General features: G+C 37.0%; 2 protein-coding genes across 7 annotated transcripts in view; both read left to right on the top strand.

Moving 5' to 3' along the window:
- Positions 1–5,725, top strand: part of INTU (inturned planar cell polarity protein) — a 94,484-nt gene extending 88,759 nt beyond the window's left edge. For all 6 annotated transcript variants that reach the window (XM_032292342.1, XM_032292345.1, XM_032292340.1 and 3 more), the window contains 3 exons: positions 1–159; positions 2,959–3,116; positions 5,281–5,725. The exon at positions 1–159 is cut by the window's left edge and continues 31 nt beyond it. In XM_032292342.1, the coding sequence (XP_032148233.1) occupies positions 1–159; positions 2,959–3,116; positions 5,281–5,392 (429 nt within the window). In that variant the 3' untranslated portion in view covers positions 5,393–5,725. The remainder of the gene's footprint in view (positions 160–2,958; positions 3,117–5,280) is intronic.
- A 14,145-nt stretch (positions 5,726–19,870) lies between these two features.
- SLC25A31 (solute carrier family 25 member 31) lies at positions 19,871–64,659 on the top strand. The gene is given in 6 exon segments (XM_032292247.1): positions 19,871–20,102; positions 34,913–35,040; positions 56,038–56,155; positions 58,860–59,014; positions 60,526–60,651; positions 64,459–64,659. Coding segments are annotated over 6 exon segments (960 nt in total).
- The last annotated feature ends 7,430 nt before the right edge of the window (positions 64,660–72,089 follow it).

Here is a 72,089-nt window from a genome sequence, read left to right as displayed (position 1 = left end):
CACTATGTTGCCTTAGAAACAGTGCAAGGAATCTTTATTACTCCTACCCTTGAAGAGGTGACACAGCTAAGTGGCTCTATCCACCCTCAACTAATAAAGAATTTCCATCAATGTTGTCTTTCCATTCGTGCAGTTTTCCAACGGACATTGGTGGAAGAGGTAAGGCACTGCTATAAATATAGTTTTCTGCCAGTTTAATTTCCAGATCTCTAAGCATTCTATTCTCCAATCAATATGTCCAGCATTGTTTTCATTTAATTAAGTTTTTTAAAAATATTCACCCAATCTAACTTGGGTGCCAAAACAGTTATACTCACAGTACTTCAAGGTTTTATTTCACACTGAATTTGATATCTTGGGTTATGATTTCAGGAAATGGTAGACCTGTGTTTTCTACAGCAAAATAGAAAACAGTTGTTAAATATAAATTAACCTTCCACATTTGATATCTGTGACTCAACCATTACTTGGGTAATAATATCTACCAATTGGTTCCTAAAATAACTTTGATAATTCTTTAAATGTTTAGCCAACAGTATAAGGCATTTTGGAATATAATGGATTAAGGCAGGGGTCCCCGACCCCCCTGGGCCACATACCAGTAGCCCTCTGTTGCCTGCTAGAAACGAGGCTGCACAGCAGGAGGTAAGTGGTGGGCCAGGGTGCCTACCGCCTGAGCTCTGCCTCTTGTCAGATCAGCAGCGTATAGGAGTGCAAACCCTGTTGTAAACTGTGCATGTGAGGGATCTAGGCTGCAAACTTCTTATGAGAATCTAATGCCTGATGATCTGAGGTGGAACAGTTTCATCTCGAAACCATCCCTCCCCCAGAAATTGGTCTCTATTTCAAAAAGGTTGGGGACCACTGGGTTAAGGTACAGCTATAGACACAAGACTAATGCAAATGTTTTGGCATTTGGTTGGTTGGTTGATTGCTTTTCTATCCAGGATGAAGTTTCATTGAATGTTGTTATCTGTTGAATAAATAATAATGCTGTATACAATTACAGTATCAGATTGTTTTAATGGCAGAAAAAGATAGGTGTTGATTTCTTGAAAAGGATCAAACATACAGAGGTTTACTTGTGACATTATACAGCCAAAAACCTCTCTGAAAATGGTTGTAATGTATATAGCAATACATGTGTTAAGAATGCCAAATTTGCGAAGATCTTGGGTTTAAAAGTGGAATAACATTGGACAAAGAATAAGGAATCCTGTACTGAGCCTCACCTCCTCCTATTTCATCAGCTATGAAGCAAGTGGGCTGAATTACATCATCTCTCTGGGCTTATTCGCCAGTGAAATTCTGTGTCTTATAGGATTTTTCTTTGAGTCCTCAGAAATTGTTATTCTGTAAAACTACTGTGTTTGGCCATATACTCCTATATGCTTTGGGTTCTTATGCTCCTATTTCCCTATTTAACATAACTGATAAATTTTATAAAGGAATATTTCATTTACTTATTTGATAATATTTAGTAATATAAACTTGTTTTCCCTATCTTATTTAAACACTGAAGTACCTACTCTGCACAAGATACTATTGTAGGAGCTTGGGATACAACAGTGGACAAAACAAAGTCTCTTCCTTCATGAAGCCTAATGGAGGAGAGAAAAGAATTAGAAAATAATATGCTGAGAAGAATCAGTGTCAAGCAAAATAATAAAATATGGTAAGGATGAGAGTTAGGAGTGACTGTTTTAGAAGATCCCTCTGATCATGTCAAGTGATACTTGAACAGAGACCTGAATGAACTGAGAGAGCAAGCCATGTGGCTCTCTAGAGGCAGAGCTTTCAGAAAGAGGAACAGCAAATGCAAAACTGCAGAGCATTACTGCCTGAGCTCCACCTCCTGTCAGATCAGCTCAGCATTAGATTCCCATAGGATTACAAACTCTATTGTAAACTATTCATGCAAGGGCTCCTCACTTCTTCTGAGACTCTAATGCCTGATGATCTGAGGTGGAACACTTTCATCCTGAAACCATCCTCTAGGGGCTGGGAGAGTGTTGGAGCAGACTGAGTGAGAAGAGAGTGAAAGAAGAGATCAAACAGGTAGCAGGGCCAGCTTATGCATGGCCAAATGGACTATGATAAGGACTTTGGGCTTTTTTCTGAAAGAGATGATACATTCTTGAACAGTTCTGCCCAAAGAAGGGACATGACTGTAATTTTTTTTAAAGGATCGCTCAGGCTACTGTGGGTAGAACAGGAAACAGAGTAGCAAGGGTGGAGGCAGAACCAGTTAGGAGCCTTTTGAAATTCTCAAAGCAAGAAGTGATTATGGATTCTGGAATCTGGATATATTTTGGAGGATGAACCAAAATTTGTTGATGAATTAGATAAAAGTTGTAAGCGAAAGAAGAGAATCAAGGATCACTCCACAGTTTTGGCCTGAACCTTATAAGAAGTCTTTTAGTCCAAATGAGTCATTGTTTTGCTAATGCTTTAATCAGTATGAAAATTAGAGATTATGTGTCAAAGGAAGAGAAAATAATGCTTTAAATATATATGTTTTTTCAATTATTTACAGAATTATTTGTTCATTTAGAACACATTTATTAAGCATCTACTGTGTACCAGGCACTGCTGATTTTAAAATGCAAAAAAAGATTGTATATTGTCTCTGCCCTAGGGAAAAAAACCTATAATTTTCTATCTTCCACTGCAGAAGACAAATCTATAAACTGCTAATATAATATAATGTACATACTACTAATAAGGGCTGTGAACAAAGTGTTCCCTAGAAAGGCCAAGGTACACTTTATCCATGAAGTCTCCTTTAGGGTATGTTATTTAAGTATTGAGGAAGAATAGAAATTTTCCTGCAGATAAGAAGAATGTCATTGCAGGCACTTAAGTATTCAGATCAGCCAATTCAAATTAACCTGTGAGAACATTTTAAAGTAACAGCAGTAATACCAGTTAATACTAACAATACCTATTCATTTACAGAAAAAGAAAGGACTAAATCGTAGAGACCATTCAGATTCTGCAAAGTCGGCATCTTCTCTTAACCCTGTTAAAGAACATGGTGTATTGTTTGAATGTTCACCTGAAAACTGGACTGATCAGAAAAAAGCACCACCAGTTATGGCCTACTGGGTAGTAGGGTAAGTGGGGAAAAAAAGTATTTGAAACTGAAGTGTTAGAAAAGTGGTAAAGGAGAGTAACATTTTAAAATATAGACATAGAATTGTTAATCTAGCTATAATATTTTAATATATTTTATTTTATTTGCTACGTGTCTCCTTTAAATCCCTCCCAAGTATTTTTCTATTAAAAATTACCTTACAAAATTATATTAGTAATACACTGAAAGAATAATTTCACAGTTTTTCTCCTCTTCCTTTTTTCCCAAGTTCCTTCATTTCTTCCCCCCCTTCCTTTCCCTCTTTCCATCCTCTCTTCTTTCTTCTCTTCTCCTATCTCTGCCCCCTGCCACAAGACCATGCCCAATCAGGACCCTCGCCTCCTTTGTTTTCATCTCCTGTCTCCCTCCTCTTCCATGCACTGTGCACCAGCTGCACAAGCACCAATCAAATCTTCCTTCTGCTGTTCCATCTGCGCAGGATATTCTATCCCTTGACCTTTGCACTTCTGGATCCTTGATATTCAGACCAGTGCTAGCAGGTCATCTTGTCAGAGAAGATCCATAATCTCTTTCCCTCATCAAAGTGGCCACTCGGTTATTCTCTGTATCACTCTTTTATTGTTTATTTTCTTGTCCTTTTCCACCCCCGCCTGCATTAGAGTGTCAGTTTCTTGAGGTCAGGAATTGTATCTGTCTTGTCCATCACTGGCACCTGCAACAGTACCTGGCACATAATATAGTCACTTGATAAATATGTGATGGCTGAGTAGGTGAGACTGTGCCTGGCAAACACTAAAACACAGTTATTGCCTCTAAGGGCCTTACATCTAGCAGAAGTATGAAATATGATTGAATATATATTTATATATCTATATTATATAGATATAGAGAGAAATCATATATATATATGTGTGTATACATATTTGTAAAATGAATTAGATAATACAACCAAATGCTATAGGAATTCTGAGGAGGGGGCAAAATCTAATGAACAAAGACCCAAACAATGGAAATTATACAGCACAGCAGTGAGCAGACTGGTTTGCCAGGATGGTACAGGAATGACATATACAAAGATTAAGTGAAAGATCAAGTCGGGAACCTAAGTTAGGACTACTGCAGAGGGCCTTCATTGAAGGTTCTTTGAGTTGGAGTAAAAGTTGGTGGAGGAAAGGGCACAGAATTAGTTGAAAGTAAGAATAGTGGACACCTACCATGTAGTATTAAGCTGTATGACAGACACTTTACAGACATTACCCAAAGCAGAGATTGCCATATGCTGGTCTATGGGATTTAGAATCACCTGAGTCACTTGTTAAAATCAGAGATGCCTGGGCCCCAGACCTACTAAATCAAAATCTATGGAAGTGAGCATCTGTATTTTTAGTAAGTTCCCTTGTGATTATCATGTGAACCAGGCTTGGGAACATCAGTGTAAGCTTAATTCCATGTAGTGTGATCAGAGTTGTACTACTGGAATATTAAACTGGGAGCAGCCAATGGAATGATGTGCACATGAGAGAGACTAGAAATGAGAAGACTAGTTAGGCACACATGCAGGTGTTCAATGGAGTTTTAACTACATTCGTGACAATTGAAATAGAATCAAAAGGTGTTGAATTATGATATTGCAGATTTATGCAGAGGAGAAATTTCAGAAAGTCAGAAGTATCTCCAATTTAAATAGATCAATTTATATAAATTTGTATTGATTAAATAAATTAAAATTTTAACTCTTTAAGAAAACCAAATAAAACTTCAATGTTAATTCCAATTCAGTTCTATTTGCAAAAATAAAGCTACCAAGTGTTTAATGTTTTAATAAAAATTAAACATTAGAAAGTAAATGGCAATAAAATATTTAATAACTATTGCGCCTATGATGCTAGTGCTATTGGCTTTATTGTAATAACTAGATTTACTATTTAAAAACTGAGTGGTACCATAATACGTATTGATAAAATAGGATTATTATAGCCTGGAACAACTAAAAAAAATTGACCTAAGGCATATATTATTTATTTAGAAATAAATCTAGCTGCTTTTTCCCTTCTGCAGATTTAGATTCATGGATTTTTAATTTACTACTGATGCTTTCAGAAACAAAAATTAAATTAATCGGAGGGTTAGAGTTGTTCTTGTTATTTTAATTTCTGAAATGAGTGTGTTCTTTTCTTCTGCAGGAGACTTTTTCTTCATCCAAAACCTCAAGAACTTTATGTATGTTTTCATGACTCAGTCACAGAAATTGCCATTGAAATAGCTTTTAAATTGTTCTTTGGATTAATCTTGTAGCCATACTTTCTTGTTGTGTAGAAACACGTGCATAGAGGATTAAACACTGTCAAAATTGCTGAAATCAGTACACAAAGAGATAAAGTTTAGCTTCTTTTTACTTTTCAATATTGAACATAATATTGTTAAATATTGAAATGAAATGCTGTTGTATTTGGTACATTAAATCTTAATGTAATATTTCTTTTTAGAATATACTTAATCAAAATATGAAAGAAGGGATTGTTAACTTGTTGCTACTTTGGTATATAATGTTAATTTATTGACTAGTTTGAAATCATGTGAAGTGTTTTATATAAGATTAATATAGGAAATGTTTATTTTGGAAGAATACCCAATTTGTTGTTTATTTTTCTCAAAATTCATACTGATATCTGGTGAAACAATCATGAAATCAGGAGGAGGTGACCAGGTGCTGTAACTAAGTAGTGCTATGACTATGAGCAAGTTTTTGTACCTCTCTAAGCTCAGAGTTATCATGTAAAATGAGATGATTGTATTGAGGTTTCAAAAGTCCCTCTTAAGTAAAATGTACTACTTTTATTTTATTTTATTTTATTTTATTTTTAGTTCTAGGGTACATGTGCAGGATATCAGGTTTGTTACATAGGTAAATGTGTGCCATGGCAGTTTGCTGTACCTATCAACCCATCACTTAGGTATAAAGCCTAGCATGCATTAACTATTTTTCCTAATACTCTCTCTCCCCCAACCCCCACCCCCGACAGGTCCCAGTATGTGTTGTTCCCCTCCCCATGTCCATGTGTTCTCATGGTTCAGCTCCCACTTATAAGCAAGAACATATGGTGTTTGGTTTTCTGTTCCTGTGTCAGTTTGCTGAGGATAATGGCTTCCAGCTTCATCCATGTCCCTGCAAAGGACATGATTTCATTCCTTTTTGTGGGTGCATAGTATTCCATGGTGTATGTGTACCACATTTTCTTTATCCAGTCTATTATTGATGGGCATTTGGGTTGATTCCATGTCTCTGCTATTGTAAATAGTGCTACAGTACACATACATGTGCATGTATATTTGTAATCAAATGGTTTACATTCCTTTGGGTAATGGGATTGCTGAGTCAGATGGTATTGCTGGTTCTAAGAGCTTTGGGGAATCACCACACTGTCTTCCACAATGGTTGAACTAATTTACATTCCCACAAACAGTGTAAAAGTGTTCCTATTTTTCCACAGCCTCACCGGCATCTGTTATTTCTTGATTTTTCAATAATGGCCATTCTGACTGGTGTGAGATGGTATCTTATTGTGGTTTTGATTTGCATTTCTCTAACCGTCAGTGATATTCAGCTTTTTTTCATATATTTGTTGGCGGTGTGAATGTCTTCTTTTGAGAGGTGTCTGTTCATGTACTTTGCCCAGTTTTTAATGGGGCTGTTTGTTTTTATCTTGTAAATTTGTTTGAGTTCTTGTAGATTCTGGATATCAGATCATTGTCAGATGGAGAGATTGTAAAAATTTTCTCCCACTCTGTAGGTTGCCTGTTCACTCTGATGATAGTTTATTTTGTTGTGCAGAAGCTATTTAGTTTAATTTGATCCCATTTGTCAAGTTTTGCTTTTGTTGCAATTGCTTTTGGTGATTTCATCATGAAATTTGCCTGTGCCTATGTCTTGAATGGTATTGCCTAGATTTTCTTCTAGGGTTTTTGTAGTTTTGGCCTTTACATTTAAGCTTTTATTCCAAGTTAATTTTTGTGTGTGAGGAAGGGGTACAGTTTCTATTTTCTGCATATGGATAGCCAGTTCTCTTGCACCATTTATTAAATAAGGAATCCTTTCCCCATTGCTTGTTTTTGTCAGGTTTGTTGAAGATCAGATGGCTGTAGATGTGTGATCTTATTTCTGAATTCTCTGTTATGTTCCATTGGTCTATGTGTCTTTTTATGTACCAGTACCATGCTGTTTTGGTCATTGTAGCCTTATAGTATAGTTTCAAGTCTGGCAATGTGATGCCTCCAGCTTTGGTCTTTTCGCTTAGGATTGCCTTGGCTATACAGGCTCTTTTTTAGTTCCTTATGAATTTTAAAATAGTTTTTTTCTAATTCTATGAAGAATGTCGATGGTAGTTTAATGGGAATAACATTGACTCTATAAATCACTCTGGGCAGTATGGCCATTTTCATGATATTGATTCTTCCTGTCCATGAGCATGGAATATTTTTCCATTTGTTTGTGTCCTCTCTGGTTTCCTTGAGCAGTGAATTTTATGATGAAATCACCAAAAGCAATTGCAGCCTTTCCTTGAAGAGGCCCTTCACTTCCCTTGTTAGCTGTATTCCTAGGTATTCTCTTTGAAGCAGTTGTGAGTAGGAGTTCATTCATGATTTGGATCTCTGCTTGCCTGTTGTTGGTGTATAGGAATACTTGTGACTTCTGCACATTTTGTATCTTGAGACTTTGCCAAAGTTGCTTATCAGCTTAAGAAGCTTTTGGGCTGAGACAATGTGGTTTTCTAGATATAAGATAATGTCATCTGCAAACAAAGACATTTTTATTTCCTCCCTTCCTGTTTGAATACCCTTTTTTTCTTTCTCTTGCCTGATTGCCCTGGCCAGAACTTCCAATACTATGTTGAATAGGAGTGGTGAGAGAGAGCATCCTTGTCTTGTGCCAGTTTTCAAGGGGAATGCTTCCAGCTTTTGCCCATTCAGTATGATGTTGGCTGTGGGTTTGTCGTAAATGGCTCTCATTATTTTGAAGTATGTTCCTTCAATATGTAGTTTATTGAGAGTTTTTAACATGAAGGAATGTTGAATTTTATTGAAGACCTTTTCTATATCTATTGAAATAATAATGTGGTTTTCATCTTTAGTTCTGTTTATGTGATGAATTACGTTTATTGATTTGTGTATGTTGAACCAGCCTCACATCCCAGGAATGAAGCCAACTTGATCATGGTAGATAAGCTTTTTGATGTGCTGCTGGATTCAGTTTGCCAGTATTTTATTGAGAATTTTTGCATCAATGTTCATCAGGGATATTGGCCTCAAGTTTTCTTTTTTTGTTGAATCTCTGCCAGGTTTTGGTATCAGGATGATGCTGGCCTCATAGAATGAGTTATGGAGGAGTCCCTGCTTTTCTGTTGTTTGGAATAGTTTCAGAAGAAATGGTATCATCTTCTCTTTGTATTTCTGGTAGAATTCAGCTGTAAATTCATCTGGTCCTGGCTATTTTTGGTTGGTAGCCTATTTATTACTGCTTCCATTTTCAGAACTTGTTACTTGTTTATTGAACGATTCAACTTCTTCCTGGTTCAATCTTGGGAGGGTGTATGTATCCAGGAATGTATCCATTTCTTCTAGATTTTCTAGTTTATTTGCATAGAGCTGTTATCGTATTCTTTGATGGTTTCTTATATTTCTGTAAGGTCAGTGATAATATCCACTTTATCATTTTTTATTGAGTCTATTTGATTCTTCTGTCTTCTTTATTAGTCTGGCTAGCAGTCTCTCCATTTTGTTAATCTTTTCAGAAAAAAACAGCTCCTGGATTCACTGATTCTTTTGAAGGGTTTTTCATGTCTCTGTCTCCTTCATTTCCACTCTGATCTTGGTTATTTCTTGTCTTCTGCTAGCTTTTGGGTTTGTTTGCTCTTGGTTCTCTAGTTCTTTTAGTTATGATACTAGGTTGTCAATTTGATATCTTTCTAGTTTTTTGATGTGGGCATTTAGTGCTCTAAACTTTCCTCTTAACACTGCTTTAGCTGAATCCCAGGGATTCTGGTACGATACCTCTTTGTTTTCACGGTTTCGAAGAACTTCTTGATTTCTCCCTTTAATTCATCATTTACCTCAGCGTCATTGAGAAGCAGGTTGTTCAATTTCCATGTAGTTGTGTGGTTTTGAGTTTCTTACTCTTGAGTACCAATTTGATTGCACTGTGATCTGAGAGACTGTTACAAGATTTCAGTTCTTTTGCATTTGCTGAGGAGTGATTTACTTCCAATTATGTAATCAATTTTAGAGTAAGTGCCATGTAGCGCTGAGAAGAATGTATATTCTGTTGTTTGGTGCTGGAAAGGTCTGTAAATATCTATCAGGTCCACTTGATCCAGAGCTGAGATCAAGTCCTAAATATCTTTGTTAATTTTCTGTCTCAATGATCTAATAATATTGACAGTGGAGAGTTAAAGTCTCCCACTCTTATTGTGTGGTAGTCTAAGTCTCATTGTGGGTCTCTAAGAACTTGTTTTGTGAATTTGGGTGCTCCTGTATTAGGTGCATATATATTTAGGACAATTGGCTCTTGTTGAATTGACCCCTTTACTAATATGTAATGCCCTTCTTTTTCTTTGTTGGTTTAAAGTCTCTGTGAGAAACCCCTCCTTTTTTGTTTTCCTTTTCTTGGTAGATTTTTCCTCCATCCTTTTATTTTGAGTCTATATGTATCCTTGCATGTGAGATGGGTCTCTTGAATTATGGCACACCAATGGATTTTGACTCTTTATCCAGGTTGCCATCTGGGGCATTTAACTTTATATTTTTAAAGTTAATATTGTTATGTGTGAATTTTATCCTGACATCGTGATGCTAGTTGGTTGTTTTGCAGACTTGTTTATGTATTTGCTTCATAGTGTCACTGCTCTGTGTATTTCAGTGGTTTTTGTAGTGACTGGTAATGGTTTTTCCTTTCCATATTTAGTACTTCCTTCAGGAGCACTTGTAAGGCAGGCCTACTAGTGATGAATTCCCTCAGCATTTGCTTGTCTGAAAAACATTTTATTTCTCCTTCACTTATGAAGCTTAGTTCAGCCAGATATGAAATTCTAAGTTGGACATTCTTTTCTTTAAGAATGTTGAAAATTGGCTCCCAGTCTCTTCCAGCTTATAAGGTTTCTTCTGAGAGGTATGCTGCTAGTCTGATGGGCTTCCCTTTATAGGTGACCTGGCCCTTCTGTCTGACTGCCCTTAACATTTTTCCCTTCATTTCAGCCTTGGAGAATCTGATGATTATGTGTCTTAGAGTTGATCTCATGGAGTAGTTTATTGGGGTTCTCTGGATTTCCTGAATTTTAATGTTGGCCTGGCTTGCTAGTTTGGGGAGGTTTTCCTGGATGATATCCTGAAGTGTGTTTTCCAACTTGGTTCTGTTCTTCCTGTCTCTTTCAGGTATACCTATCAGTCATAGGTTCGGTCTTTTAACATAATCCCATAGTTCTCTGAGGTTTTGTTTGTTCCTTTTCATTCTTTTTTCTCTAATCTTGTCTGCTTTCCCTATTTCAGCAAAATAGTCTCCAAGCTCTGATATCCTTTCTTCCACTTAGTCTGTTCAGCTATTGATATTTGTGTTTGCATTATAAAGTTCTCCTGTTTTTCAGCTCCATCAGATCATTTATGTTCCTCTCTAAACTGGGTATTTGGTTAACAGTTCTTACAAGGTTTTATCATGGTTCTTAGCTTTTTTTGCAGTGAGTTAGAACATAATCCCTTAGCTTGACGAAGTTTATTTCCCATCTTGGATGGACAATCGACATTCATCCATCTCAACCTCAGCCCAGTTCTATGCCCTGCTGGAGACGTGCTACAATCTTCTGGAGGATAAGTGGCACTCTGGCTTTCTGAGTTTTCAGTATCTTTGCATTCTTTCTCATCTTCATGGGTTAATCTACCTTTGATCTTTGAGGCTGCTGACTTTTGGATGGGATTTTTCTGATGTCTTTTTGTTGATGATGTTGTGTTCTGTTTTTCTTCTAGCACTCAGGACCCTCTTCTGTAGAACTGCTGCAGTTTGCCTAGGGTCCACTGCAGCCCCTGTTCACCTGGGTCTCTCCTATCCCTGGAGATATCACCAGTGGAGGCTGTAGACCAGCAAAGATGGCAGCCTGTCCTTCCTCTGGGAGCTCTGTCCCAGAGGGGCACTGGCCTGATGCCAGCTGGCACACTCTTGTATGAAGTGTCTGGAGACTACTGTTGGGAAGTCTCAGTCAGGAGGAGTGGAGTCAGAGACCCACTTAAATAAGCAGCCTCTCTGTCCCTTGACAGGGAGGATGTGCTCCACTGGGGGAAATCCCCCTCATCTGTGCTGCCTTGATTCTCCAGAGCCAGCAGGCAGAAAAGACTAAGATCATTCATCCATGTACTACTGCCGTCCCTCCTCTTAGGGGCTCTTGTCAGGGTTATTAGTGTTCTGTCCATAAATCCCTGGCTGGCCATGCTGAGATTCCCACAGGGAGGCCCTGTTCAGTGGGGAGGAGTGGATCCTGGTCTGGCCCCATCTCTGTGGTGCCAGCAACAAGGGAAAGTGGCCAACCAGAGCCGCAGTGATGGCAGCCTTCCCTCCCCACTCCCCCACTTCTGGAACTCAGTCTTCTAAGGCAGTTTCTAGCGGGCTGGGGGTTAGGGGGAAGGGGCTGATTCCAGGCCAGTGGATTTTAGCTTGTGAGTTCCATGAGAGCAAGGCTGCTTGACTCCCTGGCTTCAGCCCCCTCCCCATGAGAGTGGACAAGATCTTCTGCCTCACCAGAGTTCCCAGAGCAGAGTATGCAAATACTCTTGCATCTCACTGCCTGCTGGAAGTGGCTGTGAACCTGAGTAGCCGCTGTGATTCTCCACAGCTTTGTGCTTGGGACCCAAAGCTCTGGTAGCATGGTCTCAGGAGGGGACCTCCTGATCTACAGGTTGCAAGGATCTGTGGGAAAAGCCTGGTTTTCAGGGAGGGGAAGCAAAATCTTTCACTGTTTCCCTTGGCTGAGGGAGGGAGTTCCCTTTGCTGTGTGCAGCTCCCAGGTTGGGTCTTGCTCCACTCTGTTTTTCGTCACTCTCCGTGGGTCATGCCAGCCTCCTAATCAGTCCCAATAAGAGAATTTTGTTACCTCAATTGAAGAAGCAGAGTTCACTCACAGTTTTCATCCTTTTCAGTGGGAGCTGCGGAGTGGAACTGCCTCTATTTGATCATCTTGGCTCTCTCTTTTACTTCTTGTGAGTTTTTTTACTTGTTTGTTTTGCCTCTTGCATATTGGTCACTAGCTAAATTAATAATGTCAAAGTACTGATTCCTTATCAAATACATTTCATTAGTTTAACTATCTTAGTACATACCTCACTGTGGGGAAAGATGAAAATTATTTCTTATGTATTTGATTCTCTTTAAGTTTCAGGTAAGCTCAGTTTTGACTAGGATATATATATGTGTGTGTGTGTGTGTGTGTGTGTGTGTGTGTATAAGTATTTTTTAACTATTTGGCAACTTTCATTGTTTTTCTTAAAATACATTCAGAAGCTGGGCTTGGTTGCTCATGCCTAATCTCAACACTTTGGAAGGCTGAGGAAGGTGGATCGCTTGAGCCCAGGAGTTTGAGACCAGCCGGGGCAACATAAAACTCCGTCTCTACAAAAAATTAGCCAGATGTGGTAGCACTCTCTTGTAACAGTCCCAGCTACTTGGGAGGCTGAGGTGGGAGGACCACCTGAGCCCAGTAGGTTGAGGCTGCAGTAAGCTATGATCATGGCACTGTACTCCAGCCTAGGCAACAGAGTGAGACCCTGTTTCAGAAAAATAAAATACAAACAAACAAACAAAAACCACATTCAAATATATTACACATGCATTTTATATACTTTATGGAAATCTTTTTTTAAAACTAAATCATGTTAAAGATACTGAAAAAGTTAACGAAAATTCTATCGTGACTTCTTTTATAAAATACTAATTTTTATCTTAGAAATATAGATCACTATGCATTGAGTTTTCTCAAAGGGGGAACACTTTAATAAGCAATAGTTTACTTGACCTTTAGTAGGAAAAAAAAACTAATGGTGGAGATTTTTCTTTGTGAGAATTTGGTAGATTGAAAGAAAGGAAGAACATAAATACTACATTTTTACTTGACATTTACCCTGTAGATCATCCTAGAGGTTCGATGCCCCAAGGCACTGCAACACTAAGCTATTTCTTCTTCAGGTCTTAAGCTTTGAAGACAAGCTATACCAGCACATCTAAAATTGGTCCCTCCATTTTTCTACCTTAAACATGAGCTGTCCAGCTTAGTGAAAACTAACTGCAAAACAGTGGGTACTATTTGAGTCATTTGGTCTTAAACTGTTATCACTCTGTCATAGTGTCAGAGATTTTCACCTAAGCATTTGAGATGCAAACCACTGCATATTTGTCCCATTTATGAGTAGTGGACCTTAATTTTGGCATTCAAATTAGGGTAAAAAACCTTGGTTCTTGAAATGCTATAGAAAGTAGCTTGAGGCCAGGCACAGTGGCTCACACCTGTAATCCCGGCACTTTGGGAGGCTGAAGCAGGTGGATCACTTGAGGTCAGGAGTTTGAGACAGGCCTGGTCAACATGGTAAAACGCCGTCTCTACTAAAAATACAACAACAACAAAAAATTAGTTGGACCTGGTGATGGGTGCTTGAAGTCCCCATTACCTGGGAGTCTGAGGCGGGAGAATCACTTGAACCTGGGAGGTAGAAGTTGCAGTGAGCTGAGCCTGTGCCACTGTCACTCCAGCCTGGGCAACAGAGTGAGGCTCTGTCTCAAAAAAAAAAAAAAAAAAAAGGTGTATTTTGGATGTCTCTCTCTCCCCTTTCTTCTATTTAAAAAAAAAAAAGTCTGAAATATCCTCCCCTCAAGGTCACAATATTGTAATATGCTATCATTTGACTCTCAACTGCTCTCTTAGGACTGCTTTTACACACACACACACACAAACACACACACACACATATATATATATATATGTATTATATATATATATATATATATATATGTAATATGGCACATTAGCTAAAACAATTTATTAAATGTCTTAAATTTCTGAATATATCCCTGAAAATACCATGAGCTATTTCTAATACTGACAGTTATTAATAAATGTAGCTATTGATCACCTCAGGTTTTTATACAGACTAAACTAAAATAGCACTTTATCAAAGGGGACTTTTTTGTTTCATTTAATTAAATTTTGATGTGTTGAACTGCTTTCTCGGTGTCAGAGAAACATGAGAACATTGCTCAAGAATGGAAATAAAAAGGCAGAGCAGACTCCTGATCTCAATAAAAGGAAAATTATTTGCTATATCGTAGATGTGCACTATAATTTCCATGTTAAAGAGGCACTGCATTTTTAAGAAATAAAATCACACATTATCTTATTTTTTCATCTCTAAATGGATACAGAAGTACTGTAAGTAAACTTAGCTGCCTACTTTTCCAAATATGTTCAGCTTCACATCTGAAAGATCAATCTGAATAAGAGATAATAAAGTGCCTATTACTTTATTAAAGAGGGACAAGGTGAGAATGCAGATATCCCAGAATTATGCTTTACAAGACATACAAACATTGTTAAGTTGGATTTTATTAGTGTCATGCAAATGTTCCCTTCCACCAAGTACTGTTAATGTGAAAAACTATATATAACTAGCATTTTTTAAAATATCAAATACTGTCTCATTATCATATGTTTTAGCCCCCCAAAATTACATTTTAGACTCTCTTACTTTCTCTTCCTCTCCCCTTTGTTTAGCTCTTGTTTTTGTCTTGCCAGAGAAGTGTACCTAGTAAGGGAATGTTTCTTATTTGTGCCAAGGGACTATTGATGATGCTGTATAATGGCAAGATAGTATTTTGTAATGCCTACTTTTTTATATTTCTAATACAAATGGGCAAAGCTGTGAAACCAATTCACTAGGTTTATCTGCTTTGAACATTATTGTACATGTCAAATTCCCTCTAAACAGTGCCTGGCACATAATACGTGCTATAAAAGTGTAGACTACGGCCGGGCGTGGTGGCTCCCGCCTATAATCCCAGCAGTTTGGGAGGCCAAGGCGGGTGGATCACGAGGTCAAGAGATCGACACCATCCTGGTCAACATGGTGAACCCCGTCTCTACTAAAAATACAAAAAAATTAGCTGGGCATGGTGGCGCACACCTGTAGTCCCAGCTACTTGGGAGGCTGAGGCAGAATTGCTTGAACCCAGGAGGCAGTGATTGCAGCAAGCCAGGATCATGCCATTGCACTCCAGCCTGGGTAACAAGAGCGAAACTCCATCTCAAAAAAAAAAAAAAAAAAGTGTAGGCTACTACTGCTACCACTTATTATTATCATTATTAAGTATTCATTGATTGAAAATCAAAGAGTTAGCTAAATCATACCTGCTACTGTACAAATGTTGGGGAAAAGCTGAGAAAAATCATTCAGTAAATAGTTTTGAGAATAAGAATTTATTCCTTGGATATTTTTAAATTATTAAATGTTATTGAAACTGTGCACCAAAACTGTATGAAATAACTTAATTTTGCAGAGCTCTATGTCTATATTCTATGTAATTAAAGTGATTTTTATATTATTTTGATAGTTTTAAATAAAAAGGTTTGGAGGTTTGTTTGCAGTCATATTGCCTTTCCATGCATTCATCCAACATGCATTTATTGCATTTCTACCCTGTGCCAAATACTGATGTGAATTCTGAGTCTACAGCAATGAATAAAACAACTAAAAATTCCTGCCCTCATGGAGTTTATGTTCCAATTGGAGAGGTAAACCTCAGACAAGATAAATAAGTAAAATATATAAATGCTAAGAGAAAAAATCGTGAAGCAAGAGAAAGGGATATAAGATGCAGCAGACAGGGTGACTGCAGACCTGAAGTGAGGAAACTAATGATGCTGATTTCTCCGAAGAGCAGAATGAACAGAACTAAGGTCCAGAGACTCTACACATTTAATATTAACATAAATTACTGGAATTTTTTTCCTTTCCTAATTAGTAAGTAAAATCAATGCAGCAAATTACTCATTGTCAGCTCTGACCTATTGAAGAGTTGATTTAGTCCTCTTAATAAGTTTAAAAAGTTATTGGATGTGGTGGCTCACTACTGTAATACCAGCATTTTGAGAGGCTGAGGTGGGAGAACTGCTTGAGTCCATGAGTTCAAGACAAGCCTGGGCTTGTCTTGCTAGGGAGACCCCCATCTCCACACACACAAAAAATTAGCCGGGCATAGTGGTCTTTGCCTGTAGTCCTAGCTACTTGGGAGGCTGAGGTGGGAGAATCACATGAACCCAGGAGTTCAAGGCTGGAGCGTGCCATGACCTTGCCATTGCACTCCAGTCTGGGTGCAGAGTGAGACCATGTCTCAACAAAAAGTTTTTTAAAAGGTTACAAAGCTACATTTTTAAGTTGATACTTTCACTTTTGTCTGTCTGCTATCAATGAATACATGTCAGAAATAAGCTTGATATCATAAAGGAATATGATATAAACATTGTCAACTATCAAATGTTAGAGAAGGGTAGAAAGAGAAAATTGCCCTGGGGAGCAGAACACTTCCTTTCTGTCCTCAGAAATGCTTACATTCTCATTGACCAGAGATGAGTTCTTTAACCTTTCTTGGCACCTTAAAAAGACACTTTTACCTGTAGTGTGATTCAAGTAATTTCCCCCTTAAATTTATCCCTGTGAGTCTGCTAATGCTTCAAATTCCCTTGAAGGAGAATGAAACCTTTCATTTTTCGGATGTTTGCTAATAAAGCCAATTGTTTATGGAATTTACAATGAATTTCACAAAGGATTTTGAAGTCAATGCAATGGAAAGACTATCAATTTTGTTTAAGCCTAGGAATTAATTAATTAATGCTTTAGACACATGAATCCGGCTGCTGCATGTGAAAGAGAGAAACAGAGATTCAAGTTGGAAAACCCAGTAATCCCAGCACTTTGGGTGGCTGAGGTGGGTGGATCACTTGAGGTCAGGAGTTCAAGACCAGCCTGGCCAACATGGTGAAACTCTGTCTCCACCAAAAATACAAAAATTATCTGGTCGTTGTGATGGGCACCTGTAATCCCAGCTACTTGGGAGGCTGAAGTCGGAGAATTGCTTGAAACCCAGGTTTCAGTGAGCTAATATTGTGCCACTGCATTCCAGCCTGGGCAACAGAGTGAGACTCCATCTCAAAAAAAAAAAAAAAAAAAAAAGAGAGAGAGAGAGAGTTGAATACACCGTCATGGAAAGGAAGTACCACCAAACATATGACATCAGTAGGACTTGCCAACTAATTTTTTGTGAAATAATCAAAATATTGACAACATTTTTGGTCTGGGATCCTTATGGTCTAATTGGTTTTTTACTAGTGACAAGTAATAGTAGAAGGGTTACAACACACTTAAGACAAAGGAAAAATTAGAACCTAACATTCAAAAAAAGCTAAAACTCATCTCACATTTTATAGATGTGTTATAAGAATCTGCAGGTCCTACAGAGTAAGAGTTGAGAAGATGGGATCTCCATTTATTTAAAAGCACCAAACAAGCTGTAAAAAGGGATATATTAAATGCTACTATAGAAGGATCTCCATGATATATTAAGTGAAAAAAGTGAGGTGGAAGAAAATAAAGACAAACATGTACAGGCTAGATGTAACTCTACTGAGTATTTCTGCCAAAAGAAGTCAAACCTGAATCTGCCAGCCTCCTCTAAATGAGTTCTCGAAGTGTAATTTGGAAGACCCCTCTGTGTCATGGAGACAGGAACACCATGAGGTCAAAAGTATTTTCTGTTTTTTTTTTTTTTGGGGGGGGGGTGGGGGACGGAGTTTCGCTCTTGTTACCCAGGCTGGAGTACAATGGCGCGATTTCGGCTCACCACAACCTCCGCCTCCTGGGTTCAGGCAATTCTCCTGCTTCAGCCTCCTGAGTAGCTGGGATTACAGGCACACGCCACCATGCCCAGCTAATTTTTTGTATTTTTTTAGTAGAGACGGGGTTTCACTGTGTTGACCAGGATGGTCTCGATCTCTTGACCTCGTGATCCACCCACCTCGGCCTCCCAAAGTGCTGGGATTACAGGCTTGAGCCACCGCGCCCACCAAAAGTATTTTCTTAATGATACTATTATTTGCCTTTTTCACTTTCATTCTGTCCTGAATAAACAGTGGGGTTTTCCAGTGGCTACATGTGTGATTTTGCAGCAGACTGAATGCAAAAGCAATAATGTGAATCTGGTTGTTTTTTTATTCAGCCAGACATTAGAGATTCAAAAATATAAAACAATACCATTTTTCTACTACATTTTTTTATTTAAAAGTGTTACTTCTGCTATCCCGTAATTATTTTTATTTTAAATGTTTGTAAATTGTGTTTTAATTTCTGAGTACATAACAAAAACAGAAGCTTCATTGTATCTTCAATAATTTTTTTTAAGAGATAGGCTCCGTTACCCAGGTGGGAGTGCAGTGGTGAGATCATAGCTCACTGCAGCCTTCAACTCCTGGGCTCAAGAAATCCTCCTGTCTCAGCCTCCTGAGTAGCTATACTCAGGACTATAGGTTTGTGCAGCCATGCTCAGCTATCTTTCTTTCTTTCTTTTCTTTCTTTTCTTTTCTTTCTTTTCTTTCTTTTCTTTCTTTCTTTCTTTCTTTCTCTTTTTTTGTAAAGAAGGGGCCTCACTATGTTGCCCAGGCTCAACTTGGCCCAAAGTGCTGGGATTACAGGCATGAGCCATTGGTACCTGGCCTTCAATAATTTTTCAGAATGAAAAAAAGGGGTCCTGCAATCAAAAAGTTTGTGAACTGCTCTTCCAGATAGGTCATTGGCCCTCAACCCTAGAATTAGAATTACTTCAAACATTAGAATTACCTGGAGAATTTAAATACTGATGCCAGGCCTCACCTCTAGAGGTTCTGATTTAATAGGGTCTAAGGTCGAGCATCAATTTGAAAAACAAAACAAAACACCACTCATCCCTTTGAGTGTGTAGTCTGGATTGGGAACCACTGCTCTGGCTATTATCAATTTAAATACAAGATGAAAAAGGAACATGTTGTATTATGCTATGGGGGCACAATCAGCAAAACGACACAGAAAGTGACTAGACAAAGGATCCCTGCTTAAGGAACGGATTAAAGCAATCCCCAAGGGAATCTGAAGCATTAACAGGCATATAGGAAGAAATATAAGGGGAATATCACTTGAATCACACTACAGCTAAGACTGTCTTTTAAGATGCCAAGAAAGGTCAAAGGAACCATCTCTGGTCAGAGAACATAACGGATTAAAGTGATTAAAAAAGTGAAGGGAGTAACACTGGGAACTAAAATTACAATCTGTTAATCTCACACCACTGGTTTACTGCTCTGGCCTAGTCTCAGCTGCTGAATTTCTTCATACAGAACTGGCTCTCCTGGGTCCTTCCCCTCGTCTTTCCTGCTCAGTGCTCGCTGCCTCCAGAACCCTCCCTCATCAGAAAGCTCAGGCTCCACTCAGCGAAGTGCGCAGGCGCACCGCACGTCCGGGAGCCACGTGTCAGGCGCCAGGTGGCAGAAGGCCGTTGGAGCGCATGCGCAGCTTTTCTCCACGCCGCCCCCCAGCGCGCTGCTCTTCCAGCGTCCCCAGAGCCGCTTTCCCGCCAGGACTACGCTTCAGCGGTTTTCAGCTTCCCTTCATCGTCCCTCCCGCACTCGTTTTTAGCCACTGCTGTCGGCTTTTATATCCTTCTCTGCCATGCCGCGTGAGCCTGCGAAGAGGAAGGCAGAAAAGCGGCTGTTTGACGCCTCGTCCTTCGGGAAGGACCTTCTGGCCGGCGGAGTCGCGGCAGCTGTGTCCAAGACAGCAGTGGCGCCCATCGAGCGGGTGAAGCTGCTGCTGCAGGTGCAGGCCTCATCGAAGCAGATCAGCCCGGAGGCGCGGTACAAAGGCATGGTGGACTGCCTGGTGCGGATTCCTCGCGAGCAGGGTGAGCAAAGGCAGGCCACCACGCCTGCCTCTCCCGATGCCTCCATCAGCTTCCCAGAGAAAAGGGGTGGCTGGGAGGGGGATGATTGTGGGCGCCACAACCACAGCTACGGCTGTCGATAATGAGTTTGCTTTTTACGCTTCCAGAATTTAGTTTCTGAACCTATCTAACAGGCTCTACTTTCCCACGGCCTTCTTAGTCCTGACCGAGGCCTGGTACAGAGGAGACCACTGCCTTCTCTTTCTCTAAATCTGCGGCAGCACGATTTACACTTTGGTGCACCTGTGCCAGATGCAGAAGGAAAGTGGTTGACCTCCCAGGATTGAGGGAGATGCCATTAAGCACTCTGCTATAACTAGTGCTGTAAGTTACTTAAATATTTGTTGGTATAATCACGCCACTATGCTCCAGCATGGGCGATAGACAAGACCTTGCCTCAAAAAATATATGTATATTTGTTGAAATAGTAACGTCTAAGAGAAGTACACATATGGGACCACTGGGGCTTCCAGTACTCTGAAACCTATTAGTGAAAAGAGGTTCTGCTTATTCTTGAGGAACTACTGAAGACCAAGGAGGCTCTTAGCTCTGCCCAAAATCAAGGGAGCGGGGAAAAGAAAAGAAAAAAAACCCTCAGTCATCAAGATAAAAAGTATTTTAAGGCCGGGTGCAGTGGCACACACCTGTAATCCCAGCACTTTGGGAGGACAAGCGGGCAGAACACTTGAGCTCAGGAGCTCCAGACCAGCCTGGATAACATGGTGAAACCTTGTCTCTATGAAATATACAAGAATTAGCGGGGTATGGCGGCGCATGCCTGTAGCACCAGATACTTGGGGAACTCTGATGCGAGGGTTCAGGGACCCCAGATTGTGCCACCACACTCCAGCCTGGGTGAAGGAGTGAGACCCCCGTCTCAAAAAAACAAAAAAATGACTTTAGGGTCTTTCCCTTTCCGAAGCTCCTCTCTTTTACAAGAGAACTGTTCTCGTTTCTCTTTATTTTGCGTATTAAACCTCCACTCCAAAAACAAAAACAAAAATCTTTAAACTATTTTAAAGCAATCTTTTAAAAAATCAAGTCATGTGAAAAATTCGTAATGAACACAATATATACAAGTTTAAAGATGGAATCAGTATTACCAGTTTTTCTTTTTGCATCAAGTGCTGTCCTTATTTAAAATTTTATTTTTGTTCATTATGGATTTTTTTTGTTAATATTGGCATGATTTTAAAGGCATAAATAACCAAAGTGCTTTGTGAACCATTGCTGCAAAATGGCTCCCAAGTTAGCTAAAGGGATAAGTTTATCAAATATTTTATATAATCCACCCATATAGTTGGATTCAATAGAAAAATTTGTATGATCTTTAAAAAAGAAATATGCCTATTTATTGTATATTCTCAACAAGAAATGAAGTGCAGACCTTTCTTTTAATCCTGTTCTAGGGCCAGATACTATCCCATTTAAAAACTACCTTGTCCCTAGGAATGCTAGGAATGTGGTTACAACTCTTTCAGACCTATGGTGTGGAGTATATGGGGTCAGGGGTGGAAACTTAATGCATCATATAAACTGAGTTTAGAATACCCATCTGGGAGCTAAGCTCAGATCTTTCATAGTTCACCTCTCTCCACTCATTCGTTTAATCAAAACAAGGTTCTCATTTTCCCCAAGATTTTTTTTAGGAAAAGCAAGGAACCTGTCTCTTCTTTGCTTATATTCTAAGACTTCTGAAGAGAAGTAGGGGCCTCTCTATTATTAGCTTTTTGCTTTAAATATTTTGTCAGGTGGAATGAAGTATTCTGGTCAGATGGGGCTGACTAGTGCTAATTTATTTTATATTTTAAATTTTTTCACAATATTTAAACCTAAACATTTAATATGGCTCTTGTAAGTTGACATCATTCTCAAATGTATCCTGGTCCCTGCTTTCTTTACCTTGCAAAATGAGAGGATCATAAGTAGAACTTTAAGATACACTGTATTATATATAAAGCTTTATGAAGGTACCATGGTGTATCCTATGCTGAGATCAGTAATTCACAACAAGGATACTATTGCCATCTAGAGGCAATTTTGGAAACTTGTGGGGCAATTTTTTAATTTAGCACAAAGATAGAGGGGTGTAAACCTACATTACAATGAAATGAAAGGCAAGGGCCAGGGATGTTAAATGTCCTGCTGCTATACTCAGGCCAGTCATACACAATGAAGAGTTACCCTGCAACCTAAATGACTTTTAGATTTCCACTTGGACATTCGTGTAGCAGTAAAACCTGTTTATGATTCTCTAAGCCTAGAAAGAACTTAACTCTGATTTACTTATAAACACACACTGTCTGGGGCATGGTTTTAGTTTACAGTGATTCCAGTAATGCAGCTACCATATAAGGAAGTAGAGGAAAGATTGTACTTTCTTCTGTTCAGAAGTTTGCTAAGAGTTGTTCATAATTGCAAAAACTTACATCAGCAGCTCTGCTTATAGTATTTGGTCATCATTTATACAGGTTGAGTATCCAAAAAGCTTGGGACCAAAATTTTAGATTTTTTAATTTTTTCAGATTTTAGAATATTTGCATTATATTTACCAGATGAGCATCCCTAATCTAAAATCCAAAATGTTCTAATGAGCATTTCCTTTGCCCATCATGTCAGTGCTCAAAATGTTTCAGATTTTGGAGTATTTTGGATTTTTGAATTAGGGATGCTCAACCTGTATCATCTGTATTTGTAGCTATTGAATCTATGATGATTGTATGTATACTTGTACACATATGTATTTATCTGACATATTTCCAAATGTCAATATGTAATTACAGCTGATTCATTATAAATAGAGGCAAGCTTGATTATTATATTATGGTAGGGTCATGACCTACCAACTTATTTTAAAACATAAATTTCTCTTTTTATATAGCAATGAGGGCATTATATTGATTTTTAAGGTAGGAAAGGAGGTCATTGTCTTTGAATTTTATTTCTGGATAGTAAAGGGAATATTGTAAAATATTTATTATATACAGAAGACTTGAGCCTGGTAGGGTTGAGAATCACCATGCTAGATAGCCTTCTTGCATTTTACTGGACAATGAAACTCTGAGAATGTATTTTCTGGAATTTGCCTTCTCTCTCTTATTTGAAAATCAAGACACATGCCCATCTCAAGTGTTCTGAAGATTGTTTTTTCTGTTTTCTCTAGTTTATTCACAACTTTTCCTTTCTTTAGGCAATGTGAAATGAGCTGGAGAAAGAGACGTGAAACCAGAATGCACAACTAGATGCTCTCTAGTTTCTTGCCTTATCTCTGCTTCTTTCCATTGCAAGAATAGATCTCAGCATTATTGCTTTGAATATAGCTTTAAACATCACTTTGAGTGTTTTTGACACTTTCTATAAGCTTTTCTTGGCTTACAAAATCTTCTGGATTTATCCTGTTATTCTTAAAGATTTATTCTATTCTTTAGTTTTATCACCTTCCAACTTTGTATGTGTACTTCTATTTAACACTGTTTCAACCTTCATTATGCAAATAATGCATAATTATTATAGAACATTAGAAAATATAAAGAAGCAAAAAGGAACATCACTGCTAAAATCACCATAGTTAACATTTTGGTGTCTCTCTTATGCTTTTTCACTGAGCAAAACATGCAGACGTAAATGTATGTTTAATCAAAGAACTGTCTTATTAGTATATTGTAAATGTAACCTTTTAAAGAACTGATCTCCTGGGTGTGGTGGCTCATGCTTGTAATCCCAGCACTTTGGGAGGCAGAGGTGGGTGAATCACTTGAGGCCAGTTGAAGACCAGCCAGGCCAACATGGTGAAACCCCATCTCTACTAAAAATACAAAAATTAGCTGGGCACCGTGGTATACGCCTGTAGTCCCAGCTACCTGGGAATCTGAGGCACAAGAATCACTTGAACCAGGGAGGCACAGGATTCAGTGAGCCAAGATCATGCCACTGCACTCCAACCTGGGTGACAAAGCAAGACTTATCAGAACTCTTCTCTTTTAGGAGTTCCATGTCATGAGTTTATCAGCTTTCATCTAAGCTTTTCCCAAACTCATTTGTCTAAAGATTAGAACAGTGAGGTTTTTTAAAATATCCTAGGGTACATCTTGAAGATGCTATTTTGGGGTATGGGAAGAAAATATTAGATATTTATATGTACTTTAAGTAAAATAGAAAAATAAATTTTACTGATATTCAATATATGAATTGGCATTGTCACCTATGCTTGGGTCAAATGTCAGTTACATATCACAAGACATTAAGGAATACTGAAAAAGTAGGAATTACACAGAATAGAAGAAATGACAAGCATCCTTCCTCAATAATATGTTATTGTTTATGTTTGTCCAATTCAGTGGATTTATAGATTCCTTTATCAGGTTTTAACTAAATCCTCAAAACATGGACAAAACTTTGAAAAAGATTCTGCCATAAAAACCAAATCAAGGATAATACCAATATCAAATGAACCACAAGAAAAAGACATAATTGATGCCATTTACTCCAAGAAATGCCATATTATTTCATCACTCACATTACCTTCAATGTAGAAGCAATGACAGTCTAATCAGACCTGAGACAAGAATACTATTTGAAATATAGATTCCTATATACTGCTCTTAAAAATGAACCTCACCCTAACAGTGCCTTGAGATAATAGCAAGTGATGGTGTGCAAACATCATAATTAGCAAGATATTTGAAAATATCATTTTTCATATGTTTAAATGTTCAATTTTGCTCTAATATCATCTAACATTCAAGTTTCCCTAACAACGCTATCTAAATAGCCTTTTGTTATTCCCAATCTTCATATATTGTTTTTTTTTCTTTACAGTTCTTTATTGCCACCAGACATAATTATTTGCTACCTATCTCCCTGATCCCTCTCTTAAGATGTAAGCTCCAAAAGCTGAGAAACAATATATAAACATTCCCTTTTCTCTGGGCCTCACTAGCATCTGCTGTGTTTTGACCTTTTTTTTTTTTTTTTGAGAGAGTCTCATTTTGTTGCTCAGGCTGGAGTGCAGTGACATGATCTTGGCTCACTGCAACCTCCACCTCCTGGGTTCAAGCAATTCTCCTGCCTCAGCCTCCCTATTAGCTGAGATTACAGGCACATGCCACCACACCTGGCTAATTTTGTCTTTTTAGTAGAGACAGGGTTTCACCATGTTGGCCAGGCTGGTCTTGAACTTCTGGCCTCAGGTGATCCGCTTACCTCAGCCTCCCAAAGTGCTGGGATTACAGGTATGAGCCACCATGCCTAGCCTTAACTTTTTAATAGTAGCTATTCTGACTGGTGTGAGATGATATTTCATTGTGGTTTTAATTTGCATTTCTCTGATTAAGTGATAGCATTTTTTCATATGTTTGTTGGCTACTGGTTATGTCTTCTTTCCAGAGGTGTCTATGCATGTTCATTACCCACTTTTTTTTTCCTTGTTGATTTAAGTTTCTTATAGATACTGGATATTAGACCTTTGTCATATGCATAGTTTGGAAATATTTTCTCCCGTTTTGTAGGTTGCCCATTAACTTTATTCATAGTTTTTTGTTGTTGTTGTTGTTGTTTGCTCTGCAGAAGCTCTTTAGTTTGATTAAGACCAACTTGACAATTTTTGTTTTTGTTGCTGTTGCTTTTGAGGACTAAGTCATAAATTATTTCCCATGGTTGATGTTCAGAAAGTTTCCTATACATTTTTTCTAGGATTCTTGTAGTTTAAGGTATTACATTTCAATCTTTAAAACATCTTGAGTTAATTTTTACATATGGTGAAAGGTAGGGTCCAGTTTCATTCTTCTACCTATGGCTAGCTAGTTATCCCAGCACCATTTATTGAATAGGGAGCCCTTTCCTCGTCGTTTATTTTTATTGACTGTTGAAGATCAGACAGCTGTAGATGTGTGGCTTTATTTCTGAGATCTGTATTCTGTTCCATTGGTCTGTGACTGTTTTTCTACCAGTTTTGGTTACTGTAGCCTTATAGTATAATTTGAAGTCAGGTAATGTGATGCCTCTGGATTTCTTTTTGCTTAGGATTGCTTTGGCATTTCAGGCTCTTTTTTGGTTCCATATGAAGTTTAGAATGGTGTTTTCTAGTTCTGTGAAAAATTATATTGGTCATTTGATAGCAATTGCATTGAATTGGTAGATTGTTTTGGGCAGTATGGTCATTTTAATGATATTGATGGTTTCAGTCCATTAGCATGGAATGTTTTTCCATTTTTTTTTGTCATATATGATTTCTTTCATCAATGTTTTGCAGTTCTCCTTGTAGAGATCTTACACCTCTTTGGTTAGAAATATTCTTAAGGGCCAGGCATGGTGGCTCACACCTGTAATCCCAACACTTTGGGAGGCCAAGGTGGATGGATAACCTGAGGTCAGGAGTTTGAGACCAGCCTGGCTAACATGATAAAACCCATCTCTACTAAACATACAAAAATTATCCAGGTGTGGTGGCATATCCCTATAGTCCCAGCTACTCGAAAGGCTGAGGCAGGAGAATTGCTTGAACCCAGGAGGTGGAGGTTGTAGTGAGCCGAGATCATGTCACTGCACTCTAGCCTGAGCAGCAGAATGAGACTCTGTCTCAAAAAAACAAACAAAAAAAATTCTTCAGCATTTTATATGTGTGTGTAGCTGTTATAAATGGGGCCAGATTCTTGATTTGGCACTCAGTTTAAAGGTTATTGGTAGGTAGAAATGCTACTGAATTTTGTACGTTGATTTTGTATCCTGAAACTTTACCAAAGTCATTTAGCAGTTCCAGGAGCCTTTTGACAGTCCTTAGGCATCTCTAGGTATAGAATCATTTCATCAGCAAAGAGAGATAGATTAACTTATTCTTTTCCCATCTGGATGCCTTTTATTTCTTTCTCTTGCCTAATTCCTGTGGCTAGGACTTAGTACTGTGTTGAATGGGAGTGGTGAGAGAGGGCATCCATGTCTTTTTCCAGTTCTCAAGAGGAATGGTTTCAACTTTTGCCCATTCAGTATGGTGTTGGCTGTGGATTTGTTACAGATGGCTTATTTTGAGGTATATTCCTTCAATGTTTAGTTTGTCGAGGGTTTTCATCATGAAGTCTTGTTGGATTTTATCAAAAGCTTTTTTCATATCTATTGAGATGATAATATGATTTTTGTTTTTAATTCTGTTTGTATGATGAATGACATGTATTGATTTGCATCCTATCCTACTTGATTGTGGTGAATTAACTTTTTGATGTGCTGCTGGATTTGGTTTGCTATTATTGTCTTAGGGATTTTTGCATCTGTGTTCATCAGGGATATTGGACCATGGTTTTCTTTTTCATTGCGTTGTTGCCAGGTTTTGGTATTAGAGTGGTGCTGGCTTTGTTGAATGTGTTAGGGAAGAGTTCCTCCTCTCATTTTATTGGAAGTGTTTCAGTAGAGTTGGTACCAGCTCTTCATTGTACATCTGGTAGAATTTGGCTGTGAATGCATCTGGTCCAGAGCCTTTTTTGGTTGGTGGTTTTTTTAATCACTGATTCAGTTTTGGAACTTGATATTGTATGTTCATGTTTCAGCATCTTCCTAATTTAATCATTGGAGGTTTTGTGTTTCCAGGAATTTATCCATTTCCTCCAGATTTTCTGGTTTGTATGCATAGATGTGTTATAATAGTCTCTGAGACTTTTTTGTTTTTCTGTGGGGTTGGTTGTTGTATCATCGCCTTTGTCATTTCTGATTGTGCTTATTTGAATCTTTTGCCTTTATTTCTTTTGTCATCTAGCTAGCTAGATGACAAACAAAATATTTATTTTATTCTTCCTAAGAATCAACTTTTGGTTTTGTTGATTCTTTGAATTGAGTTTTAAGTCTTAATTCCACTCATTTCTTCTCTGATTTTAGTTATTTTCTTCTCCTAGCTTTGGCATTAGTTCTTGTTTTCCCAATTCCTCTAAGTATGATGTTAGATCATTAATTTGAGATCTCCCTAACTTTTTGAGAGAGATTTTTTAGTGCAATAAACTTGTCTCTTAACACTGCTTTTGCTGCATTCTAAAGATTTTAGTATGTTATGTTTCTTTTTTCATTTATTTCAAGGAATGTTTTGATTTCTGCCTTAATTTCATTGTTTACCCAAAAGTCATTTAGAAGCAAATTATTTGTTTTTGTTTGTTTTTTAGGAAAACAGAGTCTCACTCTGTTTCCCAAGCTGGAGTACAGTGACACAATCTTGGCTCACGGCAACTTCTGTTTCCCAGGTTCAAGAAATTCTCATGCCTCAGCCTCCTGAGTAGCTGAGACAATAGACATGTGCCACTACACCCAGCTAATATTTTGTATTTTAGTAGAGACGGAATTTCACCATGTTGCCCACTCTGGTCTCAAATTAAGCTCAGGCAGTCTACCCGCCTCAGCCTTCCAAAGTGCTAGGATTATGGATGTGAGCCACCGTGACTGGCCCAAATTGTTTAATTTTCATATAATTTGTGATTTTGAGAGATCTTCTTGATATCGACTTCTCCTTTTATTCTGTCGTGGTCTGAGAGTATGGTTGACATAATTTCAATTTTTTTATATTTATGGAGACTTGCTTTATGGCTTAGCATGTGGTCAATCTTGGAGTATGTTCCATGTGTAGAAGAGAATAATGCAATTCTCTAATTGGTGAGTGGAGTAGTCTGTAGATGTCTATAAGGTCCAATTGGTTAAGTGTGGAATTTAAGTTCAGAATTTCTTTGTTCATTTTCTGCCTTGATGGTCTAATGCTGTTGGTGGGGTATTCAAATCCCCCACTCTTGTTAGGGGACTGGCTAAGTCTTTTTGTAGGTGTAGAAGTACTCATTTTATAAATCTGAGTGGTCCAAATGTTGGATGTTATATACTTAGGATAGTTAGATCTTGTTGAATTATGTAATGCCTATCTTTGTCCTTTTTTATTTTTGCTGGTTTAAACTTTGTTATATCTCATATAAGAATAATGACACCCCTACTCTTTTTTGTTTTTTATTTACACAATCCTTTTCCAATGCTTTACTTTGAGCCTGTGGCTGTCATTACTTTTGAGATTGGTCTCTTGAAGAGAGCGGACAAATGCACCTTGTTTTTTATCCAACTTGGTTAGATGTTTACATTCAAGGTTAACATTGATATATGAGGTTTTGATCATATTTTGAATTTGTTAGCTGATTTCTTTGTAGTTTATATTGTGTGGTTGCTTTATAGGGACTGCTGGCTATGTTCTTAATAGTGTTTTTGTAGCAGCAGGTATTCTTCTTTCATTTCCATGTATAGAGCCCCCTTAAGGATCTCTTGTCACCTGGTTTGGTGGTAACCAAATTCCTTTAGCATTTGCTTGTTGGAAAAGGTTTTATATCTCCATGTATAAAGTTTAGTTTGGTGTGATAAGAAATTCTTGGTTTGAATTTTTCTTTAAGAATGCTGAAAATAGGCCCCCAATTTCTTCTGGCTTGTAATGTTTCTGCTGAGAAGGCTACTGTTAGCTTGATAGGTTTCCCTTTGTACATGATCTGACCTTTTCCTCTAGCTCTCTTTAAGATTTTTTCTTTAGTGTTGACCTTGGACATTCTGATTGACTATATACCTTGGTGATGTTCATTTTTTACAGTATCTCACAGGTGTTCTTTGGATTTATTGTATCTGGACAAAGATTAGGAAAATTTTTTTGAATTGTTTCCTCAAATATATTTTTTGGGTTGCTTATTTTTTCTCTCTCAGGAGTGCCAGTAACTTGTAGGTTTGGCTACTTTACATAATCTTCAGTTTCTCAAATACTTTTTTCATTTATGAAAATCATTTTTTTGTATATCTGCCTAACTGGATTAGTTTAAAAGATTATTTTTCAAGCTGTGCAATTCTTCCTTCTGCTTGGTCTAGTCAATTGATAATTTGTTAAATTGTATTTTGAAATTTCGTAAGTGAGCTTTTCAACTCCATAAGATCTCATTGATTTCTTTTGGAGGTGTTTATCTCTTCTTTCATTTCCCAGATTGCTTTAGAAGTGCATGTCTATTTTCAGCCTTCTTTTGGATCTTGTTGAGCTTCCTTGTAATTCATACTTTGAATTCTTTATTAGTCATTTCTGAGTTTCCATTTTGGCTAGGAACCATTGCTTGACAGCTAATATGATCCTTTGGTGGTGTTATTACATTCAAATTTTTTGTGGTGCCTGAGTTCTTGCCCTGTTCCTTCTCATCTGGGGCATTACTGCTTCCAATTTTTGTAGTCATTTTAATGTGGATAGGACTTTTTCCTTTTTCTTTCTTTCTATGTAACATTATTGGAGTTTTTTCCTTTCTCTTTCCCCCTCCTTCCTTGGGGGTATAACTGTAGACAATGTTGGGTAGGGGCTTTTGACTTTGCTTCTAAGCCCTATGCACATGTATCAGCAGGTTTTATATTGGGCTATGGGGCCTAACCTACAGGCCAATAGATGGCACATAGAGCTAAGTCAGCTGAGGCAAACACAGCTAGATAGATGCCTGACCCTTATTTACTGGGAGAAAGGATGGGCCAGGCTGATGATCCAGGTGAGCAGATGGTCTGAATACCTGGAAATCTGTCTAGGTGTAGAGCAGAGACAGCCCCACTTCACCACAATGTCTGCACAGGAAGAATGGGGCAGCTCAGGCTGCTGATCATGGCAAGTAGGTGCTCTGCCTGCCTGAATGTGAAGCTGAGAGGGTGCCCTCCACATAGATCTCTGCAAAGGAAGAGTGGGGTGACTCAATCTGCCAATGCTGGTGAGCAGGTTCTTTGAATGCCTGGAGATCTACCTATGTGTGGAACAGAGAGGGCCCCACTGCACCACAGTCTCTGCACAGAAAGGGTAGGGTGGCTCAGGCTGCTCACCTAGGTAAGTGGGTGCTCCAAATGCCTGGAGATCTCTTCAGTTTCTTTCATCAGTTTTTTAAACTTTTTGTCATACAGATCTTTCACCGCTTTGGTTAATTTTATTCCTAATGTTTTGTTTTGTTTATGAATGATGTTATTCTTTATTACTTTTTCAGGTAGTTCATTGTTAGCATATAGAAATGTGATTGATTTTTCTGTGTTGATTCTATATCCTGAAACTTTAGTGAATTATTAGTCTAATTGTTGGTCGCATATTTAGTATTTTCTGTATGTAAGATCATATCATCTGCAAACAGAGACAGTTTTAACATTTCCTTTTCAATTTGGATACTTTTCTTTTTCTTGCCTAATCACTCTGGCTAGAACTTAAAGTACTATATTGAATACAAGTGCAAGAGTGGATACCTTTGTCTTATTCCTGATCTCAGAGGAAAGCTTTCAACTTTTCTCCACTGAGTATGATGTTATCTATGAGCTTGTCACATATGGCCTTTATTATGTTATAGTACATTGCTGCTATACCTAATTTGTTGAGAGTTTTTATTATGTAAAGATAAATCCATCAAATGCTTTTTCAGCATTGAGATGCTCATATGGTTTTGTCCTTCGTTCTGTTAATGTGGTATATCATATTTACCAATTTGTGTATGGTTAGCCATCCTTGCATCCCAGACCATCTGCTCACCTGGATCATCAGCCTGGTCCATCCTTTCTCCCAGTAAATAAGGGTCAGCTGTATATATCTAGCTGTGTTTGCCTCAGTTGACTTAGCTCTACGTGCCATCTATTGGCCTGTAGGTTAGGCCTCATAGCCCAATATAAAACCTGCTGATACATGTGCATAGGGCTATAGAATAAAAGTCAAAAGCCCCTACCCATCACCACTTGATCGTGGTGAATGATCCTTTTATTGTGATGTTGAATTCAATTTGGTAGTATTTTATTGAGGATTTCTGCATATTTTTTCATTGGGATATTGGCCTGTAATTTTCTTTTCTTGTAGTATTTTGGCTTTGGTACCAGGGTAATGTTGGCCTTGTAAAATGAATTTAGTTGAATTTAGCTGTGAAATCATCAGATACTGGGCTTTTCTTTATTGGAAAGTTTCTGATTACTGATTCAATCTCCTTACTCATTGTTGGTCTGTTCAGATATTTATTCATGATTCAGACTTGGTAGATTACATCTTTCTAGAAATTTATCAGTTTCATCTATGTCACTCAATTTGTTGGTATATAATTGTTCATAATAATCTTCTATGACCTTTTGTATTACTGTAGTATTAGTGGTAATGTCACTTATAATTTTACTTATATGAGTCTCCTTTCTTTTTTCTTAGTATAGCTAGAGGTTTGTCAGTTTTATCTTCTTCTAATAAAATACCAACCAGCACTGGATCTGAAATAAACTCTTAGTTTCATTGATATTTTTCTATTATTTTTATAGTCTCTATTTCATTTATTTCTGCCATTGAAACCAGCTCAATTGACCCATAGAACTGATGTTTATTGTTTCACATGAATAAACCAAGAAATTGACCTTCTCAGTATTAAAACTTGAGAAACTTATATTTTTCATATCTGAGTTCCTGTCTCAGGAAACCAATCCTTGGGCCTCCCAGATAGTATCAAGGAACTGAAACTTACCAGATCACCACATCTGGACATTGAGACACTGACCCCTCACCTGTCACCTGTTGACCAAGTCCTTCTTGTTCTTCCATTATTCTTGCTTTCCCACACAGTTACATTTCTTTTCTGCTATATAAACTCCTAATTTTAGTGTGTGAAAGAGATTAAAGTTGAGACCGATCTGTTCTCCTCGACACAGCACCCAAAAAAGCCTTCTTCCCTGGCAATACTCATTGTCTTTGTGATTGGCTTTCTCTGCAATGAGCAGCAGGACCTAGACTAAACCCTTGGCATTTTGATAACACTAATTTTTATTATTTCCCTCCTTCTCCTAACTTTGGTCTTAGTTTGTTTTTTTTTTTCTAGTTCCTTGTGATATAAAATTAGGTTATTTGAGATCTTTCTTCTTTATATATATGCATTTATTGCTATAAACTCTCTTAAATGCTTTTACTGCATGTATAAGTTTTGGTATATTGTGTTCCCATTTTTATCCCAAGATTTCAATTTTCCTCTTCATTTCTTCTTGACGTATTGGTTGTTAGGAGCTTGTTGTTTAATTTCCACATATTTGTGAACTTTTTAATTATCTTCCTGTTCAAAATTGTTATAGCAATTTCTTTTTTTAATAAAGCTTCATCTACTCTAATAATTTTAGAACTTTTCTGTGATGTGTTGCTCCAGAAATTGAAGCCTAGAGTAGAGCTTTGGAGTCAGACAGAAAGCCCAATTTTAAGTCTTGGTTGGCTAATAATCCTCAGACAGTTTTTCTTTAAGAAAGGTTCTCATTCTGTCATCTATGCTGGAATGTGATTGTGTGATCGTAGTTCACTGCAGCCTCTACCTCTTCAGCTAAAGGGTCCCTGCTTCAGCCTCCTGAGTAGCTAGAACTACAGGCCCATGCCACTGTGCACAGCTAATTTATTTTTTAAATTTATTTTTGAAATTTTTTATAGAGATGCACTCTCCAAGACCCAGGCTTGGTCTTGAATTCCTGAACTCAAACAATCCTCCCATTTTGGCTTCCCAAAGTGCTGGAATTACAAGTATGAGCCACGGCACCTAGCCTAGTTTTTAAACTTTTTAAAGTTTCACTTTGTACATACTTGAAAAGGGTACTACTTGAGAACCTACATAATAAGCATAATTGATTTAATGACATACATATAAATTATTTCCCAGTGACTGGTTCATATAGTGAATGCTCAGTAAGTAGTAGTTGTTACCATCCCATGTTGAATACCCTAATAAAAATGGAGTCAGCTGTGAGTACTGAGAAGATTATTTCTTTGCCATTAAATATGCTTCTTAATTATCTTTGTGCAGTCACTTTATATTCAGCCTTGGGTTCACCAAGATTCTTTATTTTTTTCCCACAGGGTTAATGTTACTTATTTTACACATAAATATATTTCCCTCTATGTACCTATCTAATCTAACTTTATTGACTTTTGAGCCCTAGCCCAGTTAACTGAGATTATTTTCTTTTGAATCTTTATTTTTAAAATACTGATCCTGGTTATTCTCCAAACTGGCACTAGAGGTATCCTGTTCAGAACAGCAAGGCCAAAGCATTTGACAATTTGTAATCTAGTGAAAACAAGGCTATTGAAAAGCTAGCCTGCCATGCTCTAAAGAAGCTCTGTAGGATAATTCTGAATCTTAAGGGGTACACAATTATATGAGTTGGTCAATCCCTGGAGAATTCAGGTGGGGAGATTACTGGCCTCAAATATTTCTTCCAATCTCTCCCTCAGTTCTCTAGAAACTGCCTGGACTTGAAATGGATCCCTTTTCTAGCTAAATTTTAGCACCCATTCAAAATGGTTCCAGGCCATAAAGATAAGGGCACTTTAGATTCTTGTATCCTGTTCTCATTCTCATAAGTATGTGTACAAATCAGTGAGTGGACATATTTGTTGTTCTATCATACTTATTTGTAACAGCCTTAGCACCATAGGTGTTGTACATCAGGATTTGGGAATGAGCCTAAGCGTTACTAGCCCCTGACAAATAGTACTGAGCTCTGTTTTTCTACTAGTGAAGAGCCCTATATTCAACTGATAACACTTTCCTTCGTTTTTAGGTGTTCAAAGCTCTTTATTTGAAGTTTTTTTAAAAAATGGAATGGGGTACAATCGAGTTAACACTGTCTTTATTTTTCAATGGAGATACACATTTTAGAAAACTTTTTTCTCACAAGAAAAGATATGTTTTAGATAGTTCATAGAGCTAAATTTGTTAAAACTATGGCAGTTATTTAATAATAATACAATATAGGTTTATGTATTTATATGTCTCCTTCTATAGGTTTCTTCAGTTTTTGGCGTGGCAATTTGGCAAATGTTATTCGGTATTTTCCAACACAAGCTCTAAACTTTGCTTTTAAGGACAAATACAAGCAGCTATTCATGTCTGGAGTTAATAAAGAAAAACAGGTAATTATATATATTTTTTTAACTTTTTCCTTCCAATATAGAAATTTTCTATCCAATGTAAATTTCCTGTCCAATGTAAATATATTTCAGTGTCTCTAAAATTTTCTTTAAAATGGTTAGATTGTCTTAACTGTGATGTTTTATTTGGGGAGAAGGTGCTCAAGTGGTGAGAAAAAAGAAGTATGTTTTGTTACAAAAGTCATAAAGAATCTTTTGTCTCAAGGCAATATTTCTTTGAATAAATATTATACTTAATGTAATTTCATCTTGTCACTGTTCTGCACTGAGGAAACACAGCATTTTGTCTGCTTATTTTAAACACAGAAAGAAATCAACAAGTACGTTGTACCTACTACTGAGGTAATTTATATAAAGAAGTAAATTATTTTTTGATAATGATTTATTTAACTGAGATTAAAGTGTGTAGGAAGTCAAAATTGAGTGAAACTGGAAAATGATAAATTTAACCCAGAGAATTCTTTTTATTGCAAAGATACTGTTTGGTTATTGAAGTAATTACTCCCTTGGTTACAAAATCTCAATTTCAAAATTTCTTATATAAACTACATGCCATTTATTCTGATTTATATTTGTTTTGTAGTATCCAATACACTATACTACCTACATTACCCCCAAGATCTTCCCCTCACTCTTACAAAATCTCTCTTACCCCTCATCTTCTCTTTTTCTTCCTGTCTCTCCTCATCTCCCACTCCTGCCCCAGCCAACCAAGCTGTCTTAGGAGGTTTTTAAAAGCAAATGTTTGTGGAACATTTCTTTGTTGCTGCCTCCTTAAATTTCCTTTTATGCTCTGTATTCCCTTTCTTCATTGTTTTATTTATTTTTTTTTAATTATTATACTTTAAGTTCTGGGGTTTCATGTGCAGAATGTGCAGGTTTGTTACATAGGTATACATGTGCCATGGTGGTTTGCTGCTGCATCTTTCACCCTGTCACTTACATCAGGTATTTCTCCTAATGCTATCCTTCCCCTATCTCCCCACCCCCTGCTATCCCTCCCTTAGCCTCCCACCCCCCAGCAGGCCCCAGTGTGTGATGTTCCCCTCCCTGTGTCCATATGTTCTCATTGTTCAGCACCCACTTATGAGTGAGAACATGTGGTGTTTGGTTTTCTGTTCTTGTATCAGTTTGCTGAGAATGATGGTTTCGAGCTTCATCCATGTCCCTGCAAAGGACATGAACTCATCCTTTTTATGGCTGCATAGTATTCCATGGTGTATATGTGCCACATTTTCTTTATCCAGTCTATCACTGGTGGACATTTGGGTTGGTTCCACGTCTTTGTTATTGTGAACAGTGTTGCAATAAACATACGTGTGCATGTGTCTTTATAATAGATTTATAATCATTTTCTTAACAGTTTCTTATTGAATACTTTGCTCTGTCTTTTGGCCAGTGTGGAGAGGTGGGGTAAGGGGGCACAGGTAGAAAGGTAACTAGGAAAATTCCCTAGACTTAGAATTGGAAGGTTTAGATTTGGATCTTGGTTCTCTGTTTATTTAGCTACATGAGATTTTTTTTTTTACTTTTATTTTAGATCTGGGGGTGCATGTGAAGGTTTGCTGTATAGGTAAACTCATGTTACAGGGTTTTCTTGTACAGATTATTTCATCACTCAAGTATTAAGCCTAGTACCCAATAGTTATTTTTCCTGCATCTCTTCCTCCTGAAACCCTCCACCCTCAAACAGACCCGTGTCTTTTTGTTCTTTGTGTTCATAAGTTCTCATCATTTAGCTCCTACTTTTAAGTGAGAACATGCAGTATTTGGTTTTCTGTTCCTATGTTAGTTTGCTAAGGGTAATATCCTCCAGCTCTGTTCATATTCCCACAAAAGACATTATTTCATTCCTTTTTATGGCTGTATATTATTACATGTTGTATATGTACCACATTTTCTTCATCCAATCTGCCATTGATGGGCATGTAGGTTGATTCCATGTCTTTGCTATTGTGAATAGTGCTACAGTGATCACTTGCATGCATGTGTCTTTATACTAGAATGATTTATGTTACTCTGGGTATATATCCAGTAATGATACTTCTGTTTTTAGCTCTTTGAGGAATTGCTATACTGCTTTCCACAATGGTCCAACTAATTTACACTCCCAAGCACAGTCTATAAATGTTCCCTTTTCTCCACAACCTCACCAGAATCTGTTATTTTTTGACTTTTTAACAGTAGTCATCCTGACCATAAGATGGTATCACATTGTGGTTTTGATTTGCATTTTTCTAATGATGAGTAATATTGAGCTCATTTCATTTGGTTGTTGGCTACATGTATGTCTTTTTTTGAAAAGTATCTGTTCACATCCTTTGCCCATTTTTTAATGGGGTTGTTTTTCTGTTATAAATTTGTTTAAGTTCCTTATAGATGCTAGATATTAGACCTTTGTCAGTTTGCAAATATTTTCTCCCATTCTGTAGGCTGTCTATTTACTTGTTACTGTCTGTTTACTGTTAGTCTGTAAATAAACTGTTGACAGACTAACAGTAAACTGTTGACAGTTTGTTTTGCTGTGCAGAAGAAGCTCTTAAGTTTTACTAGATCCTATTTGTCAATTTTGGCTTTTGTTGCAATTGCTTTGGTTATCTTTTTCGTGAAATCTTTTCTCGTTCCTATGTCAAGGATGATATTGCCTGGATCATCTTCCAGGGTTTTTATAGTTTTAGGTTTTACATTTAAGTCCTTAATCCATCTTGATTGATTTTTATATGTGGTGTAAGGAAGAGGCACAGCTTTAATCTTCTGTATATGGTTAACCAGTTATCCCAGCACCATTTATTGAATAAGGAGTCCTTTTCTCACTGCTTGTTTTTGTAAGCTTTGTCAAAGATTAGATGACTGTAGGTGTGCAGTTTTATTTCTGGGCTCTCTATTCTGTGGCATTGGCCTATGTGCCCATTTTTGTCTTAGTACATACCATTTTGGTTACCTTAGCCCCATATTATAGTTTGAAGTTAGGTAACATCAGATGCCTCCAGCTGTGTTCTTTTTGCTTAGGATTGCCTTGGCTATTCGGGTTCTTTTTTGGTTCCATATGAAGTTTTAAACAGTTTTTTCTAGTTCTATGAAGAATGTCATTGGTAGCTTGATAGGAATAGCACTGAATCTGTAAATTGCTTTAGGAAATGTGGCCTTTTTTTTTTTTTTTTTTTTGAGATGGAGTCTCACTCTGTCATCCAGGTTGGAGTGCAGTGGCATTATCTTGGCTCACTGCAACCTCTGCCTCCTGGGTTCAAGCAATTCTCCTGCCTCAGCCTTCCAAGTAGCTGGGACTACAGGTGCATGCCACCACCATACCCAGCTAATTTTTTTGTATTTTAGTACAGATAGGATTTTAGGTTTTACCATGTTGTCCACCTGCCTCTGCCTCCAAAGTGCTAGGATTATAGGTGTGAGACATGGTGTCTCGCCTATTGTGGCCATTTTAATGATATTGATTCTTCCTACCCACGAGCATGGGATATTTTTACATTTGTTTGTGTCGTCTCTGATTTCTATGGGCAGTGTGTTGTAATTCTCATTACAGCTAGTGCTCGACTTATGACCACGGTTGGGACCGCGGACCGGTCGTAACACGATTTGGTCGTAAGTTGAGTAGGCTATATGTACAGTTGAAATGGTGCACGCGGAGATGGTAGTGCTGCCGGAAGCTGGTCCACACTGTTGTACGCCCAGCTGGGCGACGTTTGTGCTGCCAGACACGGAGCAGTTGTGGCTAGCAATTGTGGTCGTAAAGTCGAATGGTCATAAGTTGCACAGGTGGTAAGTCGATCAATACCTGTATAGAGATCTTTCACCTCCCTAATTAGCTGTATTCCTAGGTATTTCATTCTTTGTGACTGTATGAGATTTTAAAAGTTGGTTTACTTCTCTGATCCCTAGTTTCCTCATCTAAAAATTGGGCATAATAATACCTATCTCATAGTTTAATTGTGAGGTTTAGATGAGATTACATGTGAAGTGTGTAGCATAGTGCCTTGCTTTATGACAGGCATTCAGTAAAATGTTTCTGCCTCTTAAACTGACAGCTCTAATAATTGGAATTTCCCTTGACTCAGATTATTTGTTCCACAGTGTCGGGGTCTCCAAAACTATCGTCAGGTTCATTGAGTCACTAGAAGGATGTATAAAACTTAGCAAATCTGTTATTCTGTGGTTTATTAAAGCAAAGGTATTCAAATTAAAATCAAAGGGAAAAGGCACACAGGGAAGAGACCAAGAGAAACCAGGTGCAAGTTTATAATTGTCCTGTTCTGTTGAATCATATGGACAGAATACTAACTTCCCAAGATCCAAAGTAAGCTTACCCAATCCTTGGTGTCCAGGGTTTTTCTTTGGGATCAGTATCATAGACATGGAATGTGACTGACCTTAGCTACACAGTCTCTGGTCCCCTTCCAGAGAACAAACTCATGCAGCTTAGTACAAAACCCCAGGCTTAAACAAACAAGTGTTTATCATAAATCACAATATTAGCACAAACTCTCCCAAGTGAATCACTCATCTTAGTCCCTTATAGATCTTGAAACAGTCCTCTAAATTGGCTCCTGCCCTTTTCATTTGCAGTCAGATGAGCATCAGTTGCTCATCCAGCAACCCACCAGGAGGCGCATCTGCCTGTGACCCCAGAGACAAGCCTAAAGAGCTTGATCTCAAGAGACCTAAAACAACCCTGTTACTTGGTTCCAGCCCCTGTCAGCCATGGACCAAGTCATTACTGCCTTCCCAGGACTCACCCAGTCATCTAATGGAAGTGGTTCCAGAGATGGGAGGAAACCACATCCATCAGTACATCTAGTAACAGGCCTACCATCAATGAAACATGATGCAGACCCTCATCCTAGCACCAACTCACAGTCCATGGTTCTTGAGACAGTCCAATTCAGCCAGGATCTAGATAGGATATGTGCTTACTACAGTTTTTAGTAACAGGCCCACCAATTGCATTCTTCACTGTGGACTCAGCAGCAGCCACATGACTTGGATCCAACCCCATTTAACTGCCATCTTAACGGCAGTCCTATCAATCCAAAGACCTAAAAGGATAGGATTTTAACTTGCTGAAACCAGTTTTCTAAGACTACAAAAAAAGTTTGGTCTTTCAGATATGCAGACACCAACACAAGACTACATGGATAACAAGGACTCAATGCAACCAGGACACCACCAGAAGAAACTAATAAAGTTCCAATAACAGACCCCAAACAAATGGAAATATACAAATCACCTGTGAAATAATTCAAAATAATTACCTTGAAGAGTCTCAGTAAGGTGCAAGATAGCCAACTGAATTAAAGTAGGAAAACAAAACGATATGTGAACAAAATGGGAACTTTACTAAAGAGATTGAAACCATTTTTTAAAAAATCCTGGCACTGAAGAATATCATGACAAAACTGAAAAAGCTCAATAGAGAGCTTTAACAGCAGATGCAATCATGCAGAAGAAAGAATCAGCAAACTCAAAGATAGGTCATTTAAAATTAACTAATCAGAGAAAAAAATATAAAGACTGAAGAAAACATAAGGAACCTATGAGACACTGTCAGTTGTACAAATATGTGAATTATGGTAGTACAAGATGAAGAAGAAAAAGGGTAAGAAAGCTTATTTTTTAAAATATTGTCTGAAAATTTCCCAAACCTTTGTAAATTTATGGACATCCAGATTCAAGAAGCTCAGAGGACTCCAAGCAAGATCAATTTTGAAAAGAGCCAGATGCGGTGGCTCATTCCTGTTATCCCAGATACTGAGGAGGCTGGGATAACTCCTGTTATCCCAAATACTTGACATGGGATGATCACTTGAAGCCAGGAGTTTGAGACAAGCCTGGACAATATAGGTGCTCCTAAGGTAAATATACAGGTACTCCCAAATTACAGTGGGGTTACATCATGATAAACTCATCATAAGTGGAAAATATTGTAAGTCAAAAATGCATTTGATACCATAATAAACTGATTATATAGTCAAAAATTCTAAGTTGAATCATTAGAAGTCCAAATACTCCTTGAGTCATAATGGGATTATTTTTTTACAAACTCATGGTAAAGTTGAAAAATTGTAATTTGAACCAGTTGTATTGTCAACTGTGAAATAGCCTAATATTGTAAAGGTGATGTGTTAATCACTTTTAATTCTTTTTTTTCTCCACTTATTTATTTTATTGCATTTTAGGTTTTGGGGTACATGTGAAGAACATGCAAGATTGTTGCATAGGTACACACATGGCAGTGTGATTTGCTGGCTTCCTCCCCATCACCTACATCTGGCATCTCTCCCCTTGCTATCTCTCCACAACTCCCCACACCCCACTGTCCCTCCCCTATTTCCCCCCAACTGACCCCAGTGTGTAGTGCTCCCCTCCCTGTGTCCATGTGTTCTCATTGTTCAACACCCGCCTATGAGTGAGAACATGCAGTGTTTGATCTTCTGCTCTTCTGTCAGTTTGCTGAGAATGATGGTTTCCAGGTTCATCCATGTCCTTACAAAGGACACAAACTCATCGTTTTTTATGGCTGCATAATATTCCATGGTGTATATGTGCCACATTTTCCCTATCCAGTCTATCGCAGATGGGCATTTGGGTTGTTTCCAGCTCTTTGCTATTGTAAACAGTGCTGCAATGAACATTCGTGTGCATGTGTCCTTATAGTAGAACGATTTATAATCCTTTGGATATATACCCAGTGATGGGATTGCTGGGTCAAATGGAATTTCTATTTCTAGGTCCTTGAAGAATCACCACACTGTCTTCCACAGTGGTTGAACTAATTTACACTCCCACCAACAGTGTAAAAGTGTTCCTATTTCTCCACATCCTCTCCAGCATCTGTTGTCTCCAGATTTTTTAATGATCGCCATTCTAACTGGCATGAGATGGTACTTCAATGTAGTTTTGATTTGCATTTCTCTGATGACCTGTGATGATGAGCATTTTTTCATATGTTTGTTGGCCCCATGTATGTCTTCTTTTGTAAAGTATCTGTTCATATACTTTGCCCACTTTTGAATGGGCTTGTTTTTTTCTTGTAAATCTGTTTTAGTTCTTTGTAAATTCTGGATATCAGCCCTTTGTCAGATGGGTAAACTGCGAAAATTTTTTCCCATTCTGTTGGTTGCCGATTCACTCTAATGACTGTCTCTTTTGCTGTGCAGAAGCTGTGGAGTGTGATTAGGTCACATTTGTCTATTTTGGCTTTTGTTGTCAATGCTTTTGGTGTTTTGGTCATGAAGTCCTTGCCTACGCCTATGTCCTGAATGGTTTTGCCTAGATTTTCTTCTAGAGTTTTTATGGTGTTAGGTCTTATGTTTAAGTCTTTAATCCATCTGGAGTTAATTTTAGTGTAAGGTGTCAGGAAGGGGTCCAGTTTCTGGTTTATGCACATGGCTACCCAGTTTTCCCAACAGCATTTATTAAACAGAGGATCCTTTCCGCATTGCTTTTTTTGTCTGGCTTGTCAAAGATCAGATGGTTGAAGATTTGTTGTATTGCCTCCGAGACCTCTGTTCTCTTGCATTGGTCTATACCTCTGTTTGGTACCAGTACCATGCTGTTTTGATTACTGTAGCCTTGTAGTATAATTTGAAGTCTGGTAGTGTGATGCCTCCTGCTTTCTTCTTTTTGCTTACAATTGACTTGGCTATGTGGGCTCTCTTTTGGTTCCATATGAAGTTTAAGGTGGTTTTTTCCAGCTCTGTGAAGAAGGTCATTGGTAGCTTGATGGGAATAGAGTTGAATCTGTAAATTACTTTGGGCAGTATGGCCATTTTCATGATATTGATTCTTCCTAACCATAAACATGGAATGTTTCTCCATCTGTTTGTGTCCTCTCTTATTTCGTTGAGCAGTGGCTTGTAGTTCTCCTTGAAGAGGTCCTTTACATTCCTTGTTAGTTGTATTCCTAGGTATTTTATTATCTTTGTGGCAATTGTGAATGGCAGTTTGTTCTTGATTTGGCTCTCTTTAAGTCTGTTATTGGTGTATAGGAATGCATGTGATTTTTGCACGTTGATTTTGTATCCTGAGACTTTGCTGAAGTTGCTTATCGGTTTCAGGAGATTTTGGGCTGAGACGACGGGGTCTTCTAGATATACAATCATGTTGTCTGCAAATAGAGACAATTTGACTTCCTCCTTTCCTATTTGAGTACCCTTTATTTGTTTTTCTTGCCTGATTGCTCTGACTAGAACTTCTAGTACTATATTGAATAGGAGTGGTGAGAGAGGGCATCCTTGTCTAGTGCCAGATTTCAAAGGGAATGCTTCCAGTTTTTGCCCATTCAGTATGACATTGGCTGTTGGTTTGTCATAAATAGCTTTTATTATTTTGAGATACGGTCCATCAATACCTAGCTTATTGAGGGTTTCTAGCATTAAGGGCTGTTGAATTTTGTCAAAGGCCTTCTCTGCATCAATTGAGATAATCATGTGGTTTTTGTCTTTGGTTCTGTTTATGTGGTGAATTACGTTTATAGAGTTGCGTATGTTGAACCAGCCTCGAATCCCCGGCATGAAGCCTACTTGATCATGGTGGATAAGCTTTTTGATGTGCTGTTGCAGTCAGCTTGCCAGTATTTCATTGAAGATTTTTGCATCTATGTTCATCATGGATATTGGTCTGAAGTTTTCTTTTCTTGTTGAGGCTCTGCTGGGTTTTGGAATCAGGATGATGTTGGTCTCATAAAATGATTTGGGAAGAATTCCCTCTTTTTGTATTGTTTGGAATAGTTTCAGAAAGAATGGTACAAGCTCCTCTTTGTATGTCTGGTAGAATTCGGCTGTGAACCCATCTGGACCTGGGCTTTTTTTGGGTGGTAAGTTCTTAATTGCTGCCTCAACTTCAGACTTTGTTATGGGTCTGTTCAGGGTTTCAGCTTCTTCCTGGTTTAGGCTTGGGAGGAGGCAAGTGTCCAGCAATTTATCCATTTCTTCCAGGTTTACTAGTTTATGTGCATAGAGTTGTTTGTAATAATCTCGGATTATGGTTTGATTTTCTGTAAAATCTGTGGTTATATCCGCTTTATCGTTTTTTATTGCAACTATTTGGTTATTTTCTCTTTTCTTTTTTATTAATCTGGCTAGTAGTCTGTCTATTTTGTTGATCTTTTCAAAAAACCAGCTCCTGGATTTATTGATTTTCTGAAGGGTTTTTCATGTCTCTATCTCCTTCAGTTCTGCTCTGCTCTTAATTATTTCTTGTCTTCTGCTAGGTTTTGAGTTTTTTTTATTGTGCTCCTCTAGCTCTTTCAATTTTGATGATAAGGTCAATTTTTGATCTCTCCTTGCTTCTCATGTGGGCACTTATTGCTATATATTTTCCTCTAGAGACTGCTTTAAATGTGTCCTAGAGATTCTGGTATGTTGTGTCATCATTCTCGTTGGTTTCGAAGAACATCTTTATTTCTGTCTTCATTTCATTGTTTATCCAGTCAACATTCAAGAGCAAGTTGTTCAGTTGCCATTAAGCTGTGCGGCTCTGGGTTAGTTTTTGAATTCTGAGTTCTAACTTGATTGCACTGTGATCTGAGAGACTGTTTGTTATGATTTCCATTCTTTTGCATTTGCTGAGGAGTGATTTACTCCCAATTATGTGGTCAATTTTAGAGTAGGTGTGATGTGGTGCTGAGAAGAATGTATATTCTGTGGATTTGGGGTGGAGAGTTCTGTAAATGTCTATTAGGTTTGCTTGGTCCAGGTCTGAGTTCCAGTCCTGGATATCCTTGTTAATTTTCTGTCTCGTTGATCTGTCTAATGTTGACAATGGGGTGTTAAAGTCTCCCACTATAATTGTGTGGGAGCCTAAATCTCTTTGTAAGTCATTAAGACCTTACCTTATTTATCTGGGTGCTCCTGTATTGGGTGCACGTATATTTAGGATCGTTAGCTCTTCTTGTTGCATTGATCCTTTTAGCATTATGTAATGCCCTTCTTTGTGTCTTTTGATCTTTGTTGCTTTAAAGTCTAATTTATCAGAGATGAGAATTGCAACTTCTGCTTTTTTTTTTGCTCTCCATTTGCTTGGTAAATCTTCCACCATCCCTTTATTTTGAGCCTTTGTGTATCCTTGCATGTGAGATGGGTTTCCTGGATACAGCACACCGATGGGTTTTGGCTTTTTATCCAATTTGCCAGTTTGTGTCTTTTGATTAGGGCATTTAGTCCGTTTACATTTAAGGGTTAATATTGTTATGTGTGAATTTGATACTGCCATTTTGGTGCTAGCTGGCTGTTTTGCCCATCAGTTTATGCAGATTCTTTATTGTGTTGATTCTCTTTACCATTTGGCATGTTTCTGGAGTGGCTGCTACTGGTTGTTCCTTTATATGTGTAGAGCCTCTTTCAGGAGCTCTTGTAAAGCAGACCTGGTGGTGATGAAATCTCTGAATACTTGCTTGTTCACAAAGGATTTTATTTTTCCTTCACTTATGAAGCTTAGTTTGGCTGGATGTGAAATTCTGGGTTGAAAGTTCTTTTCTTTAAGGACGTTGAATATTGGCCCCCACTCTCTTCTGGCTTGTAGGGTTTCTGCTGAGAGATCTGCTGTGAGTCTGATTGGCTTCCCTTTGTGGGTAACCTGACCTTTCTCTCTAGCTGCCCTTAGCATTTTCTCCTTTATTTCAACCCTGGTGAATCTGACGATTGTGTGCCTTGGGGTTGCTCTTCTTGAGGAATATCTTTGTGGTGTTCTCTGTATTTCCTGGACTTGAGTATTGGCCTGTGTTGCTAGGTTGGGGATGTTTTCCTGGATAATATCCTGAAGAATATTTTCCAGCTTGGATTCTTTCTCTTCATCACATTCAGGTACACCTATCAAACGTAGATTAGGTCTTTTCACATAGTCCCATATTTCTTGAAGACTTTGTTCATTCCTTTTTAGCCTTTTTTCTCTAACCTTGCCTTCTCGTTTTATTTCATTGAGTTGATCTTCAACCTCTGATATCCTTTCTTCTGCTTGGTCAGTTAGACTGTTAAAACTTGTGCATGCTTCGCGAAGTTCTTGTATTGTGTTTTTCAGCTCCATCAATTCATTGATATTCCTCTCTAAGTTGTCTATTCTCATTAGCATTTCCTCAAATCTTTTTTCAAGGTTCTTAGTTTCTTTGCATTGGGTTAGAACATCTTGTTTTAGCTCACAGAAGCTTCTTATTAGCCACCTTCTAAAGCCTGATTCTGTCAATTCATCACACTCGTTCTCCATCAGGCCTTGTTCCCTTGCTGATGAGGAGTTGTGATCCCTTGTAGGAGAAGCAGCATTCTGGTTTCGGCTGTTTTAGGCCTTTTTGCACTGGTTTCTTCCCATCTTTGTGGATTTATCCACCTGTTGTCTTTGTAGTTGCTGACTTTCAGATTGGGTCTCTGACTGGACATCCAGTTTGTTGAGAATGAAATTATTTCTGTTTCTTAGGTTTCCTTCTAACAGTCTGGCCCCTCTGCTGTAGGACTGCTGAGGTCCACTCCAGGCCCTGCCTGCCTGGGGATCACCTGCAGCGGCTGCAGAACAATAAGGGTTGCTACCAGTTTCTTCTTCTGCTGTCTTTGTCCCAGAAGGATATCTGCCAAGTGTCAGTCTGAGCTCTCCTTTATGAGGTGACTCTTTGGGTATACAGGGGTCAGAGAGCTCCTTAAGGAGACAGTCTGTCCTTTATAGGAGCTCAAATCCTGAGCTGTGGGCTCCGTTGTTCATTCAGAGCTGCTCTGTGATTTCGTGTGCGGCAACCCACTGTGCCAGCTGAAACAGTGGTGCTGAGATTCATAGCACTTTCCTGCCCGGGAATCTTCTGGCCTGGCTCGCTGTCTCAGTCCACTTTTTAATCAGCTGAATGAGTGACTCTGCCTTCCTGGAGCTCCATTTGCCAGCTAAACGGGCACCCAGTCCCATGTATTTTGCATTGAGAACTGCCGTGCTGGGGCACCGGCAAAACAGCCGGGCTGGCCAAAAGAGTCGCGCTGGCAACCCATGGGGCTCTTCCACCTGGGAATCTCCTGGTCTGTGCGCAATGAAAATCCATCTGGAAATGCAGAGTCCACTCACTCTCTGCGCTTTCACTGGGAGCTGCAATCCTGAGCTGCTCCTAATTGGCCATCTTGGATCTTTCTCCCTCTTACCCCATTTTCAAAAAAAAAAAAAATTAAAACATATTAAAGATTTAAATCTAAGACCTGAAACTGCAAAACTAGTAGAATAAAATATTGGGGGAAAGCTCCATGACATTGGTCTGAGCAATGATTTTTTGGATATGACCCTAAAAGCACAAGTAACAAAAGCAAAAATTATAGACAGATGGGATTATATTAAACTAAAACGCTTCTGAACAGCAAAGGAAATAACAGAGTGATGAGACAACCGTGACTTGGGAGAATACATTTGCAAGCAAAATATTTGCCCCCCGCCAAAAAATACATCTGACCAAGGGGCTAATATACAAGCTGTATAGATAATTCAAAAACCTTAATAGCATGAAAACAAATGACTGGATTAGAAAATGGGCCAAAAACCTAAGGAGACATTTCTCAAAAGAAGACATACAAATGGACAACAGGTATATGAAAAAATGCTGAACCTTACTAATCAGGGAAATGCTAATTAAAACCACTTTGAATTATCACCTCACACCTGTTAGAATGACTATTATCAAAAAGATGAAAGATATGCAAAAGTAAGACCATAGAGAAAAGAGAACCCTTGTATACTGTTGGTGGTAATGTAAATTACTATAGACATTTTAGAAAATAATGTAAAGATAACCTAAAAAAACCCAAATCAGGGCCAGGTGCAGTGGATCATGCCTGTGATCCTAGTGCTTTGTGAGGCTGAGAGGACAGATCACGAGGTCAGGTGTTTGAGACCATCCTGGCCAACATGGTGAAACCCTATCTCGACTAAAAATACAAAAATTAGCCAGATGTGGTGGCGCATTCCTGTAATCCCAGCTACTAGAGAGACTGAGGCAGGAAATTGCTTGAACCCAGGAGGCAGAGGTTGCAGTAAGCCGAGATTGCACCACTGCACTCAAGCCTAGGCAATAGAGCAAGACTCCATCTCAAGAAAAAAAAAAAAATAGAACTTCCACAGTATTCAGCAATCCCACTACTGGGTTATATATCCAAAGGAATTGAAATCAGCATGATGAAGAGATGTTTGCACTGTCTTGTTTATTGCACCATTATTCACAATAGCTAAGATATGGAAGCAACCTAAGTGTCCATCAGCAGATGAATGGATAGAAAATGTATATATTCAGTGGAATATTATTCAGCCTTATAAAAGACAGAAATTCTGTCATTTGTGACATAGAATAACCAGCTAAGTGAAGTAAGCTAGGTGCAGAAAGACAAATACTGCTACTGACTTTTGCACATCCCACTTATATATGGAATTTTAAAATGTTGATATTATAGTAACAGAGTAGACTGGTGGTTTCTAGGGTTGGTGTAGGGTGGGAGAATAAGGAATGGGGAGATGTTGCTCAAGGGTACAAAGTTTCATTTAGACAGGAGGAATAAGTTTTAGAGCTCTGTTGTAGACTATGGGACTGTAGCTAATGTAATGTACATTTGAAAATTGCTAAAAGAGTATGTTTTAAATGTTCTCACCTGAAAAATTTAAGTATATGATATATATGTTAGTTAGCTTGGCCACTCAACAATATAAATATATATCAAAATATCACATTTTACCCCATAAATATATACAATTATTTGTCAATTTAAAAATTTTTAAGTCATTGATATTTTTAGCCATTGTACCTAAAAAATTGTTTAAAGTCATTGGTAAAACACAATGAGGTATCACTAAACACCTACAATAATGACAACACCAAATTGGTCACAGTGCAGAGAAACCAAATCACTCTTATATTGTTGGTAGAATGTTAAATGACACTGCCACTCTGGAAAAAAGTATGGCAGTCTCTTACAAACTAATATGCACTTACCATATAACCCATGTTTACACTTCTGTGTGGGCATTTATCCTGGAATTTTTATGAATGAATGAATTTTTATGAATTTCATTTTCATAAGTGAAAATTCATGTTCATACAAAAACTAACATACACAATGTTCAATAGCAGCTTTTCTCACAATAGTCAAAACCTGGAAAAAACTCAGATGTCCTTCAGTAGGCAAATGGTTAAACTATGATAAATTACATCATGGGATATTACTCAGCAATAGAAAGGAAGAAACTTTTAAAGTAATAGATTCAGGGAATACGTGCACGTTTGTTACATGAGTATAATGTGTAATGCTGGGGTTTGGGCTTCTGTTGAACCCATCACCCAAACAGTCAACATAGTTCCCAACAGGTAGCTTTTTAACCCTTCTTTCCTCTCTCCTCCCCACTTTTAGAATTGCCAGTATCTATTGTTTCCATCTTTATGTCCACGTGTACCCTTTGTTTAGCTCCCACTTATAAGTGACAACATGCAGTATTTGATTTTCTGTTTCTGCATTAATTCACTTAGGATAATGGCCTCCAGCTGCATCCATGTTGTTGCAAAGGACAGTATTTCATTACATTCTTATTTAAAGCTACATAGTATTCTATGGTGTATATGTACCAAATTTTCTTTATCCAGTCATCCATTGATGGGCACTTAGTTTGATTCTGTGACTTTGTTACTGTGATTCATGCTAAGATAAACATACAGTTCAGAATTTGATGTAACAATTTCTTTTTCTTTGGATAGATAGCCATTGGTAGGATTGCTGGACTACATGATAGTTCTATTTAGCTCCATACTGTTTTCCATAGGGGTTGAACTAATTTACATTCCCACCAACAATGTGTAAGCATTCCCTTTTTTGCACATCATCACCAACATCTATTATTTTATGACTTTTTAATAATAGCCATTCTGACTAGTGTGAGATGTTATCTCATTGTGATTTTAATATGTATTTCTCTGATGATTAGTGTATTAGTCTTTTTCCATACTGTTGATAAAGACATACCCAAGACTGTGAAGAAAAAAGCGATTTAATTGGACTTATAGTTCCACATGGCTGGGGAGGCCTCAGAATCATAGCAGGAGGCAAAAGGTACCTCTTACATGGTGGTGGCAAGAGAAAAATGAGGATGAAGCACAAGTGGAAACCCCTGATAAATCCATTGGATCTCATGAGACTTACTGTCATGAGAATAGCATGGAAAAGACTGACCCCCATGATTCAGTTACCTCCCCCTGGGTCCCTCCCATAACATGTGGGAATTCTGGGAGATACAATTCAAATTGAGATTTCAGTGGGGACACAGCCATACCATATCAGTTAGTGATGTTGAGCAGTTATTCATGTTTGTTGGCCAATTGTATGTCATCGTTTGAGAAATGTCTATTCATGTCCTTTGCCCACTTTTTTTTTTGTTGTTTTTGAGATAGAGTCTTGCTCTGTTGCCCAGGCTGGAGTGCAGTAGTACAGTCTCGGCTTACTGCAACCTCTGCCTTACAGGCTCAAGCCATTCTCCTGGCTCAGCCTCCCAAGTAGCTGGGATTACAGGTGCCCGCCACTACCCCCAGCTATTTTTTTGTATTTTTAGTAGAGACAGGGTTTTATCATGTTGGCCAGGCTGGTCTTGAACTCCTGACTCCGTGATCTGCCCACATCAGCCTCCCAAAGCACTGGGATTATAGGCGTGGGCCACCACACTTGGCCTGCCTGTTTTTTAATGGGGTTATTTGGTCTTTTTCTTGTCGATTTAAGTTCCTTATGGATTCTGGATATTATTAGTCCTTTGTCAGATGCATAGTCTGCACATATTTTCTCCCATTCTGTATATTGTCTGTTTCCTCCATTGAATGTTGTGCAGAAGCTCTTTAGTTTAATTCCCATTTGTCGATTTTTGTTTCTGTTGCATTTGCTTTTGAGGAAGTCATCAATTCTTTGCCAAGGCCAATGTTTAAAATTTTTCTTACGCATTTGTCTAGGATTTTTTAATTTGAGGTCTTATATTTACTTTTAGTCTTTAATCCATCTCGCATTAATGTTTTTATATGGTGAAGGATAGGGACCCAGTTTCATTCTTCTGCATGTGGTAGCCATTTTTCCCCAGCACCATTTGTTAAATAGAGTGTGCTTTTCTCATTGTTTATTATTGTCAGCTTTGTCAAAGATCAGTTGATTGTAGGTGTGTGGCCTTATTTCTGGGTTCTTTATTCTGTTCCATTGGTCTATGTATCTGTTTTTGTACCAGCACCATGCTGTTTTGGGTACTATAGCTTTGTAATATAGTTTGAAGTCAGGTAATTTGATGCCTATGAATTTTTTCTTTTGCTTGGGATTCCTTTGGCAATTTAGTTTGTGGTTTTTGGTTCCATATGAATTTTAGAATACTTTTTTCTAATTCTTTGAAAACTGTTGTTGGTAATTTGACAGGAATTGTGTTGGATCTGTAGATTGCTTTGGGTAGTATGCTTATTTTAATGATATTGATTCTTTCAGTACATGAGCATGGAATATTTCTCCATTAGTTTGTATCATGTATGATTTTTTCTGTCAATGTTTTGTAGATCCTTGTATGGATCTTTCACCTCTTTGATGAAATATACTCCTATGTATTTGTGTGTGTGTGTGTGTGTGTGTGTGTGTGTCTACTATAAATGGGATTGAGTTCTTGATTTGAGTCTCAACTTGAATGTGATTGGTGTGTAGAAATGCTACTGACTTTTGTACATTGATTTTTGTATCCGGAAAATTTACTGAAGTCATTCATCAGGTCTAGAGGTATATTTACGGTTTTGGAGGCATATTTAGGGTTTTCTAGCTATATACCCATGTAAGTTGACTTCCTCTTTTCCTATTTGGATGCCTTTTATTTCTTTCTCTTGCCCGATTGCTCTGGCTATGACTTCCACTACTATGTTGAATAGAAGTGGTGAGAGTAGACATTCTTGTCTGGAAACAAACTTTTGATAGGGCAAATATTGTATGATTCTACCTAAGTACTTATTACAGACAAATTCATAGTGACAGAAGGTAGATTATAGATTAACAGGTGGTTAACCTCTGTTAAACTATTGAAAGGGGAGAATGGGGAGTTATTGTTTAATGAGTTACAGAGTTCTGTTTAGATGATGAAAACGTTCTGGAAATAGATAGTGATGAAGTTTACACAACATTGCAAACATACTTAATGCCATTGAATTGTACACTTAAAATGGTAAATCTTATGTATATTTTATCAGTATACAAAAAAGGAACAAACTTTTGATATGTGCACCAACTTTGGATTTTAAGGTAGAAAAAGCCAGTCTCAAAGGTTATATGCTTTCTGATTGCTTTTATATAACATTCTTGAAATGATGAAATTATAGTGATGGAAAAAAGAATACTGTTTGCCAGGAGGGAAAGAAGTGGCTGTGATTATGACAGTGACATGAGGGATCCTTCTTATGGAACTGTTGACCATGATGGCCATAAGAATTTGAACATGTGACAAAACTGCGTATAACTGAATAAACACACAAATGACTACATGTTAAACTGACAAAATCTGAGTAGGGTAGGCCTTATTATGTCCATTTCTTATACTACAGATTTGCTAGTACACTGGGGAAATTCGTTGAAGAGTTTATAGTCTCTCTCTATATTACTCTTACAATACATGTGAATCCAAAATTATCTCAAAATAAAAAGTTTTTTAAAAATGGTAAGGGAAGCATGTGCCTACTATATATTGTTTCACTGACTTTTCACTTCACTCTTTGAGGTAGCTATCTTTACCTAAAAGGTACGAATAAGGAAAGTGGGACTTAGCTTAAAGCATTGGCTCTACTAGTTTGTTCCAATCTAACTCCCAAACTCACCTGAGGTGACTAGACTGGATGAGCCTCAGCTGGGCCTGGGCATAAACTGCTCCTCAGCCACCCCTTAGCAGCTTTCAGCACAACCCTCAATGGAGAAAACTAGAGCTGCTCCCAACTCTCTTCCCTGTCCAGACAAGTTGTTATAAACAACTTTGGTCTCAAGTCATTTGTTATTTGATGCATCATTGAGTCTTTTCATACAGTATCTGTTTGTCAACAATTTAAAATAAACGATTATTTTTCCTCAGAAATCTTAGACTCTTTCATCTTCTCCCCTTCCTGATTCTTCTCTGTTCCTCTCTGTTAACAATATAGTAGTACTTTAAGTTACTAACTTACAACAACCAAAACTCATTTATACTTATATACATACTACCTCTTCTGGATCTGTTTTATTTTCAAGCTTAATTGTGGAAGGACAGGTTTTGTTACACAAATGCAGGATCGTCACTTGATGTGGGCAGATTCTTACTGCCTTTCTCCATTTCCATCCTTCCTACCTCACTACATAGATTGGCCATACTGTTTATACATGTTGTATCTGCCCCTGTTGTTTTTTCATAGCTCCCATTTTCTCTATCGGAAGTGTCCTGGTTTGAATGATAAATTACATGATTATCCACCCAAAAAGTCATTGATCTGACTTCTTTCACATCAAGAAAGAAAAAAGATTAAATATAACTTAAAGTCTACTTTATAAATCTTTAGCCACATATCTTGTTTGGTTGACTTACTTGGTTTTCAGAAGCAGAGATTGAGTCAGATTACCTCAGGAAAAAGAGGATTTATTTTAATGATACAGTGGCACTTGAATTTCAGCCAAAGGCAGCTTTAGGGACCAAGCTATACTCTTCATCTTTCTCTCCAAAGTCACCTGATCTTTCTCTCTAATTACCTGCTTTTAGTGTGTGTGCTTGCTATGTTTTCTCATTATTGCCTACCTTTTTTTACCTATTGATATTTTCTTATTCTAAATTCAATATTTATATCATAGTGATCCTTTTTGCCTTTCTAAAGGTCAGAGGTTCTTAACTTGGGATCCACGAATGCTTCCAGAATACCCCCACACTAAAAAATATGTTTACACATGTGTAATTTTTCCTAGGAGAGGGTCTATAGTGTTAAACAATCTCCAAAAAGTCTAAGACATTAATAACTTTTCCTTTTCTGTTCTTATTGATAACTAGCATTGAATCTTTAAAGTTCAGTTCCTAAGAAAGAGGCTCTGGCACAGCTCATCTTTTTCTACCAGGTTACCAATCATCTACTACAGTATGGATTAACTAACCTTATGTCAGATGCAATCTCCTGATCTAATTATCTCTGTATGATTAGATATGCTGCTTATACAGTAAAACTCATGAATGTTATTTAAAAAGATCCATGGGAGTCTGGGAACAATAAGTGGCATTACCAGCATACTTTATTAAATAAGTATTTATTTAATACATATCTCTGGGCAGGACATCATGACTTGATCTGTGAAATAAACAGAGGAATTAAGAATCTTGGCCTCAAACAAATGGAAACAATCCAGATGTTCAGCACCTGATGAGTAGATAATGTTCATGAAATTGAATATTATTTGGCAATAAAAAGGAGTGAAGTATTAATACATGCTGCAACATGGATGACCCTTGAAAACATTATGCAAAATGAAGGAAACCAGTCACAAAAGAGTGTGTCTTGTATGATTTCATTTATATGAAATGTCCAGAATAAGCAAATATATAAAGACAGAAAGTAGTTTAGTAGTTGCCTATGACTTAAGGAGGTGTAGGGAGCACGTGGACTGACTTATAACAGGCGTAGGGTTTCTTTTTGATGTGATGAAAATATCCTAAACTGTGGTGATGGTTGCACAACTCTGTGACTATAGTAATGATTGAATTGTATGCTTTACATAGATGAATTTTATGATGTGTGAATTATACTTAGTAAAGCTGTTAAGGAAAAATAATGCTGGCCTCAAAAAATTTATAGTCTGTAGGAGTATTAATATATACAAATAATTATAAATTGAAAGTAGAAAGTGGTTGTAAGAGCTATTTTAAAAATAAGAGTCTATAACATGTCTATACATATTGGTCATGTGACTCAACTTTAATTCTCTGACAGAGATGAAGTATTTATGGGAAGAGGATATGAATAGATGGGTTAGAGATTAGATATTTCATGAGAGGAGCAGAACTTGAATTAGAGCATGAAGCAATAACTATTTTTTTGTTTAAAAAAGGAAGGGCATTCCAGGGCAAGAGAACATTGAGAGTTCCAAAGCTGTCTGACACTTTATTGTTACAAATACGAGCCAGAAAATGAAGCAAGAAATTGACCTTGACTAGAATATTATTCACTTTAATGTATTTAATGCTTGAATGACTTTGTACCCTGGATTTTCCATAACAGCTCCAATTCAAATACTCCTTTCTTCTCCCATAAGCACTAGATGTTGAAAAGCACTTGCTGAACCTGGAGAGGGCACATTTTAAATGTTTATCAAAAAATTATACTTCTTCAATAGTTCATGTAAACCAGTAGACAAGCAAGGCCTATCTTTAATGCCATACAAGTACATTAGAATTGATGTCTGCCAATTTTCATGTTGACATTGGAATACAATTAAATACATATTTTTGAGCTATTCAAATTTAATTATTTAAATTACAAAATGAAGCTGGGGCATTATGAAGTATTTTAGGTTGGTGCAAAAAGTAATTGCAGTTTTTTGCCATAATACTACTTACCGCATCCTTCCCAGAAAAAGGGCACAACTAAAGCCTCTATATGTGCCTGACATTGTAATCATAGCATGCATTATTAAGAACATATGTAGCTATTAATTTTTTTAAAGTATGCAGTGTAAAGAGATGATTATGCAACCTCTTTTGCTAATTTGGGCTGCTTTGCTGGAGAATATTAAAATATCCTGGAATTTCAGTATGTTGGCATCTAAACTGTCTTGCAGATTGCATGAAACAAAGGATACATGGCTATGAAGAGAAAATATTTTGGATAACATGGTATGCATTATTATAGATGTTTACTTTATAAAAGCAGCTTATAAATCTGGTGTTTTAACATTTATAAAAATAAGAATTTACCAGGTATTTTAAACAGTTAGATTCTGTAGTTTAATAACCACTTTAATTAATATGTTTCAGTTCTGGAGGTGGTTTTTGGCAAACCTGGCTTCTGGCGGAGCTGCTGGGGCAACATCCTTATGTGTGGTATATCCTCTAGATTTTGCCCGAACCAGATTAGGTGTCGATATTGGAAAAGGTATGAGATTTTTAGAAATACTAACTTTTCCTTTTTTGTATTTTGAACCATGTGTTATTTATTGTCATTAATTGTGCTGTAATAGTGTTACTAGATAAAGTCTACAAACTTTACTCTTAACCAAATGGTAGAATCATAGGGCCTGAAGTATATTACTTGCTTCTTTTCCCTTACAAAAAAGGAGGGAAAGCCTGTTGTAACAAAAAAGTGAACATAAAAACTGCTTATAACTTAGTCTCTTTTTTTTTTTCCTAGAAAGCCCTTCCTAGATTTTCCCATGCATTTACTCCTGTCTCAGCTGTTACTCCTTTCTAGGTTAGATGCACAAATCTCATCCTCGAGATTCCCTTTGCCTCTATCCTTACTTAAATATCACATCTTCCCTTTTTTGTTGTTATACCCCTTTTTTTTTTTAAGATTTGTATTTTTTTGGTAGAGTATGTTCTTTGGTAACTTTTTGAGAAAGAGTGAAAAAAAAATAAATTGAGCTCTTACAAATCTTAAAAAAAAAAAGTATTTGTCTTATTCTCTTGAAAAGGGTAGGACATATATAAAATCTGAGTTTAAAATTATTTTCCTTCACAATTATAAAAATATTACCCTGATATCTGGTTTCTAATGTTGCTCTTAAGATACCAATTCTCTTACTCTGGATCCTTTAGTATATGTTTTTTCTTTTTAGTTAGTACTATCCCTGATGATCTTATATTTCACAGTAATAGACTTTTATGTGAGTCTTTTTTCAGTGTTAGCCAGTCAGCTGGCCCAGTTAAATCTGGAGCCTTGTATTCAGTTCTGTGGGTGGCAGCACAATAAGTCATTTGGCTGCTCAGGGTGAGGTTGTAGATATTGAGCATCTACTTGCTCCTTTGCTTTCATCCTGGAAATAGTAGTTAGTTCCTCTAATTTCTAAGTCTTTCTGAGGTTATTGTGGTCAAATGGCTTGCTTCCCAACAGTATCTTCCTCTGTAAGGAAATAGGTTCAGTTTTTTCTGCTCTATTTGGTGAGTTACCACTCCTCCCTATTCTCTCCATCTGGCTAAATTTTGTGGATTTCATTCTGTCAGGTACTCTTCTTGGCCTATCTGGCTTTAAACCTGTTTTATTTCATTATTAATGTAATCGAGTTTCTTCAGGGAACAGAGATTCATTCACCAAATATTGAGTGCCTTCTGGAATATAGGGTGCCTGCAGATACAGGGTGTGTGTGAGTGTGTATACGTGTATATATATGCACACAGATATTCACATTCCACCCCCCCCATATAAGACATAGTGCTCATGCCTCATGTACTTTCTATAGTCTAGTGGAGGACACAAGTAATAATAAATGAATAAATAACTAAAATATATTGCCTCTTAATGATAAATGCTAGGGAAATGAAAAGAGAGTAATACCAATTTTAAATAAATAATCAGAAAATGTCTTGGAAGGGGCAGCGGTTTGAGCAAAGAAGAAAATGTGAGTTTCATCTATTATATTTAACTAGAAGTTGAAATTTTATTTTTGTTGATAAGAGGGTGAAAATAATATTACCTTGTTGTAAGTTTTATAGTTTTGTTTTCTCTTTCAAATCAGGTGGATTTAGTTCATTTTTGAAAGATTACATTGTACATATATAATAGTTTTAAAACATTGTCAAAGAATTCTTGGTCAAGGAAAACAAAAATAAAACCAGAAAATACTAGAAAAATATGATCCCGTCATCTGAAATATTAACTATCCTAAACTTAACTAGATTTTAGCTTTATCTTTTTGTTTTACAACAGTCCTAGAGTTTTTCATTCCTTTTCTTTCTTTCTTTCCTTTTTTTTTTTTTTTTTTTGAGACAGACTCTCATTCTGTCACCCAGGCTGGAGTGCAGTGGCGTGATCTCAGCTCACTACACGCTCTGTCTCCCAAGTTCAAGCAATTCTCCTGCCTCAGCCTCTTGAGTAGCTGGGATTACAGGCGCCCACCACCATGCCTGGCTAATTTTGTATTTTTAGTTGAGATAGGGTTTCACCATATTGACCAAGCTGGTCTTGAATTCCTGATCTTGTGATCTACCCACCTTGGCCTCCCAAAGTGCTGGGATTACAGGCATGAGTCACCACGCCTGGCCGAATTTTTCGTTTCTAAGTGTTTTTTGTTTGTTTGTTTGTTTTTGTTTTTAATAGAGACAGGGTCTTACTCTGTTGCCCAGGCTGGAGTACAGTGGCATAATCATAGCTCAATGAAACCACCATCTCCTAGTCTCAAGTGATCCTCCTGCCTCAGCCTCCTGGCTAATTTTTTTTTATTTTTTGTAGTGGCAGGGTCTCACTACGTTGCACAAGCTGGTCTGGAACTCCTGGCCTCAAGCAGTCCTTCTGCCTTGGCTTCACAAAGCACTGGAATTATAGGCGTGAACCATCTCACCTGGCCCATTTCAAAGTATTTTCTGAACCTCAATTAGTAACTTCTGGTAACTTTAGTAAAATATTTTAAGGCAGGTTGTTTGAAATAAATTGTTTGCATAAGAGATTAATATTTTCCATTAATTTCTTTTGAGATATTACTTGAAATCTTGGTTATCTGTAAAATAATGGAAGAATTTTGATTTGTGCCTTCTTTGTTAGATTCGTAAGTGGAAATTTCAGATTATTTAGATCTGTAAATATTGATTAAAGTGTTTATTGGATATATAATGTTGCTAATAGATTTTAAATGGCTTTATTTTAGGTCCTGAAGAGCGACAATTCAAGGGTTTAGGTGACTGTATTATGAAAATAGCAAAATCAGATGGAATTCCTGGTTTATACCGAGGGTTTGGTGTTTCAGTACAGGGCATCATTGTGTACCGAGCCTCTTATTTTGGAGCTTATGACACAGTTAAGGTAATCTGGGGGATTAACTTGGACATATTTCATAAATTTTAAATTAATAATATTTTCAGCAGATATGTTACTTTTAATTATAAAAATAAAAATCAGTGATGAAATAAGAGAGACATGAAATTCCCTTAATCATGATTTTGCCATAACCTAATTAAATTATAACTGTAGTATGGATCTGACTTTAGTTATAAAGCATGTATCTAAGCTTTTGAGGTGTTTTCACTGTATATCACGTTGCCAATGAAAAACATGCTAATTAAGCTTACATCATAATCAAATTGTTGGTATATGGAAAGGCATCTTCTAACAGTTTTTCTGATTTTATATTAACCCTATTACCACTTTTTTGTATGCAAATAATTAAATACTTTCATTTTGGGAAGTAGGCAAAGCACAATTAATTAAATGCTACTATAGCTTAGTTATCTACTGGATACTGTTCGATTCTGTGTTGTATTCTCCAGGTTTTCTGCAATTTACCTTTTAATTTCAGACATTAAGAATACTTCCATGTGGTAGGAAAAAGAAAAATTGTAATAATGGCTACCAATTTTTAGCTATTACTTAGTTCTAGAAATCTTTTTTAAGTGCTTTACATCTTAAATCTCAGAAATCACCAGTTAAGAACTTACCCATGTAACCAAAACACCACCTGTTTCCCAAAAACCTATTGAAATAAAAGAAAATAAAGATACTTCTAATTGTTTAAAATAAATAATAAAAAATCCCCCCCACTTTGTTTAAAGATAAATAGCTAGGAATAGTTAAGTGATTGACTTGTTAAAGGCAAGCCAAAAAATCCTTGTTCCTAATAACTACATTATAATGCTTCCATAAAGAAGCAATGAAATTAACATCAGTATTATTTATTAAGTAAGATTAAAACTTGGGAGACATTTTATAATTGATTTATATATTATCTCTGGCCTCCCTCATTAGTATATATGTAGTTGAATATCATTTTTATTGTGGTCTGGACAGATCAGTTTTTAGTGTATTTTTTAGACTGCTATGTTAGTGGAAATTACAGGATTCATACATTAATCACAGATAAGTTATGTGTGTACTGTCTCTGTTTTTCTTTGTAATCGCCTGCAGGAGTTGCAAAATTTAGGAACATTTTTCCATTAACTTAAAGTTTTAAAGCTGCTCATCAAATATGTGTTGATGATAAAAGCAAGCATTCTTTCACTTTTTTTCAACCCCACAAGGAAGAGCCATGTAAGAACTTCTTTTTGTCGATGAATGCTATCTTCCCTAGTTTTATGTGCCATTAATAACAAATCTTATAATGGAAAATATGCTTTATGTTTTTCAAATATACTTTCGAAATATAGTCATGTGTGGCATTCCACTTTTTATTGATCTGCTACTATTAAATCCCACTATTTTATTGCATTTTAAGTCTAATTGGGCCCTCTTTCATATATTTATAAAAATTATCCTTTAACTTAAGAATTTAGGATATTTTAGAAATTTGGATAGTTACTTGATACATTTTTCTTTTCTAGGGTTTATTACCAAAGCCAAAGAAAACTCCATTTCTTGTCTCCTTTTTCATTGCTCAAGTTGTGACTACATGCTCTGGAATACTTTCTTATCCCTTTGACACAGTTAGAAGACGTATGATGATGCAGGTATTTTATGTTATCATTTCTAAGCTTAGTTGAGTTTTTAATATCTCTGATAATTTAGGTATAATCAAATTTAAGAGAAATTTTGGCTGAAAGGCATAGGTCATTTGTTTTACTTAGCTAAAATAAATACATGATATATTTTGTCTTATATTCTTTCCTATCCTAAAATAACCATCAGCCAGAAAAGCTGCTTCCTCACCTGCCATCAAAACAGAAATGCCTGCTATTCCTGTAGCATATATGGCTTGGAAGGTAGAGGGTTATGGCAGAAATTGGATGAGTATGTCTATCTTAACTGAAATGTTAAATAGAATAAGCCCAGTCACAGGCCATTGAAATATTTCATTATTTACGGTAGAATATTTTTATGAAAGTAAATAATTTTGAACTGCAAGGACAAAAACTTGTTTGTAATGATTTATGTTCTAAATAGAAGTCCCTAAACCAAATTTTTTATATATTTGATCTCTATTGTTATTACTAGTTGACCATCCCAAATCTGAAAATCCTAAATCCAGAACACCCCAAAATTCAAAATGTTTTGAGCACCAACATGATGCTCAAGGGAAATGCCCATTGGAGCTTTTTGGATTTCAGATGCTCAGCTGGTTAAGTATATAAAGCAGATATTTCAAAATCTGAAAAAATTCTAAACATTTCTAGTTCCAAGCATTTCAGATAAGGGATACCACCTGTACTTATTACATTCATTCATTCAGCAAATATTTGCCTGCTTAATCTATGCTAAGCTCCAGTGACAGAAAAACACAAAATCTGCACCCAAATTCATAGTCTAATACTGAAGACAACAGCTAATGGTTTAAATAGAAATATGTGTAAGTTCCAGCAATACATAAGGAGGGTTGCCCAAATGCTTAAAATGGTCAGATGTGGCCTCCTAGAGAGCTGAACCTCAGTGAATAGGCTTACATCAGCCAGTGAGAGAATATTCTAAGCACAGGGGGAAAATCATACACAGAGATATGGCTAAAGAAGTAGTTCTGTATAGCCAGGTCATAAGTTTTATGAGGGCAAGTGACTTTTTCATTAAATTCTCAAAACAATAAGGTGTAGTTACTATCATGATCCTCATTTTTATTGACTACAGAATGGTCCTAGAAGGACCAGTGGGAAATCTGGCAGGATAAAACTAACCTGTTACTTCACTTAGGGATAATACTTAGAATTATTCCATTTATGTCTTTATTTCTTCTCTTGTGTTTTATGTCTTTGTTTCTTCTCTTGTGTTTTAGCACATTGAGAAACTTTTTTAAATGGAAAATTTGCATATACACTATAGATTGGGTCAATGGTATTAAATTTCCTGAATTTGATAACCGCACTTTGGATATGTAAGAAAATATCCTAATATTTAGAAAATACACACTGATGTGTTTTAGGATAAAGAGCATGATGTCTACATCCTAATCCCACAATATTACAGGGAAAAAAATGTGGGAATGTGGGTCGTGTGTGTGTGTGTGTGTGTGTGTGTGTGTATTAGTTTGCTAGGGTTGCTATAGCTCACAAAAGTGGTTGGCTTAAACAAATTTATTTTCTCATAATTCTGAAGGCTACCAGTTTGAGATCAAGATGTCAGCAGACTTAGTTTCCTCTGAAGACTTCTCTCCTTGTCTTGTAAATGGCTATCTTCTCCCTGGGCTTACAGAGTTCTTTCTCTGTTCCTTTTTATAAGGACAGTCACATTGGCTTAGTGTTCACTCTTGGGATCTCATTTAATCCTAATTACCTTTAAAGCCCCTATCTCCAAATACATTCTGAGGTACTGGGGGTTAGGACTTCAACATATGATTTTCATAATTCAAGCCTATAAAGTACTACTTAATGTTTGTATTTTTATTTTATATCCCACAACTTTGTTAGCCCTATTACAAACACGAATGTGCATGTACATACCTTCCAGGTTTTTATTTACACAAACAGGCATATAATCTGCAACTAATATCAGGATTTTTTTCCTTCCTTATCAGTTACACCTTTTATTTCTCTTTCTTGCCTTTCTGTACTCACTGAGACCCCTAATTCCATGTTATATTTACAAAGTAGTAACTGGCAACCTTGTCTTATTCCTAATTGTACAGAAAATGCCTTCAATGTTATATAATTTAATGTTAACTATGGGGTTGTTTTGTTGTTATCCTTTATCATGTAATGACAGTTCCTTTCTGTTCCTGGATTTTAACAATTTTTAATTACGAATGGTGGTCGTGTTCTTTCTATATCTGCTGAGATGATTAAATCTTTTTTCTTTTAATATGTTTACATATTGTGTTAATCTATTTTCTAGAGCTAAATCTTATATACCTGGGATAAACTCAGTTTCTAAGTATTGTATTCTGTAGCCCTTGCTAGTTTTGCTTTCAGGGTTTTGTTCAGGATTTTTGCATCCATGTTTCAAAGACATTGGCTTGTATTTTTCCTTCTTCTATGGCTCTAGTATGACTTCAGTAGCAAGGCTGTGCAAGCCTCATAAAATACGTTGAGGAGTCGTCCCACTTTTTCTCTTCTCTAGAATAAACTCTGTAAAATTGGAATTAAATGTTCATTAAATGTTTTGAACTCACATTTTAAGCCATTTGAACATGTGGTTTTCTTTATGAGAAGATTTTCAACAACTGATTGAATTTTTAACTATAGTACTATTCCAGTTCTTTTCTACTCTGTTGGTAAATTATGCTTTTCTAGGAATTTATCCATTTCTTATGACTTTTAAAAATACTTGTAGTGAAGTTTTTGTAATATAATCTTGCTCTTAAATTTCTGGATCATTTTTTGTTACCTTTGCCATTTCTGATAATCTTAGGGCTTTTTCTCTTTTTTCCTCAAATAGTATTTCCAAACTTTGTCAGCCAAGTATTTCAAAGACCTAACTTTGGACTCTTTTTGTGCTGTTGTTGTGCTGTGTGTTTTCTAGTTCCTTCATTTCTGCCAGTTATTTTCTTGTTTTTACTTTCTTTAGGTTTATACTTTGTCTAAAAATATTTAGGTTGCTCATTAATTTTTAGGCTTTTTCTAATATTTCAAGGTCATTAATTTCCTCATAATTTACGTAACATTCAAGCTGCATCTTACAAATTTAGCTAAGGAGTTTTGTAGTTATCATTTGGTTTTCAATATTTTCTAAGAAGTGTTTTTTTAACATTCAAACATACTATTTTTTTGTTTTGTTTTTTTGAGAAGGAGTCTTACTCTGTTACACAGGCTGGAGCACAAAGATCATGGCTCACTGAAACCTTGACCTCCTAGGCTCAGGTGATCCTCCCACCTCAGCCTCCCAGGTAGCTGGGACCACAGGCATGTGCTAGCACTCCCAGCTAATTTTTTGTTTTTGTATAGATGGTGTTTTGCCATGTTGCCCAGGTTGGTCTCAAACTCTTGGGCTCAAGTGATCTTCCCGCCTCGGCCTCCCAAAGTACTGAGACTACAGGCATGAGCCACTGTGCCCAGCCCATATGATATTTGTCTATTTTGCTATTGATTTCTCAGTTAATTGCAGTGCAGTGAGAGAATAAATCATGGTCTACATGATGACATCCTTTGACATTTGTTACACCTAACGTGTGGTCAGTTTTCAAGTGTGCCTGAAAAGTATGAATGGTCTCTAACCACTAGGGACAATAGTCATATATGCCTATTAACACAATGCTACTCAACACAGTGTTTATCTTGCCTATTAACACAATGCTACTCAACACAGTGTTTATCTTATCTATCCTTAGTGCTAATAGAAGAATATCTTAAGATAAAAGATACTAATATAATGAAGAATGCTTTGTCTTTATACAGAGTGGTGAGGCCGAACGGCAATATAAAGGAACCTTAGACTGCTTTGTGAAGATATACCAACATGAGGGTATCAATTCCTTTTTTCGTGGTGCCTTCTCCAATATCCTTCGTGGTACAGGGGGTGCTTTGGTGTTGGTATTATATGATAAAATTAAAGAATTCTTTAATATTGATATTGGTGGTAGTTCATAGGGAGAGTAAATTAAGAAATACATGGATTTAACTTAAACATACAAATTACATAGCTGCCATTTGCATACATTTTGATAGTGTGTTATTGTCTGTATTTTGTTAAAGTGCTAGTTCTGCAATAAAGCATATATTTTTTTCAAGGATTTAAATACTAAATATCAGATTCCCACTTAGACTCAAACACATTTTAATGTGATATTTCATTTATTATAGGTAGTGTATTTTGTTAGTTTAAAATTCTTTTATGATTAAAAATTAAAATGTATAATGCTGAAATCTAAGAAATGAAAGTATCTTCTTTTAAATAGCTATTCATTTAATATACCTGTTTTCCCATCTTTTAAAATCATATGGTATGACAAATATTTCTTAAAAGCTTATCAAGAGATGTCATCATATCTGTAGGCACAAATAAGCTTTGTTCTGTATCTCTTCTAAGACAGCAAAGCTATTACTGTATATAGTATTTACAGTATCAGTTAGCCTTTGATTATAGATGTGATCATTTAAAGATTTGATAATGATTTCAGTGACATTATAAAACTGAAACTGGAAAATAAAAATGGCTTATCTGCTGATGTTTGTCTTTGAAATAAATAAAATCTTGCTAGTGTGAATATATCTTAGAACAAAAAATATCCCCTTGAAAATTAGTTTGTATATTTTGTTGACAATAAAGGAAGTTTAAAACTGTTATAAAGGAGTCTTTTTTTCCCTTACTCTAACTGTATTAGTAAGCAGAGTATAGCAAAATTTTTGTCAGGACTGGCTTAACAACAAAGAACAAAAGGTATTTCTCAATGGACAGATATAAACAGCATTCCAAGGATTTGTATAGGAGTTTGTCTTGTTTTTTAAAGCTGTTGTAGAATACAGTATATTTGAAATCCCCAAGGTTTTAATGTTTTAGTAAGTAAAAGGATGTTAAACTAGTGGAGATAAAATATAGACAGATTTTGTGAGGCTGTGAATGGGCAAAATGAGGTAGGTGAACTTCCTTATGCACAGGGACAAAGCATATTTCAAGGACAATAATACAGACTATACTTTTAAATACAGTATATTGGTGTTATCACTCGAGTATAAAAAAATTCAAACTCTAAACATCATTTCTTGTAGTGGTCAACATAACACAGGAATTATAGGAACAAAATAGAAAATATTTTCCTTTCCTTCTACACTATCAAATGTGGTTAAAATAACCAAATATGAGGAGTAGTTTTCCATATAAACAGCAAGATAATATAAAAGTTTTCAATTTATACAGAGACATGCATAGAGGAAAAAAAGTCTCTCCATTCTAAATGACATGGGTAGAGGGCAAACAGGAATTTAATCTTTAAATTGCCAGACAAAAATTCTATTCTTTGAAGCCTAAAAGATGTATGTAGTTGGGGCAAAAGAAAGTGAAAATGTTACTTAATATCCTGGACAGAGATAAAACTACATTAAACTGTTATTAATGAGAGACAATTTATAGTGAGCAAAATCATAACACAATTATATAAAGAAATGATTTTTTAAAATCTTAACATTGGAAAATGAATAGTTAAAATATAAAATGTGTACAGTTTTTATCTTAAATGACTAGTGCTGCATCTTTGTTTCTGTAAAAGAGAGCTGGAATACTGCATTTTTTACAGTGTCATATTAGATAGGATTTCTAATTTCCTACCCTAAAACTATCTCCTCAAATAATACCTAAAATTCCATTCTCCAAGCTTCATTCTCTTAATTCATCTTTTTTAATTCATTAAAATACATCCTTCATAAAACAAGATGACCTTTTAAGTTTGTAGTCATTTTTACTGAAACTACATTTATTTTGGTGAATTTTACATTGTTTTCTCACAGCAGGTTATGCTAGAGAAAGTGGAGCGGGGAATGAAAATAACAGACAAGACATTCTCTGGATAGTAAGAGGCTAAAAGTCCCTGAAGAAATTTTTGCTATTTTATATTCCTACTCTAGATTGATGCTTTCTAGTAAAAATTAGAACTTTGGTACCCTCATATTAAATTTTCTGAAATAGTTCCTTTGTTCACCTATAAACATTATGCTACACAAGTAAGTAATTGATACCTTCATTCCTCATTAACTAATAGACCTAAATGTAGATTCAGAAGGGCTACTTTTCTTCCACCACCTCTTAAATGTTAATATTCTCCAGGGGCCAGTCCTTTGCTCTTTTCTCACTTTATAAATGGTAGATTGTGCTGACACATGCCCCTCCCTCACAAGAACATGCTGGATAAAATATATCCAAAAAGAATTGGTTTGGATTTGTATTGTTTTAAATAGGGAACTAGCATATCAAGAGGTGTCAAAAATAAGATACTCAAGGCCAGGAGAAACTGGGAGCTAATCTTGTAGCAGTCCACAGATTTCAGAAAGAAATAGACATTAAAGGTGAATTTGACACCCACATATGTAGACGGGAGTTAAGGAATTTGGACCCTGGTAGACTAGGCAGCTGAAACTGAAATATACCATGCCCACCAACCACACAAACTGTCCAATAAAGCTACAAATGTGGGTCCAGATGCGAAGCAGGCATCTGGTTTGAGGCCAGGAGTTCAAGACCAGCCTGGGCAACATACTGAGACCCCCGTGTCTATAAAGAAAAAATTATTCAGGTGTGGTAGCATATGCCTGTAGTCCCAGCTACTCAGGAGACTGAAGTGGGAGAATCACTTGAACCCCGGAGGCTGATGCTGCAGTGAGCCAAGATCATGCCACTGACCTACAGCTTTGGCCACAGAGCAAGACCCTATTTCTGTATAAAGAAAAAAAAGCTACAGTCTTGAAAGAAGTGTTTAAGAATAGATACTAGAAAAATAGGCAACAAATCACAGTGGAAAAGAAGTGCCAACTACCCCATCAGTGAATAGGGAAAGAAAAAGCCACCTGTGATGTCTTGTCTCTGGTTTGAGGGTTAACAATTCTAAAAATTAAGCCACCTGTGAAAAATCAAAACCCCAAAATCTTTTGCCACAACAAAGTATAGAACGCGTGTATGTGTGTGTGTGTGTATGTGTGTGTGCATATATATAAACTATAACACAGGAACTCAAAGCTAAACCATTAAAACTGTTCTAGGACCAGTGAAGCCCTCAGGTAATTGGCAAAAACCAATACAGAACCTCTCTGAAATACTTCTACAACCTAGGCCACAAAAAATTCCACAGAAAAGATAGACTTCAAAGAAGATGAATTAATGAGTCATCTGAGAAAACAAAGCACTGTGTGGTAAAGGTAGTAGATACGACAAACAATTAGCACCCCATCATAAAAATGTGATAAAATACTCTAACAGAAACTATAAAATTAGAATGTTTAAAATGATCAATAGATTTTTTAATAATTATTTTTTAATAAAAATAGTACAGTATGAAAGGACAGGCAAGTTTGAAAAAAATCTAGAAATTGTGAAGTACAGTGTTTGAAATTAAAAACATGACAAAAGAGGGGCTAAAGGTCATAGTGGTTTGAATAAATTTTACATATTCTAATAGATCCAGAAGAAACTGAAAAGGTGTGAGAAAAAACAAACGAATGTCTGATGCTTTTCCAGAATCTCAAGAATCCATTTGTCTTCAGGTTAACAAAAAACGCTGAGTGAATAAATAAAAGCAAATCTACAATTAAAGACATCATAAAAAAAATTGCAAAATGTCAAAGACAAACTCATGACTTAGAAAGGAACATTATACTCAATAATGGATGACAAAAGATATGGGAAAATACTTGCAAAATTTCTACACTAAGCTAAGTTATTAAACAGTTCCGTGACAGTAATATTTTCAAACAAAACAAAAATAGTTCACCATTCAGAGATCTTTGCTTAGCAATCCCCAAATTTTTCATTATGAGGGACCAGTTTCATGGAAGAGAGTTTTTCCATAAATGGGGGAAGGGTGTTCGTTATGAATCTGTTCCACCTCAGATCATCAGACATTAGATTCTCATAAGGAGCATGAAACTTAGATCCCTTGCATGTGCAGTTCACAACAGGGTTCACATTCCTATGAGAATCTAATGCCACCTGACAGGAGGCGGAGCTCAAGTGGTAAAGCTTGACTGCCCTCTGCTGAACTGCTGTGTCCCCAGTTCATAATAGGCCACTGACCAGTTGGCCACTTGGGATTGGGGACACCTGCCTTTGCTGAAAGGAAACTGAACTCAGGAGGAAGTCCAGTTGAATGCAAGCAGCAACAAAATAAATTGGTAGACATGTTAGTAGACCTAAATAAAACATTGCCTGTAAATGGAAAAATACATACTTATTGGTGCAAGGAGTGACTTACCTTAATAAATTTCAGAATAATTTAGCCTTTCTCACTTTTCTTGGGAGCCTACACACATTCTTCTCTCTTGCTCCTTGATACGAATTCATGAAAGAAGACCCCAATGTGACATTAGTATCTATTACTGTAACTAGATAGATAAGTCTACTTAATTCTGGGGTGCAATAATTAACAAGCTCATAGGCACCTAAGACATTTCTCTAATGTTAACGTTAGGTACACAGCTAAGGCTAGTTCTCGGAGAAGCAGCCTCCCTACAAAATCACACCTATAGGTAAAAATAGAGCAGCCTGGAAAACTCAGGCTGCACCTGCACAGATAGGCAGGGTCCAGCACAGGAGCCTTTGTTTCTTTGTGTGATTGGCAGGCTCCCAGGAAAAAGCGTCCTCCCCTTTTCATACATGTACACAGTGGACTCCATGGGAACTTGCCCCGGAAAAAGCAGGGCTTACCTAAATTAAGCACAGAGATATACAAACAAGAGTAGTGGCACTTTGTGTTTGCCTAGAGACACACCCACAACTACATAAGATAAAGGGAGTTGCATAGACAGTTTTACTGATAAATTACTCAAACAGCTACAGAGATAAGAGGAGTTTCTTATAAAAGCTTTTGAATTCAACTGCAAAAACAGCAACCCATTAGGGCTCCCCTCTCCACTGTGGAGAGCTTTCTTCTTTCACTTATTAAACTTTCACTCTAACCTCACCCTTTGCAGCCATGCTTCTTAATTCTCTTGGTCATGAGACAACGAACTTGGATAACACCTTAGACAACAAGACCAGTGACCACTGACTTTCATTTTTATCCCTGTTGTCTACTCTCCAACTTCAATTCTTTGAAAATTCTGGTAGGAATGTAGCTAAAATGGTATATAGAAGGAAATTTATGGCTTCAAGTGTATGTATTACAAAACAAAAAACTGAAAATGAACTAGAAAAAGAAGAAACAAAAATATAGAGTGAAACAAACAGCAGATGGAACAGAAAACAAAGAAATAAGGTGAGCAAGAAAAACAAAAGCTGAATGTTTTAACAAACCATACTGACAGGAACCAAGAAAAGGAAGAGATAAAAATAAACAATATTAAGAATGAAAAAGATGTACATATTACTGAAGAGATTTTTTTAAGTGAATAATCAAATTTGTGCCAACAAACTTGAAAACCTAGATGAAATGGTAAATTTTCAAAAAAAAATATAAATAACCAATAATGATTCAAGAATAGAAAATATAGACCATAACCACTAAAGAAATTTAATCATTCATCATAAACCTCATAAACTTTAGGCTAAGATGGTTTACAGGCTTTCTTTTCTTTGAGAAGGAGTTTTGCTCATGTTGCCTCTCAAGTAGCTAGGATTACAGGCATGTGCCACCACACCCGGCTAATTTTGTATTTTTAGTAGAGATAGGATTTCTCCATGTTGGTCAGGCTGGTCTCAAACTCCAGACCTCAGGTGATCTGTCGTCTTCGCCCTCCCAAACTGCCGGGATTACAGGCTTGAGCCATTGCCCCTTGGCCCATTTACAGACTTTTCTTACCAAAACTATTAGAAAGGAACAAAAAAGAGGCAACCCTTTTGGCTGCTTCTATAAGGCTATAATCTTGATGCCAATAAAAACAGTAAAGAAAGAAAAATTAAAGGCCAGTTTCATTTATGAATATAGATGTAAATACCCTACGTAAAATAAGCCAAAACAATCAGAACCATCATGGCCTTTCTGGTTTATCCCAGGGATACAAGGATGTTAAAAAAACTCTAGTAACATTATTCATTGCATTAACAAATTAAAGAGCAACAAAAAGGTCATTAGATGATGGTTAACATTTAAGTTTCAGTATCCACTTATGAGAAAATCTCTTAGCAAAGTAGGAATAGAAGATAATTTTGTTAACTTTCTCACATCATAAACACAAAGGTATTTAATGTTAGGGACAAGACAAGGATGCTTACCACCACTGTTTATTTTCAAAATTTTACTGGAGCACTTAAGCAACATAATCCAGACAAAACAATAGAAAATAAAAATGAAGAAATTCATTATTTCCCAGGTCATATGGTTCTATACACAGAAAATCCAAGAAACTCTGCAAATACTAGAATTTATAAGAGAATTCAGCAAGGTTGCTGGATACATGACCAACATACATAAATCAGTATCATTTTTATATTGTAACAACAGCTAAACATAGCTAGCATTTATTGATCATTTGATGCCAGGTACTGATGTTATGCTTACATTATTTAATCATAAAAACAGCCCAGTAGGCATATTTGTCCTCATTTTAACAGACTGAACCTGCGGATTGAAGAGTTAAGTAACTTGTCAAAGGTTCTAACAGATGGCAAAGTAGGCAAGCCTGGTACTACAACCCAAATCTATGTGACCCCCAAAGCCAGTCATGGTTTTAACCACTAGGTACTCTCTCGTCCTCCCAGTAATTGTAAGGAACGTGATGATAACACCACTTTGCTCCTGGCCTCGACCTTCTTTTGACTTTGATATTTTAAGTAAGAATAGAAAAAAATTCTTACACCCTCAAGTTATATGGACAACATGAATAAACTAATGGAATTAGATAAATTCATTGTACTAGGAGCATTTCAGGATATTCTGGAATAAATCTAGACAGCTGTGGCCCCGAAATGGCGATGTCAGAAGAGGCGTCTGAGATGAACTGGTGGAAGCCACAGGCGCCCAGCAGGACCGGGACCCAGGGTTCGTGGGGGGGGGGGGGGGTGTGGCAGCGCCCAATCACTGTTCTGCTCACGCGCTGCGGTGTCTCAGAGGGCGGCTTCTCCCAGGTGGTCAACGTCTCCTGAGTGCTCATGAAGGGAAGAGGGGCCTGATTGATTCTTCAATGTAGAGACCAGAACGCAAGCAATACTGGACAATCCAGTTGCCTCAGTATTGCCTTTGAAAATGGATTTCACGTTCATCCTAACAGCGGCAGGAGCTATAGCCACCCTTGCTGCTGCTGCTGCTGTAGCAGCATTATTAATACTAAAAAATCTAAGTTACTTAAAGAAGTGGACAACTAGGGATAATCAGAATACTAAAGCATCTGGTAAAAACAAAACAAAGCGTAACAAAAAACCCACGCCTATTTTCAAGATGGAACAGGAA

The sequence above is a fragment of the Sapajus apella genome, unplaced genomic scaffold, assembly GCF_009761245.1.
Source record: "Sapajus apella isolate SASKATOON/1434 unplaced genomic scaffold, GSC_monkey_1.0 scaffold27, whole genome shotgun sequence".
NCBI lineage: Eukaryota > Metazoa > Chordata > Mammalia > Primates > Cebidae > Sapajus > Sapajus apella.
The sequence above is the reverse complement of the archived record's forward strand: the minus strand, read 5'-3'. Positions and strand labels throughout refer to the sequence as shown.